The sequence below is a fragment of the Dreissena polymorpha genome, chromosome 7, assembly GCF_020536995.1.
Source record: "Dreissena polymorpha isolate Duluth1 chromosome 7, UMN_Dpol_1.0, whole genome shotgun sequence".
In the NCBI taxonomy this organism is placed as follows: Eukaryota; Metazoa; Mollusca; class Bivalvia; order Myida; family Dreissenidae; genus Dreissena; species Dreissena polymorpha.
The window spans coordinates 11106325-11178413 of record NC_068361.1 but is presented as its reverse complement, the minus strand read 5'-3'; the positions used below and the strand labels follow the sequence as shown (position 1 = coordinate 11178413).

The following is a 72089-nucleotide window of genomic DNA, read 5'->3' as shown; positions in this document are numbered from 1 at the left end:
CTGCTTATAACTTGTAGCAGGTCAATGAAGGTTGTAACAGTGATGGTAGTGGTTGCAGCGGCCGCGTTGGTTGCGAAAGTTGTAGTGAGGGAAGTTAAGGCAGTGGTTGCGTTTGTGGTAGAGATGGGGAGTGTTGCGATTATAGTAGAGACAGCGGTTGTAGCGATGATTCTAATGGAGGCAGCGGCGACAATGGTCGTAATTGTGGTTTTATACGATCGATTCCGATGTTTCTGTGGAATATATTCATGGATTTAAGTTTCAGTTCGATGGATGTATGATAAGGGACAAACAAAGTTATTGATGTGAATTAGGTGGTCGTGATGACGATAACGATACGAATGATAATTTCGATGCTGATTATTACAATATCAATGCATTTTGGGGGAAGAAATCTGTTCTGAATTGCATATTTTTTTGAAAGTCGTATATTCATTATATCGCTGAATTAAATAGAATACTAGATTCAATGATGGAATTTAAATACGTGTAATTTTGTCTTACAGTATATTTTGTCATTATTAAACAAGCGGGCTTGTTCAGTTATATCTTTTAAATTATATGACACAGTTTCAGTGTATATTAACTTGATTAGTAAGCGCTGTCAACAATTTAAATATACTGCTCACTATGATATGAATACTTGATCAATATTTACCTGTTTCAAATATCCTAATCATTGTTTTGCTAACATTAGTTTTTAACCACATGATGTCGAATATAGAGAGAGATATGCTTTTAAGTTGTGTCTTAGGACCGTACGGATTTGTTTTAGAATTAGTCATTAAACAGCGTACTACACGTACCGTTACTTGTGCATGGATATTATAAAAGTCCTAATGCAATATCCATGTAACACGCCATGCCATGGCTCTTTTCACTTGCTGAAGGCCAGTTGACATGCGAACATCTAATATGATTCTGGGCAACATATTTTGAGACATCGTTTTCTTTCATTATGAAAGCACGAACGCTCTCAAATGTTTCTGAGATGTTTATACTTGCTCACGTATTTGTGTTGGTTCTAAAACCAGGCTTTTTCCGCTCCATTTTGGGAAAACACCACACTGGAATTTTGGGAATTTCGCGTCGTGAAAACCCCCATTTTGGGGAAAAAAAATAATCGCAAAATTGGCTCAATTGGGAAAAATTATCGCATGTAAATAGTGTTTCTTATATTTCAAAGAAGCCGTAAATAACGACCATTTGGATAACTTATTATTAAAATTTTACAAAATATTATGAACATGTGTGATAAGTGCAGGTTTTTTAATCTGAATTTGGGGAAAAGGCTTGGCCTTTTTTGAGGTGAAAAAAATCGCGCGAAGCGCCGGATTTTGAGGAAAATAAGGAAAGTCTTAAATAATCATTAACATATTTTACCGTTTTTAAAACAAATTCAAAGCAACAGATAATTTAATTATGCAATACTTTCTATTTTCTACACCGGATCAGGTCAACTTATATATTTTAAGGATAAAAAAAAAAAAAATTTTTTTTTTTTAATTGGGAATTTTTTTTTCAATTGGGAAAAAAACAACCAGATTTGCATTGGGAATGGGGCCGAATTTCGGACCCGTGGCATAGGGCGGAAAAAGCCTGAAAACTGTGATTAAATTCAATTACGGACCAAACTTCAATACTTGGAACGATTTTAAATATTAACAGTAACAAGGGAAAAAAGAACAGAGAAGACGTGCTTCCCTCTTGATAGAACGCGAATAGCTAGAAGCAAAATCAAACCAACACCACGCAGTCTTTTGAATTTGGAATGTAGTTTGAACTCTGCATCGTTAAGATACGTGTTGTCAAATTATTGATACAAAGTGTTACAAAAGCTTTGCATGTTTTACGAGTAATATTGATTATAAATGAACGTACACATATTCTGATCATTATACTCCGAATGGAGTGGTATTTTATTGTTAATGTGTAACATTTTGTTTTGAAATGTGTATGTTTTCCGAGCATCGAATAAGTCTATTTAATCGGTTAAAGTAGATCAGAAATATCAACGTAATGTCTCTATAGCAAAACTGTACGATCCTATAAATTTGGTCATCGGTTATTCCGAAAACAAGCCAAACAAAAAGTTACCATTGCGCTTACAGGAGATAATTTGATTTGTTAGAAATAATTTTTCATTGTGTAGAAACGGCATTTAAGGAAGCAATATTCGCTGCGGTTAACCCATGACATATACTATAGTTCATAAAGTATTGTGCTTACGTTGCTTTAGACATAAAACATTATTTATTCATGATATATGATTACTAAACTTCTTTAATTGTGGTATTTTTCATAACGGCGAAGTAATATTCTCCCTTGGATATTTGTCCAGTGCAGAAAGATTGACGTTAGTTGTAATGCAGAAGAAATGTATGTAAGATATACTTAACGAGGCAAAATAAAAATACATGTATTTAGTTACATGTAAGTTGGCCTTACCATTAGACTTCACTTGATTGGTCTGTTTTTCTTAATTTAAGTTTTTTATTGCGTATGTTTTTGTTGTAATGGCATAAATACTAGTTATCTACAAGAGTACACTACTGCTACAGGAACTTTAAATATTTTAAATACTGATGATTATAATAAGTTTAAATCAGAAGATTTAAAACAAATGAAGGTCAACATGAAATGTATACCCAATAGCAATATAATGCGTTTGACAACGTTGTTCTGTCACATACAGCCATCACCTTTGGGTGGCGCGCTGGTCGAGTGGTAACACTCTGGTCTGCCATTCTAGAGGCCCCGGTTCAATTACCGACCGGGGCACTGGAAATTGCAGAAATGCTTCAAGTGTTTCCCATCCAACTAGAGATGTACTGGTATGAAACCCAGGTAATTCTCGCGTGCATCGGTGCTATACACCAAATGAACTAAGGGATCTATTCGCAAAGAGCTAGGGTATCACACCCGGATCTCTTGTAACCCAATACTGTCTCTTCTGCTTGCTGTTTCTTCAGCAACACCAAAGGAACCAATTAAAAATAAGTGCTTGCACTTTCATGGGCTATCCATGACTGCAAGGTCAAAAGAAATACATACATGCGAAATACCTCTTATGCTTTAACCAATGTTGATAACATTTCAAAGTTGTCATATAGTTCTCTTCATAGTTATTCTGACTTTAACTGTCTTGCAATAACGCTAACGATGTTAGCTGCGCTTGCGTAGTTTACAAGTGTATGTAATTTCGCGCAAAATGTCCTATTAACGGAATGTGCTCTCAGCAAGTGAACGTAATGCCATCAACAAAAAGCCATTAATTTATAAAGAGAACCTTTTTCCAAATGATGTCGTAGCGTTTTGAGAATATTCTCATTACTCATTCAGTATCCTTACTTGCCTGCGGAGAGTTTGCCATTCAAAATTCGAATGATCACCACCAATAAAGTATTTCAAACAAGATGACACCCGTGATTTTCCTCAAAAGAAATTTACGTCAGTTTTAAATTATAAGTGGGTGAACTCTTGCACTAGAAAGGGTTGTGGATATTAAACGTATAGTTATTATATATAAATATACCAAATCAAATCTTATTATTACAAGACTTTAAACTTATGTTGCCTGTTTGTATTTTTAAATCAATCGAATCGTGTTCTGAGAAAACTCGGCATAATGCATGTGCGTAAAGTATCGTCCCAGATTAGCCTGTGCAGTCCGCACAGGCTAATCAGGGACGACACTTTCCGCCTTTTCACCTTAGCTGACCTATGTAAGCGGCCAATCAATTTGAATATAAAATTTCCCACCGGTAGGCCGGGAACTTTTCGAAGAATAAAACGTTTAATCTACAAACATTTGTCATATTTACATGTGTGATTAAATCGACTTTTTATTTGTGGTAAGTATATAGTAAAAAAAGGGATACTACAGTTCGTTAAGCAACGATGCTTACTGCGTATTCATCATGAAACAATTTTATCCCTAAAGATAAAGCTTTGGAGACATCAATAAAGTTTGTGTGTGCCCTTTTATATTTAGAAGATTGTCAGTGAAAGAGCGTTTGTAATTTGGTAATTTCTACGGTATTGCATATTGAGTGCGCTGATAAATTTTAGATCATATAAGTATTGTTGTTCAATAAACTGATATACGCTTTGAGGAAAATAGTTAAAATTGTTTTCGAAATTGACCGCTGAGCACCTAAATGTGTAAAGCTTTAATCAAGCCGTCGTTCCAGCAGTGGAATCGTTACATCACTTTACTGCATTCATTCCAATCTGCAGGGTATCAAGGTTAGTTCGCGGTAAGTTAAAGAAATCGTTATATAAACGCGATCGCATTAACTTGCACTTGAAGTTTATTTTGATCATAGAGATATTAAATGAAGATATTCGGCGTTTTTATTATGGCATGTCAATCATAGATTATAAATGTGTTTTCAACAATTGCATGATAAATACCAGTTTTGATTCATTTAATTTGTAATATTTAACCATATAGACCGATTTATTAAGAATGAGCTTAACGATTCACGATACTACATTTATTAATAATGGAATCAAATAACAATGTCCGACAAATATAAAAAACAGGGCTGTTCGAAGAACGCGCGTATACATATTTCAAATATGTACGGATGATTCGTGTGTTTCCGGCTGACCTATATGCTTCTATTAATTTTCATTCTTCTTGTGTTTTTCTATTCTGTAAAATATAGATATCTTATCAATAATATCTAATAACTTTAAGCGAAATAAGGCACGAAATCTGGCGCAACACCCCGTTGTTGATTTGCGTGTGATGCAGATAAGAACTGCGCAGAAAAAAGGCATTCGCTATCTTTGATCTTATAGATATAACTTTTAATCATTCATTAAAACCGACCACACTCAACGCCGCCCGTATATCTTTTTTAAAGGATATTTCTTGTTCATTATAATGACATTTTTGTGGACTCTTGAATTCGTGCGTGGGTTTCTGCTTTTGGGATTAATGGGGAATTCGCGTCGGCCATTTTGCGATGTGTTTGAGTGAAATACCTGGAGTGGTCATCACACGAAATCAACGAAAATTAATGTTGCACAAACAGTATTAATTGTACAGTCAGCGCTATGCTCACTTACGTTGTCTCTAATGCTGAGAGCCACCTGACTTGTCACTGAATTGTCCGTGAATGAAAAGCACAACGATTACCGCGAAATTTTCAGTTAACAAAGGTGCTGAATGAACTATTAGCTGTAATTGAATATAACGACTGTCAGCAAATTAAGATCATTTTAGATCAAATGTTTAATATCACATCTACAGTAGTATGCTTACAATATGATACCTTATTGAATATATATAATAACTGATACTACATAAACTTACATAATCTTTGGAGAGATATCCAAGTCCTTAAGTTTTTCATTGAACTTAAATGACCTATTGTCTGTACAACACACCGAAAGACATTCAATACACAATGTATACACTGCTGACGCTATTTTCTAAGAACACGTTTGATAAAAAAAACGACTAAAATGTAAATAACCGAAACTTTCTTAAGTTTAGGAATTAAAGGTACATGTATTCATAAGTTTATCTAAGAACGTGTGAAAAACGGACCACTATATATCGGTTACGTTGAGAAAAAAATACTACAAGCTGCAATTGTAAATGACAAGATTACGATCTTATTTATCGTTTGATGGGCAGCAAACGAGGATTTGCATACGAGATAGCAATTTGTTTCTGAAAAGACTTTGGGTAACTGGTCGGTGAATAATTATCGGTGAAAGATTCACATCTTGTTACAAAAATCTTCTGGTGTCCACGATAATTTGCTGTTCTGGTTATTTTTGTTCTCACGATGCTAAATATGTTGTGGAGAATACTTTTAAAATATGAATAGTCGTTTAACAGTTTGGTCAATTTAAAAGTAATCACATAAAGTGCAACTGAAATATCTTCACATTTATCACGATTCACGCAATGAAACAATCAGTCTGCATTGTTAAGCTTCTTACGCAAAATAGTATTGTTATATATCAAAAGCTTTTACACAGTGCAATAAACAGTAAACATACAATGCAAATAGTAGTCACGTGACAAACCAGGCTGTTTTACCAGTTGTGAAAACATATATTTGTTACGTCACAGCTTCGTTCTCAACTTGTTCAATATTTAGGGAATTAGTGAATGTAATAGGTTATATAGGTCGTATAGATATGGTTACTCGGGGATTGTGTATATGTTGTGGAGATGGCATTATGTATTTGTCATTAAATTGTCATTAAATTACAATACGAGTTTGTCTTCGTGACATTATATTTAACAAAAGGAACGATTATATACTCACTCGCGATGTGTTGTCCAAAGTGTTTCCGTCGTCTCTGTTTAATACTTGAAATGGTCGGCTAAAAACGTTCGTTTAGCTAAAGACAACGTTTATTGTAATTCAAATACTTAAAAACATCTGATCAGTGACGAAAATCTTCGTTTACCGGGAGTTGCATTACATTGAATATCCTCTTTGATTTGATATTTTGAACATTATAGCTTATAAGATTTATGTTTAATCTTGCCTTCATGTACATGCTTTAAATAAATAAATATAAATGCAGCTACGCAATGTGTAATAGGGACAACCGGGCTAACTTTGTTGTTCAATTAATTTCGCGATTATTACTGTATTTCAACACCAATATTCATAAACGTAGATCAATGTTGCCAATTATTTGTTATAAATAAGCACGCGCATGAATATTTTCGCGTCAGCATCATTTGAATTGGGTTGATCTGGGTATATACAGCAGATCACTTAAGGAGCATTTATCAATCATATACAGCCTTATGGTTAACATGCAAGATATATTAATGAACATAGTTTTGTTATATATTTCTAGATCCGTACGTTAAGGTCTCTCTCAGTACTGCCCCGGAGAAAAAAAATAAGAAGGAAAAACGTCAACGCTCCATTACGTATCTTGCCCAGTTTGGAACGAAGCACTTACGTTTAGCCTTCAAAAAGACTGTCTCCAGAACTTTACACTAGAAGTGATGAGAGCACAGTTGGCACCGACGTATTAATTGGCCGCATGAAAATCTCGCGCGAATCTGGAGGAGACGAAAGACTCCATTGGAACGAATAAGCGAATATTGTCGAAATGGTTGCCAGATGGCATAAACTATCTTTGTAAAAACTGTCGGGCTTTGCAACACTGCTTTTTCCTAAGACTACATGCTTGACTAAGAATATTTTCGTTACGTTTATGAGTACTGTTTTTCTTTCTTCTTTTTTCTTTCTTCAAGGTATTCTGCTTGACTAATAAGCAGAAAGGGTTATTGGGTTATTTTGTTTCGAAGATAAGTCGTGTTGTTGTTTACGTCATTAAAATTGCCATATTGTGTCGGGGTCATAACCAAAACGACACTGTTATATATTGCCCGCATTCACAGAGAATTCGTAAACATTATATTGTTCAAAGATATATACGCGTATAATATGTAAACAGTTATAAATGTATGAACATTATATATTTGGTAAGTTTTACACATTTACACATCTCTCTCTCTGTCTGTTTATTCCAAAACGGTGATGGCTTGTTCTCCTGTGGGTATTTCCAGAGCAGACAAATTGTAACAGTAGATGTAAAGTGATACTATTTGTAGGTCAAACTGCAAGAGGCATATGCTGAATAATTAGGTTCATGACATAAATTAAATCAAAGCGCTGAAGGCACTGAAGATGTTCGCTATTGCATAATTTAACACGCAATTCATTTTTGAAAATCAATCGCAAGTTTGAAATGAACACACGCCATTCAACTTTATAAAGTGTGTGTCATAGCGCACGGGTCGAGTTTTGTGTGCACTTTTTATCATCCTTATTATTTCATAGAAATAATAAGACAAAATAAAAACAAAATGCTTTTTGGAAGTTCTGAAAGCATAGAAAGTATGATGAAAATGGTAATGATAACTTAATATAAAGAAAATTTGCAGTCACCATCATATTAAAGGAATATTTTTTTCTAATATGAAATGACTATCTCACCAAGAATATAAATTAATAAAGAAAGTTCCGTGTACAAAACTTTTGATTTTTGACACCATATACAAATTCAAAATATACAATAATCTTCGTATCTTGTATATGGAGGAATAAAAGTATATAAACATTGCTGTTTATGCTTTACTTGTTACCCGAGCAGTTCACACGGTGTCAACAACGCTAACATAAACATAGGTATAGAGCACTAATGCGCTTTGAGGCATAGCTGTTTCAGTTTTCATCTTAGTTACTTTTACATAACGCCAACAGACACGCATGAATATTTTCGAATATTTAATAAGCTGATTCGAGATACAACCTCTGAATTTTTGCTACATCACCGCGTATGTGCTCAATTCAAAGGATGTAGCACTGTTCAGTGTAAGGAATTCCGGACTACTCTCTGTATGCTCAAACGACACAAATTGTGGCCCTGTTACAATTACGCGTTACAATCCATCTCGCATAATTTCACTTTCGCCTCCAAGATGAGAAAACAATCATTAGCGAAATAGTATAGTGTCACGATAAGAGAAAATCGTTTAATTATCATACCACAATGTTTGCCGTACTTGGTCAGCACGTATGGAAATCATTCCTTTATGTGTGGATAGGCTGCCATTATTAACAAGTTTGCTATTTTCAATTCAATTTTGTATCAAAAAGCATTGTTCTTAAATGTGGCATTTTCAATTCGCAATGAGATTTGTAATGACCCTCGTCATGCGAAAATGGGTCTTATTCCATATGTGCATATCATAGAAATAGTCCACTCAGCTATCCCTCCTTCTGGTTAGGAGAAACATAACATATTGAGTGATTTTAAAGCGAACAAAATCGCCTATGGCCTGACTGCGCAAAAGCACATGTTGGGTTTAACAAACGCTTGCCGAAACGCATAAGACCCATTTTCGCATGACGGCGCTATTGACGTGTGATTTAAATGTGTCGAAAGAAAACTGCGTTTAAATCAAATATAAACATACGATATATTTCGATAGTAATGAAAGAGTCTCATAACAAGGCATATGAGGACACATATAACGTGCTCTCCCGTAGTATATTTTTTATTTACTCACACTAATGTGTGGTTTAACAATGCTAACACACATTTCATGCGGTGAATATGCAGCTTACAAGTGAAAATCACAACACAATAGTTAAACTTTTGTTTAATTGTATTTAATTATTTAGAAAAGTAAATTGCTAACTTTATTTCAAAGTCAGCGTATACGCCGACTACATTTTTTAAAAGACATTTATTGCTATACATATATTTAATATAATATATTGAGTTGTTTTCTGTTTTAGCGATTAAAAAGCATTTTCGAGGTTGCCTATAGTATGCCTGTAGTAATTGATGAACTCATATCCAACTGTCTATGTATTGAGAACTGTGAATATAAACAAGCTTTATCGTCTACTAACCTTCTACTATTGCATTCGTATTATTATTATAAATTGTTTGTTATATTCGTGTTTAGCAATTATGAAACTTTTTTGTCTATCGTATCGCTAAAGTTATTGTTGAACTTATGTTCAACGTTTTATAAATTGAGATTATAAATAAGCGTCAACTTTTTCCCGAATCTCTCAATTTACGACCTGTACTACGGCATTGAGTTGTATGCGAGAGCGTAACCTTTTGCGTTGTTATAACCCGTAAACTTTCCTTTGTTTATCGACAGGCGCATCTATTAATAGCCTCATATCATGAATGCCAAAACACCCGCGAAAAAGAACCACGTGACCAAATAGGACGCAAAACGCAAATACCATGCGACTACGACTTTTATTATGTAAGAACGCACCGCAATTCCTTTGAAGCCGGAGCCTTGTGATTGCTATTACATAAATAATTGACCGCTAACTGAAGGAAGCAAAGGAAACGCAGCACCTAATTGACCCATTCCTTCTATGTGCGAAGGCAGATTGAATTTTACTAATGTATGGTTTGCCTATTATAACACACATTAAAATGCGGTAAATACGCGACTAACAAGTAAAAAACACTATAAATAAACTTTTGTTTTGAATTAAGTTAGAAAGAAAACAAAATTCCAAACCTTATTTCAAAACAGCAAGACTACATTTTTTAGAGAATATTAGTGTGATATTTAACTGTTTTTTAACAGTTTCAGCGATAATGAAACATGTTTGTATGTTGTCTATCGTATCCCTGTAATAATTGTTGAACTCGTGGTCAACGTATTATTAATTGAGACCCGTGAATATAAACAAGCGTAACCTTATACTATTGCGTTATTCTCACACGGACTCCCCTTTGTTTATCGCCAGCCTCAGATTTATGAATGAGCTGAGCGAAAATACTACGTCACGCACACGCAGCAGAAAGTGGACTATACGATCATTGTTTATTGATTCTTTTCTATAAAACACCGTTCGAAAATATTGAATGTAACACGATATTAATATAATGTTTCCATTTGTGAATACACAAAATTGGAGAACTCAAACCTCTTGCATAAATTATACAACTCTTTAATGCGCGGATACGCAAGCGGGTATTCGGTTAATCATACCTAGGCCGTATCGACCTGAATTCCACATTAAGCACTTTAGACGGTCGCTAAAGCTACCATCTAACCAGAAGACTGACCTATATCATCGAGCATATCTGCTTTTCTAAGGCGGGCTGCACATAATGCGGTTTGATGATGCAGTCATACTAACATTAAATCATAGTTGTTTTAATATCTGATATACAAATATCATTTGGCCATAATTCCTCATTTTAATATTCTGGCAATCATCTGGCGAAGAAGTGAGTACTTCAAAAAAGTATTGTAGCATTTCACTGTTTTAATTCCCCATTACTACTACTTCTATTGCTATTATTACTTTAACTACTACGACTACGACTAAGGCTACTTCTTCTACTACTACTGCTACTGCTGCTACAAATACCACTATTACTACTACTAATACTACTACTACTACTACACCTACTCCTACTACTACTACTACTTTTACTACTACTACTTCTACTACTACTACTACTACTACTACTTTTACTACTACTACTACTACTACTAGTACTACTACATCTATTACTACTACTACTACTTCTACTAAGACAACTACTACTCCTCCTCCTACTACTTCTACTACTACTACTACTACTACTACTACTACTACTACTACTACTACTACTACCACTACTACTACTACTACTACTACTACTACTACTACTACTACTACTACTATTACTACTACTTCTACTACTATTACTACTACTACTACTACTACTACTACTACAACTACTTCTACTACTACTACTACTACTACTACTACTACTACTACTACTACCACAACTACTACTACTACTACTACTACTACTACTACTACTACTACTACTACTACTACTACTACTACTACTACTACTACTACTACTACTACTATGACTACTACTATAACTATTACTAAAACAACTACTGCTACTACTACAACAACTACTACTACTACAACTACTACTATTACTTATGCAACTTTGCAAATTATGTCGATAATAATGTAACGCATAATTTAAGTAGGCCTGTCTATCGCATGTGATAACAATGGGTTATGTCCTTACAAACATGATTTGGATATGGTGTTTTTATGGTGAATACTAATAAGTGACAGTAAATTACAAGAGAAATGAAAATTATACATTGAAATACATTTCATGTTCAGCCTAATTTTGTTTATTATGTAGCACTTTCTATAATTGATTGTATATAGTTGAACAAATTATATTAATATGCATAAAATCCACCCAAGCGTGTGTGTTTCTTCAAAGTTTAGTTATTGTATTGCAGTGTTTTGCGACGCCCCTAACAGTTAATTTATTAAGATCTACAAGATCATCGAACTTTAGGAACTATATGCGAAAAATAATATGACTTTGATGTTGAGGTGGATTGCATCGCACGAGTTGATATTGCGGGTCGAAATCCAAGTGCGAGAAGGGAGACTGGATATAGATACAACAACACATAAAATTCTGAGATGAAACCCACTGAAACACCACTGTAATGTAATATCCAATTAACTTTAAGCCTGCTCACGATAAAAGAAATTCGTAAATAATCTTGAAAACACAGTTTTTATTTACAATTAGTATTTTCCGCTTTAAAAGAAATAATGATGTAAAAACCTACACATTTAAATAATTGACTTCTTAGGTGTCTTTAAAGCAGCTTTTTCCATTTTTTGCTTGGAACCTGACGGATGTTTACGAAATCATATGAAAGTAGTTCATTTTTACAGCCGTTGATTATTGAACCGGATTTAAACTTCTTTTACGAAGTTTTATCCGGTCGCTTTTATTTTAAAGTCTCTTATTAACGATATTTTTAGATATTTGACAGCATGTATCCTTTATAGTTATTCTACATTCCTTTGGCAGTAAAATGTTTGTGATATGTAATTAACAATAATATAGATGGTTTATGTCGATAATATCGCAATGCACGTCACATGTCACAAGACGTCGAATGTTCAATACGATAAATATTTAACTACAGGTCAATACGCGCCGGTTCCCTTAATACGATGTATTCACATAAAACATATTCCTATGTCCCGCGACCTTGCTGTGTCTTCGATTTGGAACGTAATCCCGCAGTCTAGAATATTGCACAAACAGCAATAATAGGATCATTTTTCCGAATGTCAATTTATCATGATCAACGTCTTCTGAGGTTCAATTAGACGTTTCTAGTACGGGTAAAGACATAAAAAATTATCCCGTTATCGGACTTGCCTTGTCACAATTAACTTCCACCGAAGTAATGGAGCTTTATTTCAGTATTGCCGACGACAAAGCAGTGCACTACTTTTTGACGATGATGCGAAGCGGCTCGTCTAAGTTATCATACCATGAAAAAATTCTTCACAATGGCGACCAATGTAAAAGACCGAGCCAGTCCGATTGAGAAAGCTCGATTTTTCTACCGTACCCGGGAAATGCTAAATCAGTTGTTGTCGGCTATTTCTTTTATTAATTATAATAATACAAGCGATTTTGACCCATTTGGCGCTGACGTCATTTCAGAGAAAAAACAGGAAGAAGTTGATGTATTGTTTTGCGCGATATTTTCTCGCAATTATTTTTCTAATCGGCATACCTCGCTGATTATCATTGATAAAGGTAAAGGAAGCTCAGCTATAAATAGGATAGCATATTCTGGGAAAAAGATTTAATAATATTTTGAAAACGTTAATTTTAAATAAGTTATATTCAATCCGTTTAATGTTTATAGATCAATGAAACAACTATGTATTTTCTGTATTGTATTTGACATCTGCCGTACTTCTGTAATTAAATTGCGAATGAGTGTAAAGGAAACGAATTATTTCGAACCTGCCATTTGTAAACGTTATAGCGAGTATGGTATATAAAACCGCATAATAGCAGTGCGACATCTATGAAACTCGCTCTTTTGCGTGCTCTCTCATTTTTGCAAATTTAATAAACTTTTCAAACAGAAATTACAGAGCCACATCAGTGCACACACTATGTTTGATAATTCATTCGTTTGTTGGATATTGTTTTCTGTTTTGAACACATATTAGGTCGTATCGCGGAGATTTAGTTAACCTAACCATGTGTTCATGGGCGAACTCAAGTATTCAAGTCGTTTTTTTATTCCAAATTTTTTTTTTCGTACCCAAATTTTTTTTCGTACCCAAATTTTTTTCGTCCCCAATTCTTTTTTCGTACCCAATTTGTTTTTGTTACCAACTTTTTTTTTCGTACCCATTTTTTTGGGGCATAATTTTTGTACCAAAAATTTTCGTACTCATTTTTTCGTACCCAAAATTTTCGTACTCACATACACAATTGTGGTGATGTAGATAAACTTATGGATGCTTTTATATCTATCCTCTTCAAAAGCATCGTCACACCAGTAATGTCAGTACTTTGATTACATTACATCATTTGACATAGTTTAGTAGGTCGAAATTTTTTACATTTCATTTCGGATTCGTTTTCTGTTCAGATGTTTCAAGTTAACAATACAAAGAAGTGATAAAATGTTTACATTTTGTTTGTAACAAAGCCTATGTGAAAAACACCATAATACATATATTGATTAATTTTTATTTAAAACATTTTGTAAAGAACTATCAGCATGCAATAAAGTTTTCTTTCACACTGTTCTATTCAATCCAGATATATATAACTGTAAAAACAAAGGTAACAAAACGTTAAAATAGTCAAACAGACCAATTTATACCCGTTTGTGTTGAAATTGCAGACCACAAGGTTTGAAATTGAAACTTTGAATTTTTATACTATTTGGGATGTTTAGTGTTCAATAAATAACATTCAAGATGCTGCTAAAATAAGTCTCCAAAAAAATTAGCAAAACATGGTGTGGTTTTTGCCGTTCAATATATCTTATTCTCCTCATGAAAAGGTGTGTGTGGGTACAGGGTATCCCACTCCACACCGTACAGATTTAACGAACAATAAATGCATAATACAACGCAAACTTGTACATTTTTACAATAATAACTTTTACATAACAATACAAACAATATTTGGCAAAGAGAAATTGGTAATAACATGACTTCTCTTACCACAACTACGGAAAACGGGTATTAAAAGTTCACATTCATTACTTTGACGAATAGCATTAACATATTTAATTTCCTTCGGTACATTGAAATGTAAGGACAGGTATGATTTCGCCGCTTTAAGAGTGGGTCTAGTTTTGTTCCTTTTACTAAATAAATATACATTTTGATCAAAAGAAAAAATAAGTTTAAGGGTCTAATTGTATTTGACGTTCTAGTATAAAGGAAGGCAAAATAAAAAATTCCAAACATGATTACATCCAAACAAATCGACTTTTAATTTATTGATGAGCTTACATTCTCAAAATAAATATTCGATAGTTTCACATTCAGTTTGACAGAAAGTGCAGTTTGAAGTGACATATCCAATTCTAATAAAAAATAGTTGTTACCTATGATTATTTGTATAATTCTGTATTGAAACCACTGTAAACTCGTTTCCTGTGTAATAAGAAAAGGAATGTCAACAATATTTCGCCATTCTTTATTTCAATTAAATTAAAAATATTCCACCATTTATCTATGTACATTGGCGCAGACTCGTCTTTGGTAATTATTTAGTACATTGGTTTTCTACCTTTTGTGTTGACTAAGATAGACCTAAGGCTATTGGCAATAAAAGGCTTTGTAAAGCAATGTCCATTAGAGTTTTTGAACTTCATGTACCTTTCCACTGCATTAATAATTTTTAAGTATACTAAGTAGTTCGGATGGAAGTCAAATAGTTTGCAAAAATCGTCATAATTGTACAAGGTTGAATCTTCTGCGTTGTGCATCAAGTAGCCGACAAAATGAGCGCCTTTTTCAAACCATGCTTTAAAATATACACTTTTGTTACCAATTGTTATGTCTGGCTTATAGAATTATGTATTTTGAAGCCCAAACTGATTTTAAAATGTTTCTTTTCTACAGTTCAACAAATGATTTTAATGTATCTTGCCAAAATTCTTTTTTATTTTGTTAATTATGTTTTTTAGGATAGTGACTTCTACAATTTTATATTTTTGAACATCAATCATTGTATTCACAATATTTTTCTATATTGATAATTACTTATCAGTTTATCTATGTATAGCTTCATCCTGTTTTCAATGCATCAAGAAAAAAAAATTCATACAGTATTTAGTAAAGTTATAGGGCGCTTGTTCTGCAAAAATTGTCTAGGCTTGTCATCTTTTGGAATGCAGGTAATAACGCCTTGTGTTTGAGTAACAGATACATTTCCACTTATAAAAGCATGATTAAGAGCTCTGCAAACAAAAGTACCCAATTTTGGCAAAAAGATTTAAAGAAGTAAATTGTAAAACCAGATGAACCTGGGCTTTTATTGATTAACATGTTTTTTAAAACTGTCAAAGCCTCATTTTATGTGATTGGCCCTTCTAAACAATTTCATGGTGCACTTGAAAGTTTGGGCATTTCTATGAAATTAACAATACTATTTAAATTATTATCCTGTACCTTTACTCTTTGAGACTGGTATGTTTTTTTTTGTTTTATAGAATAAGCTAGTTTCTTTCAAAATGTCAGATTGGTTATCTAATACAATTCGCTTTTCATTAATTAAGTTGGTTATAAATGTAGTTTTTGTCGAGTGTTGGATCTTATACTAAATTAATGTACCAACAAATTAAAAATGAATCGTTACCAATCGCATCGATTTTTTCGAAAATAGTGTTTGGCCCATATAAAGTAATAATCGTTAATCTTGTTTCAGCAAGAGTAATATCTAGCAGTATAAATTGTCATTGGTCGTGATCATAGACGTTATGCACCTTGTGTTCAAGTTTCTTTGTAAGAAAAATTGAAACACCGCGCGAATTTTAAGAGCCATAACACATAAGGCATTCCGTCCCCCCCCCCTCTCCCGCCCTTCTGAGTAAATTGTTGTATATTGATCGCAGCAAAATGTTTGTCTTGAATACATAAAATTTCACAGTTTGTATCCTTTAAATATTGAAATACGTGTAACCTTTTATGTTTACCCTTGATGCCCCTGCAGTTTAATGATAGTATTTTAATGCAACAAATTTACAAAAAGCATGAAAAAATCAATTATAGTGATATGTAAAAGCAAGTGCGTCGATTCGAGCGTAAAACCCATGATCTCTTTATAGTTAACGGGAGCAACAAAAGGACATAAACAATAAACATACAATAAAAAAACTGACTACAATATATGGAACGGCGACTTGGCTAAACATTCTAAGTATTAACTTACAAGACATGGTATTAATGAAACCCTTTTCGATACAAAAATTCAATAGCAACACGTTATGTTGACCAAACAAGCACTAGTGGTGGGAAACTGCCAAATTGAGGTTCGATGCGACCAAGATGATTCCAAATAATTAATTCAAAACAAGCAACATTTCCAACGTTCACTAGTACATGATCATCGAATGTTAAGCAGTACCAAACCATTACATGAATTTTAACAGTTTCAGAGGTTTTTGAAATGTTATGGTAGGACAGAGAATATGACATTATATGACATCGATTGTATTGCCCAGAACATCGCCGAGTTCCTCTTATCCTTACAATGAAAGGGCAACGTTTAAGACGAGCAATAATCAGATATGCATGAAAAAAACGTCCTTAAATTGTTTCTCACAAACGAAACACACGTTGCTAATAAAATGAACAGGGCGGATGGCCAACACTATCCTTGTGGGAACCCTTTAGCAGCAGTACTGTTTGCCCACTGGTCCCTCTATCGACAAAATGGCTCTCTGGGTTTGCAGGTACGATTTATTTTACATGTTACTTTTTGTTGGTGGTCTATGAAGATAAGCTCTTTATATCCAGTTTCCACAGCATGCGCTGTTTTGCAAAACGCTTCATTGTATTTCAGATGCAGCTTACTAGGCTGGTTGCTTTGCCGGTAGCTGAAGAGTTTCGACTTTCTTATATTTCTTGTGTACACGAATCATACCCGCCTCCTTATAACACTTGGGCACAGTCCCGGATTACCCATTATGCAGAGAAGGCAACTGCCTATGGGCCCCGCGACTTTTAGGTACAGAGACAAAATAATTGTTCATATTTAAGTGGTTATTTATTTAAATCGCTATGAAATACATACAATGTCGTATTGACAATACAGTTAAATGATGAAATTGTATACCTGTAACAATTGTCTAGCCAGCCTTGGTACGAGTATGATATTTAATTGAGTGACATCGACTGGGCACTGGTGTTCAAGTAGACACAAGGCCGACTAAGGCATTAGCCGTGGTCCCCAAAAGTTTTACTGCCTCTGGACCTCCACGGTGCTAATCGTGCACTGCTATGGGATTCTGGCCCTATGACCAACCGATGTTTAGATGTTCACCTGTTTCTGGAGGGCTGTATTGCCCATGTGTTATATTTTGGTGGTGTTTGGCATTAAGATTACCTTTTGTTTATGTCTTCGTATGTTATCCTTTTTGTTCGTGGCTCCCTGTGCGTTGTGGTCGTTTTTGTTCTTTCTCTCTTTATCTGCGGGGCTTTTTATTCGAGTGCCATTAGTCTTTGCCTCCTTCGCTTATGATTGAGCAAATTCATTTGCGGCCACCTGTCTTTTCAACGAACTTCAATTGAAAAACATGCTTTCCAACCTACGTAATGTACCGGAGGCCTCAATATCATACTTCATTTGCTTGGCTTTAGCCAAAGCCTGTAGAAAGAAACGTAATTCGGCTTATGCCGATGAATTAATAGCATTCAATTAGGCGTAAAATAAGTCAGTCTTGAGAAGTTAAATCACACACGAACATTAGTATTTGTGACTAGAATAGTAATAGATCAGAAACAGCTTCGGCGGCGTAATCGTAGTATTGTGCGAATTTCTGTTTTTCGTCTGTTTCATGCTCATTCTTTTTTGTTTGTTCTTTTTTCATGAGAGTTATATCAACCTTAATGCAATATCAATGTAAGACGCCAGGGTTCTTATTCGTTTACTCGATATATTTTTTTTTAAATCCAACATGATTCAGGGCGAAAGTTGTGCAGGCGTGGGTTTGTGTACAAGCTGAAGGTGTGTGCTAAGAATAATAGTTAAGGCTCCTTGAAAGTAAATTGTTTGAGTCTGTAGCGTAAGTTTATATAATCAATATGTAAAACAAATAATTCGTGGAACAATTTTAACGTAATATATCAGTAATTTTCAGAAGATATGTATATTTCCCCGTGGGTCTATTGTCATTTCAGAACAGTTTACGAGAGTCCTTCCGTAGGCTTTCACGATACACTGACAGAGGAAATATCACCATGGATAAGCAACTTAAAAACAATATAACGGTAGAAAGACCTAGGTTTGTCCAAATTTCATTATTTTGACGCATATTTTTGTTGCATTGGCATACGTGATTATTATCTACAACATGATATTTCCGATTCTAAAAGAACGTTAATTATTTTCTTTATTGCTCGTACATTTGGTTCCAATGGCATAAGTGCTACGTAGCTGCGAAAACACGACATACTGTTACAATCATTTTAAATAACTTAGTTTTTTATACTGAATGTATACATTTAGCTCAAAAGTTACAAATGAGGATCAACATTAGTCGTACGCCAAATAACAGTGCCATGCATTTTTCCCACGATATTGAGGTACAGACTTCGTCTAACACTGGTGATAATTTTTTAAAACGTGCTTTGCAATACAGTATTATGATAACAACGTTCCGGTATTAAGATAATCGATTTAAGAAGGGTTTGCGTAATATCAAGTCTGTTTTGTGTTGCAATACATTTCCAAGCGGAATGGGCGCTCCGTGAGTTAGCATAATGAATAAAGCAAATATTTCTAAATGGCGGCGTATGTTTTTTGGCAAGTCAACCACCAATCATTCGGTATTTTAGTTGCATATAGTTGCCATTTAAAAAGTAAGGAAAATGCATACAAAATGTGATTGACTATACAATGCAAACGAGTATTCTGTAAAAAGACGACTTTTGTTGTTTTACCAAATCGATATTGGCGACACAATAAATCGGTCTTGAGGATTGATTTCACTGCCAATAAACTAGGGTGGGAATTGTCGCTCTAGAAATGTATCTGTATATGTAACATACAGACAGTATAAATGAAAGAGAAATACAAATTGACTATTTCAATACAAGTTACTTACACCAAATATTTAATATAACGTTTGAGAAAGTTCAAAACTTATAATTAAATACGACCGCGTTCACTGTTTTTAAAACGTCCATAGAAATCATAACCTTGCAGAGTTCGTGGCTTGCATTATTTTGCATAACCCAAGAGGTGCGAAAACAAGCTTCTCAAATGATATTTACTCGTTTAGCTAATGATTAGCGTTAAAGTTCGTATTTATTTAAAGAAAAATTAAAGGTTAAATACACTTAATGAACTCAGAGTCAGATGGTTTAAGCTAACATTTTAATACAATTTATAACATGACCTACGCTCCAGGAGTGAAATAATGTAATGCTCAATATTGTTTATTACACGGGTGTTATTAAACTAGTTATATAACTGTGAAATGACGTCGTTTTTTGACGAAATGACGTCATTATTCCAGCGAATTTCTTAAGTTAAACTCTTTTACAATGTGAATAAACGGTGAAAAGAGCATAACATAAAAAGAAAATTTGTTAGTCATGTTATAAATAAAATCTTAGATTCGTGGTCATTTTGTATTGAATTTATTATACTCGTCATCTATATTAATATAAAAACTCGGCAAGCCTCGTTTTTATCTTTATTTAGATGACTTGTTTAATAAATTCAATACAAAACGACCACTCATGCAAGATCCTATATGTATCACATTTTAACAATATTTTCTTGCCTTGATATCAAGCGGACTAATCTAATTATCCATAAGTTTAAGGTTTTTAAAATGATAGGACTTTTCTTGATACGGAACATGATATACATTTGACGTTAAGGAAAACTGCAAGATGTTTTTCCCGTTGATTATATTTTATTCTTCTCGTCAAAAGGTGTGTGCGGGTCTAGGGCATCCCACTCCACACCGTACAGAGTTTTCAAGCAATATGTGCATATTACAACACATTATATACATTTTACAATTAATAACTTTTACATAACAGCAAAATTTGGATTGTTTAAGGCAATTTTTGGATAAAAAGATTACAATTTAACTTTTACTTTTAAAGGAAGAAAACGCGGATGCACACGTGATAGTAGCTAATGTTGGAAATCCTTGGGTGAATGTTCGGTGGGAAATTATATGTTAAACAGTTAACGTCCCATATTTTGCAATAGAAACGTTTTGGGCTTGAGGCCATTTGACGGTTTGTGTATTTGTTGTCTTGTGATGTTTGATATTCAATTATATTTGGTTTGACTGAAGTGTGAACATTTTATACGTTAGTACTTTGAAGACATCTGCAATTACTTCAAAATGATCATGCATCTCAAAATGAAAGTCGTGTTCTATTTATAAACCACACTTGTCGTACATATAATTATTCTATTCAAAATAAATATTAAAACATGAAACCGAAAAAAACCTTTCCAGACGATTAACTCGTGTCACTTAACAATTTAATTAAATGCAAATATCCTTATTGATAACTTTTACGTAACAAATGTGACAAAAATGAAAGCCTCAAAATAATGTGCACAATGTTTGCTGACGATATAGCTGATTTCTCAACAAGTGTACAAACACAATCGCAGCTTACTTATATCCATATTGCTTGCAAAAAACATTGTAAGGGAAGTTAAAGAAACTGACATAAATGTTATCCGCACTCGTTTACCATTTATCAATGTAGACAATATTTATTTTTATTGTCCGTTGGAAACATGTAAACAAACATCCTGAATATTTCTAAATACATAGAGCTTTTCTTAAATTCCTCAAACTCTTAACTCCTAATGAACTCTTAATAAGTTATTTGCTCGGGCAAAAATAATAGGGTACATCTTCGTAACTTTAAACAATTATCTACGAATATCATGCATGTTGTCATGGCAATGAAATAGGATTAAGATACTTTATTGTATATATCTGGACACTCGAAAAATGATCTTTTAAACCTATAATGGGTTTTAATAACGAAGCAAGCAACAATAGGACATTTTATATGTATCATCTCATACGGATTGGTAACTCTCTTTTTTATTTTTATTTTGGAAGTATTTCCGTTTCAATATAAATTCTTTATTACATTTAAGTTGCAATAGATTGTTTTGCATCATACGTGAATGCAACAATGCGACACAATTCTCTGTCTGTCTGTCTGTCTGTCTGTATGTCTACCTTCCTGCCTGCCTTCCTGTCTGTCTGTCTGTCTGTCTGTCTGCGTGCCTGCGCGCCTGTGTGCCTGCGTGCCTGCGTACCCGCGTACCTGCGTGCCTGCGTGCCTGCCTGCCTGTCTGCATATTAATGAATGTATTCATTCATTAATTCATTCATTCATTAATTTAGTTAGTCTGTTTGTTAGTTAGTTAGTTAGTTTGTTATTCGGTTATTTAGTTATTTATTGATTTGTACTTTTATTTTAAAACGATGGTATTTTTTCACGAAGTTACATCAACTTTAAACTTGTAAAACTTGTTAACTATACAGAATAATACATTACATCCAATACGGCATTAAGCATGTATGTTCACTGTATATAATTTTATTTTAAAACGATGATATTTTTTCACGAAGTTATATAACTTGTAAACTTGTAAAACTTGTTTACTATACAGAACAATACATTACATCCAATACGACATTTAACATGCAAGAACTCTTAAAACTGTGTTCACCGCTTAGAAACGGTTAATGCACAGAAGTAAAGCCGACTTAAAGGTAAGCAGAACATCCCTTTTACCAATAATCACTTAAAAAACGAAATGTGCACTATTTAACTTATAGAAACACACATTAAACTAAACATCATAAATATGATATTATATAAGAACATATGTTCGAATAAAACGCAAAATAGAATCCAGAGAAGTGCCGTTTGTTTGCTTTTTATTCCTATATACTGTTGTCGTTAGATTGCACGTTTATTTTAATATTAGTCAACGAGACGATTTCTTTTATTCTGAGCATTTGTTAATGAAGTGTAATACGTATAGCTATTACCAAAATACTTTCAAATTTATAAGTAAATAACTCGCTCAGTTAAAACAAACGCCAATAGACATAACTTCCCTGATTCAGTTTGTAGAAATGCCACGCCTAAAGCCATGTAATGTCTCTCTACATAACGTTTCTCTGGAAGTGCTTTCCTGACGAACAAATTTTCCAATGATGATATTATAGGTCGGTTATTATATCTCCCAAGTCTCTTGCGGTGACGATAGACTCCATGGGGACGAATAATTTAACAGTCTACGCGCTGTTCCCAAATGGCATAAGTCATATTTTCAGATTCAACTGACAAGCTTCTCTGACGTACACGGCTCTTAGTGTATTTCTATTGTAAGATCACTTTAAAAGTGTGCGTATTTTTTCTGTTCCATCCATACGATGTGCAGTATCGTCCATTCAGAAAAAAATGGTTTGGTTTAATTAAAATGTTTTTATAGATGTTATATACCGTTATAGATATTGCACACTAAGGAATCATGAAGACTGGTCGGTTGTGTACGAATTATATCTAGTACTAATCTGAATTCGATGAAACAAATCGTATCGCTAATTGTCGAATGGTTTAAATAAAAATGACCTTACAAACAAACAAATGATAACTAAACTTTTTTTTCAGAATGCGAATGCTCAAATCATTGATTTATTGAGTAGTATGATACGAATTGTGGAGACACATCCGACGGCGATTTAGCACGCCTGTGAGATAATTAAATACCTGATTCGTCCAAGCTCTGCGCGATACTCGAATCTGTTAAGGAGCCAGTGCCGTAAAATAATGATTATGTTTGTATTTTTTTTGGCACAGCTGTGACATAATTCAACCAATTCACAAATCATTTATAAGCGCGATTCTGTTTGACATATATCGTCCGAAATTATGGTAACTTCCAAAATACATAAGCCATTCTGAACATGCGTTTTACAACATATGTTTTGATTGGTTGATTATGTCGATTACATAAGTTTTTAATCCAGTACCTATGAGTTTTCATTCATGCCCGCTAGTAAGCTTTGTCGTTCCCTCTAGTTACTCTATCATTACCACGGGTTTGATATGCCATTTCCATGACTAATTGGTAATACAGAATACTGTAAAACCATTAAATTTCGTGTGGTACGAATTTTCGTGGATTTCGTTGTTCCGCTGAACCACGAATTCAAGTACCAACGATTATTTTTACATTTTTAATCCGAAATTGGTCCGTTCCGAATGTCATTGCGGACATTTTCTATTGTTTTCGGTTATCAGAGATATTTGATTGAGATATGCTAGATAATACAATATGTTGTTTTCTTGATAAGTGTTTGGGTAATAATACTTTTAAATCAAGCACGGAATTTAACTGTACATCAACGATTGTTCTCTTTTACGTGACGTCGTCAAATTAACAGTTTGCAGATTTATCACATATGTCAATTAGTGCCAATTAAAGTTAAAAGAGACAAAACGGTTTTCACACCTGTATTTAGGGACCTTATTACTCAATTGTTTCTACTTGGGGACCGATTTAGCAGAGAATTGCAAATATTGTCAAAACAACATTGATGGCAATTAGCGAACGGGGACACACAAGATCGCCGCTTATTCGCTCTTATCGGCAACACTTTCATGCTTCAGTGCACATAAATCACACCCCTTGCTGTCAACACACATTAGCAGATTGTTCTTCGTTCTTACTCTGGTTGTTTTTAGAAAAGTTTAATTATTATGACTGTCAATCTTCCCCGAAAATTTGAAATCCACGAAATTACGTGTCAACGAATAAGTTGTTTTTTATTAAACCACGAAATTTCATACCGACGAATTTATATACGTTTACAGTATATGCCAATAACTGTAGATGGCGCTTAAATACACTACAGTCTTACGATGGCATATGTGCCCTCTACCATTTGTACTTGACATCCTATCCGAATTCTGGATTTCGGACGCTGCTACCGATGCCATAGTGTAAGTAATAACTGATAATGTAAAAATGGCATATCATTTTTCCCGTGGGTCGTGTATTTCCTCAAACTTTGGAATGGGAAATTTATAATTGCGGACGAAGTATTTAATTTATTAATAACTATCAATATATGTTATTGACTAATATATAAGCACACTCCACAAAAGTTAGCTGTTAATTGAGTTCATTAGACCAATCAAAGGTCACAGGCAACATATGGCGAACCATGCTTGTTATCAGCTTACATGCAAATCACTTGGGTGGAGCGCGACACCACGTTCCTGTCAAAACCATCAATATGAACGTATTTACTCCGAGGATAAAACATAGGCTGAATATCATATGGAAAAATATATCGTCCATAAAAAGCAACAGACTAAAATGTTAAAAGTGCGAGTATTTATATCGCGCGGGATTCAATTCCTATAAGCACATTAAACGTATTAACGAATACGGTAGACTTTTGAGTAAATTTGTATACAGAGCATATTTTTCTAGGGCATATATATATATATATATATATATATATATATATATATATATATATATATATATATATATATCTAGTAGTAATATTGTCGTAGGTCGCTTCCTTAATTGTAATTTCATGATTGGGTTATACTAGCATGAACACAACCAACATAAAACTTAATCATAACAAAACTTAATTAATAAAGCAATTGATACAATTCATAGTTCATTGTAACAACATCAGAAGGAAACAAGCATACGCTAATATGTTTTCTTAATGTATTCCGACAAAAAAAGTTCGGTGGTAAGTTCTATGTTCTGAACGCCTATTTAATCGTGACAAACAGATTACTGTACACAGCGAATGACGGCATAGCTAGGTGCGAACTTAAACGCTGTGGCATTCTACGGAAAAACAGCTGAAACAAAAACAAGATTCATACGCAAGCGCACAAAAAGCAATTATTGCATTTTATATATTAAATTAGTGAAATGCTATTTTACAACTTGGTTACACGTTATATACTATTTCATTAGCCAAATATTCATTTACCTTACTTCTAGCTAAGATAAAGGAATTGTTAAAAACATGAAAATGCAGTTATTATGGTAAACTGAAGGTCTTTCAACATGTATATTCTTCTCCTAAGTTATATTTTGAAGGCAAAACTGCACTACGTATAAGCATCTTTGACCCCAAAGACTTCGTATATTCGCGAAATATGCAGCCTATAATTTGATCACATCGAATATGATTTTGGCAAGGTCACATACATGAATGCTGTTGGGTTATTAAATACAAACAATGGCAAAATGTGACGCTAGTGGAACGAAGCTTTACAAACATATTTACTTTGGTTAGGGATATCCGTTACAAAACCGAAAGTATGTATCCATGTATAAATCTTTGAGCACGGCATCTAATAAATTGATAACAGAAACGTCATAAATTATCCAGATTTATCACTAAAACAGTGCCGAACGTACTTCATTAAGCCGTTCTATGATTAATACACATTAATGTACATGTTGTGTATATTAACCTTGCAGTCGTCCCAATACGGTTGTATGGCTTAATCAGTATAATAACATATGTCTCGAAACTTAGTTATAGAAATCCATCTCATTCCGTTCGACTTGTAGCCAGAAACACGATATATAGGAGTCATACAAAACTACGTTAACAACCATCATAGCATTTGGAAGGCGTCACAATATCGTAATTAGAAAGGGAAATGTCCGACACTCTGTTACAGCGCCTTAAATCAAATTATTTCATCATATAATGCTATTTTGAATGAGTCTACCATACAACAATTTTCGTGCATCATGTAAAAATCTCATGAACTTAATTATTGCCAAATGCAAAGTGAAGAAAGATTTGTGATACGTATAACCTACTTATACTCATACATACATTTTCAGTTCAAATAAATAGTGATTATTTTAAAAAATAACAAAATACAGTATTGAAATAAATTATAACGCTGCGCTCTTCTTTAATCGATCTGCTATTGACAGTTTTGGAGTGTTGCATCCTAAAACGAATTTTCAAGCTCTCCACAATTTTTGCGAATGACCCTCTGCCGATAGAATACGTCCTCTTTATATACTTAATGAATGATATGCAGCCGTTTAATGTTAACATACATGGAGACTCACGCTATTGAACATCAGCACGTTTAACACACTTAGACTTTCATACATTATGGAAACTGCTCTCATAGGCAGTTAACGCACTTCCTAATGTCTCTTTGGCAAACTTATATAAAGCAATTAGCAAATATGCCGTTAAACTGTACTGACAGCATGCAATTGTTTTCATACGTTACCTCTGGCATGTTAATATGTATATGAAACATTATTATTATGTTTTTTTTTGTTTCAACATTGTAATAGAATCAACTACCAACAGATTGCATTTAGAAAATATTTACTTTATTTATCTACAGTTATTCAATATGCGTTTGAATTTTCGTCACATCATGCAATAAATATGAATGTTTGTCACTTAAATACTTACTAATTAAACTCTATTATAATATATGTAACTCGATTTTTGACGATAATGGTCCAATTTAAATTAGTTAACACATCCCTAGATCAAACAGCAAATAAAGTTTTATGCTACAATTCGCACTATTTTAAATGTATAACATGTGTTCAATTAGTTGACCGATTGCTAGCTTTCAATCAACGTAACGGATGAACAAATCACATGGTCAGACAATCAAAAATGTGTTGGAGAAACGGAATAAGCCGATTGTGTAAACAAACCTCAGATGGCGGAGCGATCGCTTATTTTGACAAGTGGTCAATTCGTGTAACCTTGACATTACAAAAGATTGTAAATGTTAACACTGTATTACAGTTTGCTAGAAAAATAGGTAAACACGAATCGAAGAAAAACATTGATGTCTCATTTGAATATAAAGAAGTGAAACTCCAGCTGCTGGAGCAGTATTGAATTCTCATTATATACACATAGTTGGTCCTTTGTTTAAGGCAAGTGACCAATATGTCAAAACAGTACAAAACAGCACGCCAAAACAGTACAAAACAGCACAAAACAAAACAACATACACCATACATAACTTATAAAATAATAAAGCTGGGGTCACCGCCTTGGAACGGTCAATGCAAAACATTGGGGGTTCAAACTGGTTTTAGAGCGCTCAACCTCACAATTGGCCCAGCAATATTCATGATACATTTAAGTGTAAATATCATTTAACCTCATAGCATTGCAACTCAAATTAAACAATAATAAAAGGGAATTAAAACGCATTCAATTTAATTACCATTTAATTATTCAATGGTATTGAAGATACCAGAGCAACCGAGTTACAACTGTTTGATGAAATGAAACTACGAACAAGTATCAACTACATTCCTTCTTTATAGAAAAAGATTTAAGAATATAGCATCATAAAGTTAATATTTCAGATCATCATCGCGCAAGTACAGGAAGAAGCAGCAATAATGGTTGTTAAAGTTCCATATTACATAGCTTGGTTTTTATGTGACGGCTAAGAAATAAAGCAAACAAGAAATGCCTGTCAGAGAAAAAATAAAATAACAATTTAACGCTATAAACCCAATGACCTGTGCATGTAGATTACAACAGTGACAGTTGGTCGTATGAAGCAAAATAGAAGCGATGACGTCACAAAAATCAATGTAGCCAGGAACAGAAAAGAGTATCGTATGACGTAATTGACAAGCGAAGACACGATGACGAAACAAAATTCAGGGACAGTGCTGTAAAATAAAAATAAATATATTAAAGAGTCGGTGCTGTAAAATTTAATTAGAGCAAAGTCGGGTAATTTCGACACCTTAAGAGTACACCGTTTTGACTTGTAGATATTTGCCTAACGAACGTTATTATCGTTGCTGGCATAACTCAAAACTTCAAGCGATTAAAACTAAACGCGGCGGAGTGTAATTTCGACAGTAAGCGGCTAATTTCGACAGTTGGCGGCTAAAGTCGACACTTGGCTATGTTTTAATTTTCAACAACTGTTCTTATCAGTTATTTACATTTTATATCTCAATAAATAGAATGTCACAATCTATTTAATGACTAGTGTTAATTAGGTTGCGCTAGTTTAGTGGATGTGGTGTCCGCCTAGCGATCAGGAGCGAGTGTCTCAAGAAGTCGTTGGCTTCCCAGGCAATCGAGCTTAAATAAATAGGATTATACTAAACTAGTGTTAATTGCAATTCAGAGAATTATAAATAAACTGCATCTAGAGTTCGTATTGTGCTCCCACATGACTCAATATAAATCCATCTCAAAACGATATCAAAGCAAAATTTATATGGAACACAGCGACCAGAATATTTATTAAACTCACAATAATAACACATTAGTGACTGAATTGATTAAAATATTGCCACATGTAATCGCAACAAATGACTTATTTAAGCGCACAAATATACCTGCTGCAAATGAGCCACGTTGGTTTGTTTTTTTCACCAATTGTCACATGCGAAATTCGCATATGAATAGTTATTGCGCGATCTGCTCGGTTGGGATTTCACACAGGATGGCATCTCCAGTGCACGAGATGTGCCACTTTCTCGGGCATTTCGTGCATGCAACCCACTCGCTGGGATCACCGTCATCAGTATCACATCCCGGGCATTGAGCATCTTCATTTACATCGTCGTCGCTCTCAACAAAGCGGACATTTCTTTCGGAGTCAGACGAAGAAGGTGAGTCAGCACGCCGTTTCCTCTGCGCATTGACAAGCTCCTTAAGACGCCTTGCCTCCTGTTTCTTTTTCTTCTTCTTGGATCTCACGTTTCCGTTCTTTTTCCTCCTCTTTATCCTTTTTGCACTGCTCTCTTTCTTCTTTTCTCTTTCTCTTAGCATCTTCGTGAGCAACTTTTTCAATCTCGCTGTTTTTCAGCCTCTGCAATGCCGCTTGCCCGGAAAGCGATTTTGGGAGCTTGCTGCGAAGTCTTTTAACAGGGTTTTTGGAGGTCAGCTCTGGTACTCGAAGAAGAGCAAATGACTCGGATACCTGATGTTCCCGGTCAGTTTGTACAACCCTCACGGATCCCTCCTTGTGTTGTTGGCTTTGGATGGGAAGCGCATGTAAAGTACTTGTCACCGGCGAAGCTTCAAAAGTTCCGGATAGGGAGGCGGACCTTTTCGTCAGAGTCTCGGCGCTTGTATTGGTAGCGCTGACATGCTAGCCACCATTTTCTGAAGGAGCGCCGCAGTGCTTCTCTTTTGAAGAGCCTTCGTCATCGCACGAACCGACAGATACATGTATTTCTGAAGGATGAAGCTTAGCTTTGTCAATATTTTTAGGATTCAGTGGAAATAAACCACTTCGCTGAAAACTATGTATGGCATTTTCTAGCTTGGAAACATCTTGCCAACATTTGCGAAATACACCAGAAAACTGTTTTTTGGTGAAAATTTGACCAAGATGTTCAGTGTGCCAGCTTTTCACTTGTCTTTTCAGGCCGATGTTAATGGACCAAAGAAGCCAACATCACAGGGCTGTAGGACGTGAGTGGCATTTTCAAGCAGGCAGTAGAGTATGATCTGATTATCATAGCAGAACTGCGTCGCGTCAAGGTTCATGTGTGTGGAATGCCCATCTACAAACAATATCACGGGATTTGGTATCTGCTTTTGGCCAATGAAGTCATCCAGATGGTGCAAAAATGATAAAGACAGCTGTCTATCCATCCAGCCATTATCTGACATGCCGTAAATGGCGTCTGGGAACTCGCCTATTCCCGTATCACGGTATCGCTGACCCGGATAGACAATAAACGGTGGAACATAATCTCCACAAGCATTGAAGCAAGCCATGACAGTGATTTGTTGTTTGTTGCTGCTTGTTACCTAGTACACATGTCGTACCCCCTTTTCTGCAAGTACTTTGCCCATTTTTACGCACACGGGGAAACCGCTCTCGTCTGCATTGAAGAACCTCTTAGGATCACCGACAAGACGTTCCCAATCATCTACTTCCGTTTTAAGGTAGGTGTTTAAGTTTTGAAAACAATTGGCAATCATCGCTTGGTTCACAATAGCTCGTTGGTGACCAAGAGTAGACGCTGTTCGCTCGGAAATATCAGGGTGGCGCTTCATGAACCCGCTGTACCAATCTTTTCCGGGCAGATTGTTTTTAAAAGGGTTAGATCGACCGTCGTGATCAAGGACTTTCTTGATTTCTATGCAAACTTCATATCATTTAGGTGGGTAACCGATTTTCGCACAGTGCACAGTGGTAATCGACCAACATTTGCTCTTCTGCGTGTGTTAGTACAGTTGTGCGACCAGGTGTAGCACTTAAAGATGTTCTCCCAGACAGTTTGTCGAGAAGTGTGGTGTGTGTCATCCCAGAATTTTGTGCAGCTTTTTTCTTAGACATTCCATTTTCGACCATTTTTATTGCTGCGTTTAATTTTGAAGGAGAATATTGCCTGTACTTAGGTTTTGACGCAATTTGACGTGACATCGTGCTTAAATAAAAACTAATACAATTTCATTAATTTATAACCTTTACAATGTTTAAATAGCTCTTTTTTATATAATCTGCTTGAAAAAAATAGAGAGAGAGCTCAATATAATATTCAATAAACTGCGTCAACAACAATTTAAAGAGTAATTCTATTTAACGAATCTATCTTGCTTTATGCGCTGGGAATGCTTGAAAACATTTGGAGTGTCGGAATTACCCACCATCGTATTAAATCGGAGGATAATTTCGACACCCCACACATCATAGTTTAAAAAACGCTTGGCGCCATTCAAACACAAATACAATGTGAAGTGAAACACATTTTATACTAGAACTTGTACAAATACCAGAAATACAGCGAAATACTGAAGGGACGTAATTGACAATTATGTTACCTCCCTAAGCGAAGCCCATAACGCTATAAAAATTCGCTAAGTAATACAGTGTGCGTATTTTAAATGACTCACCTACATGCAAACAGCCAGACGTTCGATAGAAAGATGTTATCTGGTGACGTCACAACACCGACTACATCACATTTTACAACGAAAGCATACGGGATGAAGATAATTTAAGACAAGTCTGATAAATATTGTGAAAAGTGTAGAAATTAGACGACTTTCGGAATTACACTACCAATAAATCAAGCTTAGGTGATTAAATATTTAAGACTCAAAAGTATAAAATGGTAATTCCATTAATGATTCCAAATTTCAAGAGAAGAAAGATATAGTGAATCGAAAAGCAACAAGCACGTGTTTTAAGTACGTTAACATCATATACTTAAGTCTAAAATTTGAGTCTTAATCCGTTCAGATCCTCTCCGATGTGTCATTTGACTGATATAAAAAGGAATAATGTATCCCACTCTATAATGCTTGTTCTAAAATCTTCAAGTTGTGGTGCACAAACAAAAAGAACGATTTGGAAATGCGCATACAAACCCTGTTCGAAGAATAAATTGAGGTTAATTGTCGCTCGAGGTCTCGTAGTACGCAGCCAATTTCTAGTATTTCATAATTACAATTATATCGTTTGAATTTCATTAACTTGTAATTTGGTTTAGACTTGTTTTCTACAAACCAGGGAAAGAATAATATTGTTTGGTTTCGAAGTAATGGCCAATTTGTAATTTGTCCGTTCGTTCGAGATAAGTAATAACAGCGGTTAATGATGTGTCTTTATCTTATAACGTCATTATGGTAAACTGTTTCGCTGTTGTATGATTTTGGTCGCAATTTGATGATATTTCTATTTGAGCGTGACTTAATAATATGATGAAGGGGTTAGCCATCATCATAATGCAATATAATTATATAATATATGTGTTTTTTATGTTTGTAGTGCTAAATGCAGCTTTCCGCTATTCATTACTAACTTGTTTTAATAGCAAAGAAATTAATCGGTAAAACCATAATATAGCGGCAAAAAGAGGTTTTGCAAGTACTACTCGAAGTGGGTCATTATATTTCAATTTGAGCACATAGTTGTTCGAACTGTTTATTGTCTATAGGTTTAATTCGATATAATAATATTTTTACTACTTTGGTAATAATGGTGTATGAAATTGCATGAAATGTGCGTCTAGCGGCCAAAATAAATGTTAATGGATACCGTTTCAGTAACCCTATCGAAATATATTGGTTTGTTGAAACCCAGCATTTTGCTAAAAAAGTTAAATATACGAATACATATAATATACGGAAATAACAAGAACAATTGGCATGGAATGACAACTTTCTATTTAACATTTACATGCATGTTTGCACAACTCTATCATTGTGAACCACAGATAATAAATTATGTTAAATATATATCAATACGAGTTTTGCACTAGATGTACAATGTATTAATCATAAATAAAGCATCGTCTGTTATTCCTAATTTGATTTATTACGTTTTATTTGTTAAAATCTGCGCAAAGGTGATGATGATATAATTGATCCCGAAAGGACTCCAACCGGCGCATTCCTAATCCGTTATAATAATCTATTGATACCCGGGAATTACATTCTAGCTATGCATTGGTTATGCAGAATGCACGTTTTATTTTACGAATAACGATCCTGGCAGGAGTCAAACCTGCCATCTCATAGCCCGTAGTCAGGCGCTTTATCCATAAGGTCACATGACCAGTATTGTAATATTCTTATAACACAAACAACACATCACCGCGGCACATTTAAGACGCAATGTTTACCATGTGAGTAGTTTTAATATTGAACTTGTTAACGGATAAAACTACCACGGTTAAGTGAAGTCTAACACGGCTCTCATACACCGACTCTGTGGCGCAACGGTAGCGCGTCTGACTCCAGATCAGAAGGTTGCGTGTTCGAATCACGTCAGGGTCAAACTTTTTATCAATCATGATCTAAGCGTCAAAACAAATAAAGTTATTATACACCATACAAAACAGGTTACTTTAGTGCGTAAATATGTTTTTGAAAAGGTTTGAAATGTCGGAGAGACATAAAGAACGTAGGCCAATTACGATTTTACTAAATCCTAACATTATTTTTTTTTCTAAATGCCGGTTTGTATCTGGCTAACAATAGATTATTCGTGTCGTCGTTTACTGTAAATGATGTCGTTATTAACGTCAAAAAAGGCTGCTGTAGATAGTCTGCTTTAATTGTAAAATGTTTTTTTTGTAATTTTATCACACATTTTTGCGTGTTAAAAGGGCGCTAACGCGACAACCCTGCGGATCGAAAAATACATGTATACGCGTATACACGACAATCATGCCTTTGTCTTAATACTCAAACCTAATACCATGTTGAACTTACCAAGGACTCACGAAATTAGCGTTTTATTGTACCAAACAGCGAAAAGCTTTTATTACAGATCTTGGTGGCGTAATGAATAAGCTTAATACATTGACTAGCATTGTCAGGCGCCTCATCGGTTTGGCCCCATGACCTTTCAACATTGCGTATGCATTACGCTACAAACAAAGATGTACAGTAAAGTCACAATTTACACTATGTAAGTATTCGATAATTGTATAGTTGACGATCAAAACGAACACAATCTACTAACATCTTACACATAATTATGTGTCAATACTATGTTGTGCAACGGTAATGCCTGTGCCTCCAGATCAGACGGTTGCGTGTTCGAATCATGTCAGGGTCAAGCGTTTGTCAATAAACAAGCGAGCATCATTAACAAAAACTTTAGAATTGCGCTCGATATAACCATACACAATTGACGTTTATTTTACAATAGAAGTCAAACTTAGTGTGACTACCAGTAGAAGTCGCACTTTATATGAATATGTAAAAACTCACATGTGACGACTATAAACGTGTTTCAAGAGAACTCAATATTTGAAAACAATACATTGTGTATACGGTATATAGTTTAAGTTGTATACATGATTTTAAACACAATAATACTATCATATTTCCGTAGTCAGACGCCTCGTCCATTTCGCCACAGGACCTAACAATGTTTCTGCATATAACGCAACTAGAAAACATAACTTTAAATGTTAAACGCAGCATTTTATCTAAGTATTTGTTCACAGATTAAGGCTTTTTCAAATGTGTCAGTAAAGGCCTTTATTTATAGATTAAAACATCGGAACTAAAACTATCTATTCAAATAAGAAAGATTTAAATTTATAAAAGAAAAAAAAATGTAACCTCTTGGACTCGAAAAAATGTCCTCAGCATGCGTATACGTAAATAGTGTTATTTTGTTCATTGATTTTCAATGTTCTTTTTGTGTTTGAATGTGTGACAAAACGATTGAAAACTGTCATTTGGTCAATACTTGAACCAATCTTTTTAATGTTGACATTAGCAACGAAAAGAAAGAAAACGCGACAGTCGAGTCGTTTTTAGATACATACATGGCGACTCTGCGGTGCAAAGTAGCGCGTTCGACAGTGCAGTATGTTGTTTACATACAATCTATAACAGCAAACGCATATCATGCATATTCCACATGACAATAAGTAAAACCAATTCATTTCTGCACAACTTGATTTACAGTTTCCCTCTTTTTAGTTATAATTACTTTTAACAGGCATTCACGTGGCAATCATCATACAGAATATTCTAATATTCTGGATATTTTTAAACAGGCTTGAAACTTTTATAAATACTTCTAATTAATAATACGTAGTTATGTTCTTCCGGTTGAAAGGCGGACATCTCGATGCCAAACACAGTCGAACGCCTTGGATATATCGCAGAATATCATAGCGTTATGTTTCTTGTCGTCAATAGATCGAGCTGTTTGATCAAATATATCAATGAGTTGATAGACTGTTGAATGCCCTCTAAGAAATCCTGATTGTTTGCAATAAATTAAATTGTGTGCAATAAAATGGTTATACAAGTGTTTATATACAGCACGTTCCATAAGTTTTCCTATGCAGCTAAAAAGAGAGATTGGGCGATAGTTTGAAGGTTTGTTCGAGTCATCCTTTTTGAATAAGGGCATCACAATTGCATTTTTCCATAATGAAGGAAATGTGCATTCTTGTAGTGATTTATTAAACAAAAGGCATAACGGTTTTGAACTAGACTCGCAAGTACGCTTAAGAACAAGATGACTGATTAAATATTCACCAACAGCTTTGTTGGTTATTAAAATTTTGATTAAATCGATTATTTCAGTTTCAGTAATGGACACATTTAGCAAACTGGCAAATGGAAACTGAGTAGGGACGGGAAGAACTCCCGAAGTGGAACGAAGCTTTATAAACATCTTTACTTTGTTAAGGGATATCAGTTACGAAACGGAAATTATGTGTCCGTGTATAAATCTTTGAACATGGCATCCAATAAACTGATAACAGAAACGTCATAAATTAGAATCTGATTTAACAATAAAAGAGAGACGCGTATACTTCATTAAGCCGTTCTAATATGGAAACACATTCATGCACATGATGTACTTTTTATCGACCTTGTAGTAGTCCCTATGCGATTGTCTAACGTGATCTGTCTAATAACGTATGTCTCGAAACTTATAGAAATCCATGTCATTCCGTAGTCAGAAACACGATAAATTGGAATTATACAAAACTTCGCAAAAAAACATCCTAGCATTTGGAAGGCGCCACAATAACGTTATTAGAAAGCGAAATGTCCGACAGACCGTTAAAGGCCCTTAAATCAAAATGATTGCATCATAGAATTTCACCATACTGTTATTTTGAATGAGTCTAGCTTACAACGATGTTAGTGCATCATGTAGAAATCTCATGAACATAACTATTGCCAAATGCAAATTGTAGAAAGATGTGTAATAAGTATAACCTACTTATACTCATACATACATTTTGGGTAGAAAAATAAATAGTGATTGTATTTAAAAATAACAAAATACAGTATTGAAACAAAAATTAATTCTGTGCTCTTCGTTAATCGATCTACTTTCGACCGTATTTGAGTAGTGCATCACGTATTTTCAAATTATCAACAATTTTGCGAACCAATGTTATACGTCCTCTATATATTCTAAATCAAGACTATAAAGCCATTCAGTGTTAAGATAAATGGAGACGCGCGCTATGGAACATCGGCACGTTTGTAACACTTAGGCTTTCGCACATTTTTGAAACTATTCCCACGGGCAGTTTACTGTTGTCCTAATGTCTCTCGGGCAAATTATGCCGTTCAAGTGTACTGCCAACATGCAATTGTTTTCATACGATACCTCGGGCATGTTAATATTTATATGATATATTATAGTTATCAAAATATTCACTATGTGTATTATGCAAAATAAAATTAGGGATTTACAGCTTTTATTGATGTTAATACAGTTCTGCATGTGTATGAATATTGTATTACCAAGGTTCACTGAATGTTTTTTGTTGTTGGAACACTCCTATACTCAAATGATAATGAACGTACTACGTTTTTTTAATGATTGGTATAACATGCAGCGTCTGTTTGTTTGCCCCATGGTTTTGTTTTCGGAAGATTGATTTAAAAATGATAAAATTTTGCAACATTGTAATAAAATCAACCACCAACAAATTGCATTAAGAAAATATTTACTTTATTTATGTACAGTTATTGCAATTACGTTGAAATCTTCAACACATCAAGCGATAAATAACAATGTTTTTTTCGCTTAAATAATTTCAGCAATACAGATGAAAAAGTAAAAACCAGTAATATATTTATGACATTACCTCTCCTTTACAACCTCTAGTGTGTAATGTAAGGCAAGTGACCGAATAGCCTAATGATAAATGACACGACACACAATACAAAATTTATTATAAATGTTAGGATCACCGCATGGGAAGGAGCAATGCAATATAAAGAAGTGAAACTCCAGCTGCTGGAGCATTTTTGCATTCTTATTAAACACAATTTCGTTGTCCTTTATTTTTGGCAAGTGACCAATTGCCAAAACAGTACGAAACAGCACGCATAAAACGAAGCCACATATACACATAGTATAATAAAGCTAGAACGGTCAATTTAAATCAAAGGGGTTTTAAACCGGTTTTAGGGCGCTCAACCTAACACTTGACCCAGTAATATTCATGATACATATACGTGTAAATAAAATTATGTATTGGCTTGAATCATGGTATGGCATTCCAAGCCTCACACACAACACAGCAATGAGTACTTAAAATGAAAATTGCTGGAACCAATTACAGACATACATGCATAGTAATAAATTCTGGGTCTTTTAAACCATCATATGACTAATCAAGGGATGCTGAATAAAATTAATTAACAAGGGTATGGAACAATCAATAAAATATGCTTATCAATGAAATGTATAACGAGCATGTTAATGGCAATTTAACAAAATAACGGCGATGACGACACGATTGTTGAATGTGTTGTATAATATAAAGTGCGTCTACGTGTCATTTAACCCATTAACGCCTAGCGTCTTGAAAAAAGGTCTTGGCAAACAGCGTAGACCCAGATGAGACGCCGCATCATGCGGCTTCTCATCTGGGTCTACGCTTTTTGCCAAGACCTTTTTTCAGGGTCTTCGCTGTTTGCTGAAAGGAATTTCTGTAAAAATATTTTAAATATAGAAATAAAAATACTAGACATCCCTAATTTTGGAAATATATTGATCCAATTTATTAGGATGGGAGAGTCCACTAGGCATAAATCGGTTAAACGAGTCTGCACAAACTAATGGAGATTTTCCAACAGTGAGAGCACATACCTTGTGTACATAAAATATGTGGCTGCTGTGCGTCAAAACGATATTTGCAATTGCATGAACGTTTTCTTTCGTTTATTTACTTCTGAACGTGTATTCTAGAGTTTGAGTCATCAACATTGTATTTGTTTTGAAAACAAGACATAAGATTGTCTATATGTTAATATCTGACCCCAAACGGGACCGAGTTGAACCAACTAACACGTACAATTAATCGTTTCAAATTTTAAAATGGTGTGTTGAAACCCAGCATTTTGCTAAAAAAGTAAAATATACGAATACATATAATATAATGAAATAACAAGAACAAATGGCATGGCATGACAACTTTCTGTATTGCATTTACATGCATGCTTGAATAACTCTATCATTGTTAACCACAGATAATAAATTATATAAAGTATATATCAATTACGAGTTTTGCACTAGATGTATTAATCATTAATAAAGCATCGTCTGTTTTTCCTAATTTGATTTATTACGATTTATTCATTAAATTCTGCGCAAATGTGATGATGATATTATTGATCCGGAACGGACTCCAACCGGCGCATTCCTAATCCGTTATATTAATTTATTGATATCAGAGAATTACATTCTAGCTATGAATTGGTTAAGCAGAATACACGTTTTATTTCACGAATAAAGATGCTGGCAGGATTCAAACCTGCCATCTCATAGTCCGTAGTCAGGCGCTTTATCCATTAGGTCACATGACCAGTAATGTCATATTCTTATTACACAAAAACACATCACCGCGGCACATTTAAGACGCACTGTTTACCATGTGAGTAGTTTCAATATTGACACTGTTAACGGATAAAACTACCACTATATTGTCAAGTCTTTATTATTTTTCATATAACGACTCTGTGGCGCAACGGTAGCGCGTCTGACTCCAGATCAGAAGGTTGCGTGTTCGAATCACGTCAGGGTCAAATTTTTTTTCAATCATGATCTCCGCGTCAAAACAAAAAGTTATTATACACCATACGATACAGGTTTCTTTAGTGCGTAAATATGTTTTTGAAAAGGTTTGAACTGTCGGGGAGACAAGAGAAAGTAGGCCAATAACGATTTTACTGAATCCTAGCATCAATTTGTGCTTAAATGCCGGTATGTATCTGGCTAACGATTGATTATTCTTGCCGTCGTTTACTGTGAATGACGTCGTTAATGACGTCAAAATGGCTGCCGTAGATCGTCTGCTTTAATTGTAGAATGTTTTGTTGTTGTAATTTTGTCACACATTTTTTGCGTGTTAACCCTGCGGATCGACAAATATACGTGTATACACGACAATCATGACTTTGTCTTAATTCTCAAACCTAATACCGTGTTAAACTTACCAAGGCCTCACGAAATTAGCGACTTATTGTACCAAACATCAAAAAGCTTTTATTACAGACGTTGACATGACGTCTCGGTGGCGTAATGAATAAGCTCAATACATTGACTAGCATTGTCAGGCGCCTCATCGGTTTGGCCACATGACCTTTCAACATTGCGAATGAATTACGCTACAAACACAGATGTACAGTAAAGTCACAATTTACACTATGTAAGTATTCAATAACTGCTTAGTTAACGATCAACACGAAGACAATCTAGTCACATCTTACACATACTTATGGGTCAATTCTATGTTGTGCAACGGTAGCGCCTGTGCCTCCAGATCAGACGGTTGCGTGTTCGAAACATGTCAGGGTCAAGCGTTTATCAATCAAGCAAGCATCAATAACAAAAAAGTTTGAATTGCGCTCGATATAATCATACAAAATTTACGTGTATTTTTACAATAGAAGTCAAACTTAATGTGAATACAAGTAAAAGTCGCACTTTATATGAATATGTGTAAACTCACTAGTGACGACTATAAATGTATTCCAAGCGATTTTTTAAATAAAAATACATTTTGTATACGGTATGTAGCTTACGTTTTATACGCAATATTAAACATAATAAATTAATTATAATATCATATTTCCGTAGTCAGACGCCTAATCCATTTACCACAGAACCTAAAAATGTTTCTGAATATAACGCAACTAGAAAACATAACGCTGCATGTTAAACGCAGCATTTTATCTAAGTATTTGTTCACAGCATAAGGCTTTTTCAAATGTGTCAGTAAAGGCCTTCAGTTTAAGATTCAAACAACGGAACTAAAAATCTCCATTCAAATAAGAGGATTTAAATTTATAAAAAAAGTATGCAACCTTTTGGACTCGAACAAATGTCCACAGCATGCGTATACCTAAATAGTATAATATTGCTCCTTGATTTTCAGTGTTTTTTTATGTGTTTGAATCTGTGACAAAACGTTTGAAAACTGTCGTTTGGACAATACGTGAACGAGTCCTTTTGATGTTGGAATTTTCAACGAAAAGAAAGAACACGCGATAGTCGAGTCGTTTAACCCATTTATGCCTAGCGTCTAGAAAAAAAGGCCTTGGCAAATAGCGTAGACCCCAGATGAGACGCCACATGATGCGGCGCCTCATCAGGGTCTTCGCTGTTTGCTTAAAAGAATTTCTGTAAGAAATATTCTAAATATGGAAAGACATAAACAAGACATCCATAATTTTGGAAATAAATTGATCCAATATAGAAGGATGGGAGAGTCCACTAGGGATAAATGGGTTAAGGTACAGACATGACGACTCTGCGTTTCAAAGTAGTGCGTCTGAAAGTGCGGTATGTAGTTTACATACAATCTACAACGGTAAACACAGATCATGCGTATTAAACATGACAATAATTAAAACCAATTTATTTCTGCATAACTTGATTTACAGTTTCCCTCTTTTTAGTTATAAATACTTTGAACAGGCATTTACGTGGCAATCATCATACAGAATATTATAATATTCTGGATATGTTTTAAATAGGCATGAAACTATCATACATAATTCTGATTACTTATACGTATTTATGTTCTTCCGGTTGAAAGGCGGACACCACAAACATGTACATTACGCCAGTGTAGTACTTTTTTAAAACTGGATTAAATATGGTAACTCACGTATATTTTAATCCCGCATCTTCATAGATGAAAATAAACTATTGACCAGACAGAGTACAAGTGTCAACTGAGTACTTAACTACTTCTTTTGTACAATGTAATGAATCTTAAATTTCCACGTTTTATTTCTTCTATGTTTTAGTTTTGCTAAATGTATCTTAGTTTGTGTTTGAATATCTAGACGTGCGACTGGCCATCTATTCATATTATTGTTATGTTGTGCTTAAAATCGCGAAATAATTCATATCAAATTCGATCACTATTTTGAATACGAGAGGAAGATTTAAAGGAATAAATAAATCTTGTAAAGTGACTTTGGTGAAAACAGTCGACATTTTTAAGTGGAAAATTGGGGAGGAAATGTTGGATTTTAAATCGCAAGTTGTGATAGTTTACTGTCTATAAACTTGTAGTAAAATAATGGATTATACATGACTATCAGTGTTTTCAGTTTTCGTGTTATTGGAAATGAAAAGAAGAGAGACAGGGAAAGTAACGGCAGTGAAAGTGAAACATTAAATAGAAACAATAATGTGAAAATAAGCGACCCGTCTGAGGACAACATATCGGCGAGTGAAATTCACTGTGCAACGAACTCTATTTTATTTTTTGCTAACATATTCCATTTAAAAAGAAGTTTTGTGTAGACAGTAGTGAAATATTCTTTGGACCTTTCGATAGAAATATGGAGACGGAAAGACGACCGGGTATATCTAATACTATTAAGGATATACTTGAGTATCTGAAACGTATTAATGGTCAATTATTAAATGTTGAAAAGAGGATTTATTCCCAAATGGTATTAGAGAAACAGGTTGTCAATGTTGATATGAAGCTCACAAGACTTTGGACTTCAATTGAGGATATTAAGCGGAAATTGGAGGAGAGAATTACAAAAGTGGACGAGAAAGCTGATTTATTGGACGGACTTTGGCCTTTGTATGGTTAATAATTAGGTGGCTATGTTGGAAATAACCAAGGCAGACTGGGCGTTGAAGTTACTTATCTACAATCACACTCGATGCGGAACAATCTGGTGTTGGGTGGTATTCCAGACGCTATAAGCGAAAGCCAAGAAGACGCAGAAACCAAGGTGAGAGGCTTTATACACGAAAAATTGAATGTCGCAAAAGACATCGTAGAAACATGAGTAATGTAATCAGGTCCACGATGTTTATGGTTAGAGAGCTCGTACGGCACCAGGGGAGCGCACTGAATGGTACCCCATTGTACGTGAACGAGCAGTTCTCAAAGGAAGCGGCCAACAATCGCTTTATGTTGGTGCCACGTAAGAGGAGGCCGCCGCAGCAAACGTTAACCAGCGTGGATTGCGTACGACACACAGTTTGTCAACGGGGAGCCAGTTCAGGACTAGGAATACAACGTGGATGAGCTGTCATGGAACGTGCATAGGCTTATTGCTTTTAAACGAGGCAGCGAAGATTAAATCAACATTATTACTAAACATGACACATTTTTATGTCCGACTTTAGTGTCGTTGATATAACCGGCTATACATCGCTGAATTTCATCTGAAAGATTCTACATCGAGATGCAAAGAGATGGAGTGGTGGAACTGCTATTTTTATAAAAGATTAAATTTTAAACTATGCTGAAAATATTCGAAACAATTTCGACACTGTTGTTTGGATATTTATGCATTTCATATTGATATAGATGCTTATGTATAAGGCGTTTACGTATGGGGAGAACTTTCTCCAGTGTAAAATAGATTATATATGGATATATTTGACGTTTAGGAAACATATATTAATGTTTACTTTAACCTTCCGAATTTACGTATCATATATTAACATAATATTCAAATTTAAAATGTTTTTTTAATAATAGGTATACTGAAATGTATACCATATGTACTGAAATTATATGATTAACGTGACATAAATGCTCTTTGTCATGCTTTGATTGTTTTGTTTTAGTGACCATGTACCTTGAAAAAGTCATAATACAACACATATTCTCTACTTTTATGTTCTTAAGTGGTTAAATCACAAATCCCTGTCATTGAATAATTACTATCGAGAGATCATCGTGATCTTGATGCCATCAATTATATACCCAATTATCTGGGTGCTCAAATTCGCACAATTGTCTTGTCTTGTCTTGATCAAATTCGCACAATAATGTGGGTGTGTTATTATATAGCCTAAAAAAAATTGGTCAATATAAAAATTTTCATATAAATACTATACTAAATAAAGGAAATCTAGTTATTCTTTTATAACTCATTCTAAGTCTTTTGATTGGATAATTGTAAATTACAGATACAATCATGTTTAAACATAATTAAATATATAATACTTACTTGTGCGGTATTAAGTTTTACCGGAATCGGACTTTATGTATGCTTTAAGTGTTTGTACTGCACAATAAGGGTAAATCAATGAAGAGCTTAATACACACACATATACTTTGTGTGCCTATAATAGTATATCTATTTAACTCCACGCTGTTTAACATATACACGTGGATTATTCATGGTACACATCAATACTTGGTTCGATATCTTTGACACTAGAAATTGATTTGATTTTTGTCAAATAGTTTTCTCCATCTATGTTACAATATTCTACAAGAAATTTATTGAAAAATTATATCATCGATTAACGAAAACAACAAAAAACAATAATGACAATAAACTACGATGCTAGAAAACGCACAACAGGACCGCTCACAGCGCAAAAACAATTTAACTAGCAAGTAAAAACATGGCATATCCTTGCATTCATTGTAGAGTAGACTAAGTCAACAACTTGAAAGATCAAAGCTAGTATATTTAGATAGGTTCAATTAAAAATGGTCAACGATATTGACATAGGGGCCTGACAGTAATACCTTGTTTGCATCAATCATACAAAGTTACATCAGTCATACAAAGTATTGCACCGGGAAACGTAATCTTATTCAGCTATAAGAATACATTAAAAACTTTCTATCACCACAAATAATCAAACTAGATGTCAAGAGGGATTATTCGACAAGCGTGTAAATAAATGAATACATTGATTTCTCCGTTCCCAGGGTGTCATTGATTCAGTACATTTTGCAATTCAACCAATCAACAATAAGCACGTGAAGAAACGGACACTAATGACCAATCAAAGTTATAAGGGAGTTTTATGCAGATTAACCTGTATACAAAATGTAGATGTTTTTCTCAGAAAAAAAACTATGCGCTTAGATGTTGAGGTGAACGGATCGAGAAAGATCCAATCATGTAGTTGTCAGACTGTACTTATATATTTAAAAATATGAATTATATTAGATATTAAATTGGATTGAAATTCACATATGGCGTTGTTGTTGACATTTAATAGAAAGGGACGGACGTGCCCTATTCGCTATGTAGCAAAAATTTAGTTATCGCGTATCACGTCATTATGGATATACGCGCATGACGTGAAATCGAACGATAGGTTAAACACTATTAAATGAAGATAAATACACTTTGTTTGTACTTTGTGTTCGCCACGAACAATAAGCGATTACGTGACATGTTATACTAGCATGAACACAGCCAACATTAAATTGAATCCTAACAAAACTGAATTTATAAAGCAATTGATATAATTCATAGTTCATTGTAAAAACCCCATAAGGAAACAAGCATAAGTTAATATGTTTTTTTTTAATGTACTCCGACAAAAAAAGTTCGGTGTTGAGTTATATGTACTGAACGCATATTTAATCGTGACAAACAGGTGACTGCACACAGCGAATGTCGTCACATCTAGATGAGAACTTAAACGCTGTGGCATTCTACGGGAAAACAGCTGAAACAAAAACAAGATTCATACGCAAGCGCACAAAAAGAAATGAGTGCATTTTAGATATTATATTAGTAAAATGCTATATTACAACTTGGTTACAGGTTAGATACTTTTTTCATTAGCCAAAATATGCATTTACCTTATTTCTAGCTAAGATGAAGGAAATGTTAAAAACATGAAAACGCAGTTATTATGGTATTATACCTATGGTATTCATCATAAAGGTTGTATATTCTTTATCTAAGATATATTTTAAAGGTAAAACTGCAATACATATATGTACCTTTGACCCCAAAGACTTCGCATATCCGCGAAAAATGCAGCATATTCTTTGATCACATCGAATATGATTTTGGCAAAGTCACATACATGAATGCTGTTGGGTTATTAAATACGAACAGTGGCAAATTGTGACGCTAGTAGAACGAAGCTTTATACGCATCTTAACTTTGTTTCAGGCTTATCAGTTACGAAACGGAAATGTTTCCATGTATAAATCTTTGAACACGGCTTCTAATAAATTGATAAGAGAAAGTCATAAAGTATAGCCATATTTAACGCATGTATTCCTAGCGTCTAGAAATACGGCTTTGGAAAACAGCGTAGACCCAGATGAGACGCCGCATCATGCTTCTTCTCATCAGGGTCTGCGCTGTTTGCATAAATGATTTTCTGTAAGAAATATTATTAATGTAGAAATAAATATAAAAGACATCCCTAATTTTGGAAATAAATTGATCAAATTTAAAATAATGGGAGAGTCCACTAGGCATAAACGGGTTAACAATAAAACAGAGACGAACGTACTTGATTAAGCCGTTTTATGATGGATACACATTAATGTACATGAAGTTTTTATTGACCTTGCAGTCGTCCCAATGCGGTTGTCTAGCTTGATCTGTCTTATAACATATGTCTCGAAACATATAGAAATACATCTCATTCCATTCGACTCGAAGCCAGAAACGCGATGAATTGGAGTTATACAAAACTACGTTAACAACCATCATAGCATTTGGAAGGCGTCACAATATCGTTATTAGAAAGTGAAATGTCCGACAGACTGTTACATGGCCTTTAATCAAAATGATTACATGATAAAAAGCTATTTTGAATGAGTCTACCATACTACGATTTTCGTGCATCATGTAGAAAACTCATGAACTAAATTGTTGCCAAATGCAAAGTGCAGAAAGATTTGTAATAAATAAAACCTACTAAATATACTCTTATATACATTTTCAGTAAAAATACATAGTGATTGTATTTAAAAAAACACAATTCAGTATGAAATAAATTATCACGCTGCGCTCTTCGTTAATCGATCTACTATAGACCGTTTTTGAGTGTTGCATCCTAACACGTTTTTGCAGGCTCTCCATAATTTCTGCAATGACCCTCTGACGATCCAATACGTCCTCTATATATTCTTAATTGATGATATGCAGACGTTTAATCTCAACATACATGGACACTCACGCTATTGAACATCGGCACGTTTAACACACTTAGGCTTTCGCACATTATTGAAACTGCTCTCATAGGCAGTAAACGCTCTTCCTAATGTCTCTCTGGCAACTCATATAAAGCACTTCGCAAATATGCCATACCACTGTACTGACAGCATGCAATTATTTTCATACGATCTTTCTGGCATTTTGATATGTATATGAAACATAATTGTTATCAAAATTTTCGTTCTGTGTATTGAGCAAAAAAAATAGGGATTTACAGCTTTTGCTTGATGTCAAAACAGTTCTACATTTGTATAAATATTTTATTACCAATGTCCATTGATTTTTTTGTGTGTTTCAACATCGTAATAAAATTAACTACCAAGAGATTGCATTAAAAATATTACTTTATTTATCTACAGTCATTCAATAAACGTTGAACTTTTCATCACATCTAGCAATACATATTCATGTTTGTCGCTTAAATACTTTCTGATTAAATTGCATCATAATAAATATAACTCGATTTTTGACGATAATGGTCAATTTAAATTAGTTAACACATCCCTAGCTCAAACAGAAAATAAATTTAAATGTATAACATGTGTGGAATTATTTGACCGCATGCTACCTTTCAATCAACGTAACGGATGAACAAATCACATAGTCAGACAATCAAAAATGTGTTGGATAAACGAAATAAGCTCATTGAGTAAACACAACTCAGAGGGCGTAGCGATCGCTCATTTTGACGAGTGGTCAATTGTTGTAAACGTGATATTACAACAATGGGTAATATTAATACTGTATTACATTTTGCTAGAAAAAAAGGTACAAACGAATCGAAGATAAAATTGATGTCTATTTTGAAGTCTAAAATTTGAGTCTTAATCCGTCCAGATCCTCAACGATGTGTAATTTGACTGATATTAAAGGGAATAATGTATCCCACTTTATAATACTTGTTCTAAAATCGTCAAGGCGTGGTGTATAAACAAAAAAGGACGATTTGCAATATGCGAATATGCCCTTTGGATCTCTATTGATAAATCTCTAACGATGCTTGACCAAAATATTGTCATTGGTGCTGTACACGTCCCACCCGAAAACTCTAAATTTTTTAACGACGATGAATTTATGACCTTTGAAAATGAAATCTCCCAGATATGTAGTGACCATAAATATGTAATTCTTGCAGGTGATTTCAATGGCAGAGTAGGCAGCATGAAAGATTACATAACCACTGACCCACATTTAAATGACATTTTCGATATCGATGACGACATACAGAGTCAACTAGACAAATACAAAACTCTTGAAAAATTATCCGTCCCACTTGCCCGCACCTCTCAAGACCATCAAACGAATGCACATGGCCTCCGTCTTATAGACTTATGTAAGAACAACAACATTTTCATTCTAAACGGTAGACTTACCTCTGGAAATAATCCCGATATGCTTACATTCAGAAATAAATCCACAATAGACTATGTTATTGCCTCATCTGATTGTTTCTATTTTGTTTCGGAATTTCAAATCATTGAAACTGACCCAATATTCTCGGATGGCCATAATGGACTCTCATGGTCAATAAATATATCACATAGCAATCATCCAAATATAACTCCAAAAAGTAAAACTTACACCAATCAAAAACCAAAATGGAAACCTGATCTCGCCAGCCAATTTGTTAGCAATATCAACCCTAATGCGATTGACCAAATACTTAACCAAATGGATACTTACCCCAAATCGCAGCAGACCATAGAGCACATAACTGATGAGCTGCAATCAGTCTTCCATCAAGCATCCACCAGCACCTTCCCAGAAAATAAAACACATTTCCAAAATAACCATTCAGCTAACAAAAAACCATGGTTTGGTCCTCAATGTTTCAAAGCACGCAAAAAGTATCACACTGCCAAAAACATTTATAATAGCAACAAAACCACATTTAACAAAAAAGAAATGACGAACGCCAGCAAAAAATACAAACAAACAATGAACCACCATATTAATGCAAACAAACAAAACATGTCAAACAAACTTCGATCAATGTCCGACAAAAACCCCAAACAATATTGGTCATATCTTAACAAACTAAAACCAAAATCAAAAATCACAACTACACCAACTCTAGAAGAATTACAGGAACACTTCAAAGAACTAAATACAAACACTATCAATGACAACCGTTTCAATGACACAAACGACCAATCACATTATACAAGAACCACACTTAATTCCACAATCACCAAAGAAGAAATAACAAAATGTATTTCAAACCTTAAAAACTCAAAAACTCCTAGCCCATTTGACAACATTCCTAACGAATACATAAAGTCCACTAAACATCTACTTATGCCTGTTTATCGCAAACTATTTAACTACATACTAGAAACCGGGTTCATCCCACAAAGTTGGCTCAATGGAATTATAATACCCATATTTAAAAACAAAGGTGACCCTAAAGATCCTAGTAACTACAGACCCATAACTATCCTCAGCTGTCTTGGCAAACTTTTTACTTCAATACTTAACATCAGATTAACTAAGTTCTTAAATGAAAACAATATCTTAGATGAAAATCAAGCTGGCTTTAGGAAAGGCTATTCCTGTTCTGATCACATATTTACACTTCACTCACTAATTGAATTAATGAAAAAAAAGAAACAAAAACTTTACTGCGCATTTATTGACTTCTCCCAAGCCTTCGATAAAGTCTGGCGTACTGGCCTCTGGCACAAACTAATCAAACAAAATATAACAGGTCAATTTCTCACTTTAGTTCAAAACATGTATAGCAACATCAAATCTAGTATCTCACTTAACGGTAACATATCTGAACCATTCATATCAGAAATTGGCGTAAGACAAGGTGAAAACCTGTCCCCTCTCCTATTTTCCCTCTTCCTTAATGATCTGCAAACACATATGCACCTCCAAGGCTCAAACGGCATAGAACTTACAAATCCTGAAGACCTAACTTTGTGGCTAAAACTACTTATATTACTTTATGCTGATGACACTGTTATCATTTCTGACTCAAAAACTGACTTCCAAAATAGCTTAAACATTTTCCATGATTACTGCGAGAATTGGCATTTAAAAAATAAACCTCAGCAAAACTAAAATTATAATCTTCGGTGCTAGACAACTTCAAAACTTTCATTTCACACTAGGAATCCATCCCATAGACATAACTGACCGTTACCACTACCTAGGGATAACACTCTCCAGCAATGGCTCTTTCCTAAACGCAAGAAAACACCTAGCTGAACAAGCAACAAAAGCAATGCACCTATTATATATCAGAGCAAACAACGCAGAACTTCCAATAGACTTAATCCTTAAACTTTTCGACCACACAGTGCTACCAATTTTAACATATGGTTCAGAAATATTTGGTTTTGAAAACATAGACATTCTGGAGAGAGTACACAACAACTTCCTCAGAAAAATTACTAAAGCCAGAAAATCTACTCCTATATCTTTTCTATACGATGAACTTGGCAGGCATCCACTTGCAATCAATATTAAAACTCGTATGATCTCCTTTTGGTGTAGAACTCTTCAAGGCAAAGAACAGAAAATATCACATCAGATTTATAAGTACATGATGAACCTCCCAAACTCAAATTTTAAATGGTCAAACAAAATAAAAGAAATACTCACATCAGTTAACCAAAGTAGCATATGGGATAATCAGTTTCAAATAAACCAAATTAATATCCACCGCTTAGTTAAATCACAGTTACTAACTCAGTTCAAAACCCAATGGCACCACCAATTACAGCAAACACACAAAGGACAAATATATACCAGCTTCAAACAATCAGCATCCCTTGAAAACTACCTTATTAAACTCACCAAAAAATAATACATTTACCTATTCCAATTCAGGACTGCTAACCACTGGTTTCCAATCGAGACAGGCCGATACGACGGAACCCCATTTGAAGATAGAGTCTGCAGGCTATATAATTCGGGTCAGGTTGGCACCGAACACCACTACCTCCTTAACTGCGATTTCTTTAATACTGAAAGAGAACAATTCTTAGGTAATGACACACATAATGCTTCCCTTAACTCATTCTTATCATCAGAATCCTTACCTTTACTTAAAAATACAAGCAAATTTAAACGCTTTATATTCAGTAAATTTAAACGCTAACAAAGATTCAATACAAGTACACATTTGTTTATAAATGCAAATGCCACCAGACCACCAAATTATAGTATATGTTCTACTACAGTGCACTAATTGATTGTTAGTTTTTGTTAAGTCTCGATCTAATGCGTTATTATGTACTTGGAAATGAATTTCATTTCAAAACCTGTATAGCCATCCTTTTTATTATTAATTAAGGCACATTATTGTCTAAATAGTCTCCCCTTAATGATAATAACTACATTACTGCTTCTTCAAAGAGTCTACTTTTTTCTTACATCCGTTTACTACTGTATAATCTGTGGTTACCTACTTGAAATTGAATAAATTCAATTTACATGCCACATTCTCAGTCTTATGTACATGTATGCTTTACCGTTATAAACATTAATTGTTAAGCATGAGGAACATTTATGCTTATAAGTTATATTTAATTACTTGTTAATACTTAATATGTGTATCAGTGTGAGAAATGTACATAAATTTGCTATATTCTTAATTTCATTCGCTAGTTGATGATTGTATTATATTAATTCGGTTGGGTTTTTCTAATAATGTTATATATCATGAGGAACATTTATGCTTATAAGTTATATTTAATTACTTGTTAATACTTAATATGTGTATCAGTGTGAGAAATGTACATAAATTTGCTATATTCTTAATTTCATTCGCTAATTGATGATTGTATTATATTAATTTGGTTGTGTTTTTCTAATAATGTTATATATCATGACTATGTGTACTTTCGCATCATTTTGATATGTTAAAAATCTGTACATATATTTATTTGCTTTTCATGATCATGGCTTCTTAAACAAATACTTCCTCGGAAAACCGGCCAAAAATTTATAGAATAAATTGCAATAATAATAACCAGTTTATAACTTATTACAATTTCCTTTTGCTAGTGTTTTTTATAATTCTGTACCATTTTTATCTACAAATTTGTGTTTTGTTTTAAATAGCCGACTTATACCACCAGTATAATAGAAAGTTGACTGTAGTTACCTACTTGAAATTAAATAAATTCCATAAATTCAATTTACCTGACACATTTTCAGTCCTATGTACGTCTATACTTTACCGTTAAAAACATTAATTGTTAAGCATGAGGAACGTTTATGCTTATTTAATTACTTGTTAATACTTAAAATGTGTATCAATGTGAGAAATGTACATAAATTTGTTATATCCTTTATTTCACTCGCTAACTGATAATTTATATATCATGACTACGTCTACTTTTGCATCATTCTGATATGTTAAAAATCTGTTCATATATTTATTTGCTTTTCATGACCCTGGCTTCTTAAACAAATACTTTCTCGGAAAACCAGCTAAAAAAAAATAAATCATAGAATATATTGCAATAATAATAATATCAGTTTATAACTTATAACAATTCCTTTTGCTAGTGATTTTCATATTTGTGTACCGTCTCGATTCACGAATTATCGTTTTGTTTTAAATAAGCCGACTCATACCACCATTATAATAGTAAGTTGATACCGCGTAGGCCTTGCTCATTCCTTTGGCATGCAGTACACACAATTTGCTTAATCTTAACGGTAGTACCTTATCTATTGTGTCCTTGAGAAGTACAGCTATCATGGCCTCGGGTTTCTCCGACATTATCCATTCGCCCATTGGCAAATTTCATTGTGCGGGTGCAGTCGAGCGAATAAATCACGAAAAAACATGTCTGCAACTATTCCGAATACAGAAATTAAAGCTACCAACTGCAAGTTGCACTATCGCCTTAAACGCACTGTTTTAACCTGCACTTTTTAAATAAACATTTTACTTTCCTGAAAACTGCTATCGGTAACAGCGCGTGCAAAGTTAAGTGACGTGTGAACAAGACAACCCCGCATAATTAAGGTTAAAGATCACTAATAATATTAGAATCCTCGACAAATTAGGCTACACAATTACGAACCGTTATTTCATTCTCATGCATTGCTCACTATGTATGATAATTTGGTGTTTTTTGTAATTGATTAACTTTTCCCACATTCTCGTAGTCAATATCTTTATATATGCTCATTCTGAATACCCCCAACCTCGCTGGATAAAATGTGCTGTTGTTGCTAAATTATCGGAAATCAAAATATTGTTATAAAAATTGTACTTTGTTATATTGCCCTTATTGTATATGTTATATACTTGGGTGAAAATAAAAGTTCTGTTCTGTTCTGTTCTGTTCTGATATTAAAGGGAATAATTTACCCCACTTTATAATACTTGTTCTAAAATCGTCAAGGCGTGGTGTATAAACAAAAAAGGACGATTTGCAAATGCACATGAAAACTCTGTTAGAAGAATAAATTGGGTTAATCGCTCGAGGTCCGGTAGAACGCAGTCAATTTCTAGTATTTTATAAATACAATTAGATCGTTTGAATTTCATTAACTTGTAATTTGGTTTAGACTTGTTTTCTACAAACCAGGAACAGAATAATATTGTTTGGTTTAGAAGTAATGGCCGATTTGTAATATCCGTTCGTTCGAGATAAGTGATAACAGCGGTTAATGATGGGTCTTTATCTTGTAATGTAATTATGGTAAACTTTTTCGCGGTTGTATGCCTTTGGTCGCAATTAGATGAGATTTCTAGTAGAGCGTGTCTAAATAATATAATATGATAAAGGAGTTAACCATCCTCGTAATGCAACAGAATAAAATATATGATGTGTGTTTTATGTTTGTAGTGCCTAATGCAGCTTACCAAAACTCATGAATATTTTGTTTTAATAGCAAAGCAATAAGTCAGGATAACCATAATAAAGCGACCAAAAGAGGTATTGCAATTACTATGCGAAGTGGGTCATGATAGTTAAATATGAGCTCATAAATGTTTAAACTGATTATTGTGCATAGGTTTAATCCGATATTACTGCATAAACTCTTTCTATAATGCCCTCTGGCGGGGTGCAGAAACTTGGCAAAAGCAGGGCTTGAACGGGAGAAATCGTGTATTAACAAGGCGATTCACGCGCCGTTCAAGCCCTCTTATGTGTTTTTCATATCCATAATCTGGTCCACGCGCAGTTACTTTCCTTCTCCAGCCTTCGACGACTTTCCAAGCATAAATGGGGAACTGAATAAGTACCAATTTCCTCATGCATGCAGGGATAATGTCTATTACTATTTCAATCCACTTTTCAAATTATATTATCTGCACTCTCTTGACAACAGCTATATTTTATTGGCAACGTCAATGAAGTTAAGGTTATTTACTATACACTTTCAAAGACTATGCTGTAAATTTAAGTATTTATGTACCTTCAACGTTCCTGTTTTAAATTCCAAAATAATTCCTCATTTCTTACTTTGCGCGGCTGCATTTCAACTTTGCATTAATCCACTGCTTAAACACATTTTAAATCGAAAACTGCCTATCCGAAGGTAAAGCCTCGTCATTTCGGATAATGACCGAGTGAGGCATATGTAAAACACCACCTGGAACTGTATTGAAATAATCGAATTATTTTGTCGATGTCGAATGAACAAAAGATATTGTTTTCAATGTTATTTCAATTTTTTTGGTATGTGTGATTTGTTTATGCAATAATAGCGAAATACACATTTTCTCGGACATTATCATCTGCGGGCGCTCTCAAAATCCATTCCTGCCCGAGTGCGCAGAAACGGATATTTCGAGCGCCTGCAGATGATCATGCCCTCGAAAACGTGTATTATCCCTATATAATAATGATTGTATTACTTTGGTAATAATGGTGTATTAAATTGTATTTGGAATGTCCGTCTTGTGGCCAAACATCAATTTGTGGTAAATGCCGGTATGTATCTGGCTAACGATATTCGTTGAATTATAAACGTAAGGAGCTCTACAGTTCCTGTTCAACATATAATGAATCGTCTTATAATATAAATTCACTTTTTATTACATACGTGTGTATCCTCAATTTGCAATCGATTTCGTTGCTATGTTGCTGTAAGCCATGATATGCTATACGTGTATACTTATTTTGGAACGACTTTGGCAAAATGTGTGGATAAAACATACATGATAAACAATGAAAGCACGTTTAAAATAACATACCATATAAACAATCTTGTTTTTTTATTAAACTATTTTTAAAGGAAAAATGACGCTAGTTGAGATAAAGTTTTAAAACGTCAACGCATTCATATGTTTAATTAAAAAAAAATGTTGATTCACATCGCGCATGTTTGAGACTTTCATGAACTGAACAGATGTCGTGAAAGGGGAAATTGCATTTAAACAACATGGTGCATACTTGAGTTAACGAATGTTAAATAGTTTATATTTTGTTCGCGGAAATGTCTAATTCAATGAATACCTTTTGGTATGTACATGTATACCCATATATGTTTGCTTTAAGGTTCAGACAATATATCTTAGCTGTGGTTTTGTTTACAACTGCATCGAGGTACGTTTGACCTGCAAGTAATAAAACATGCATATGTGTAACGAATTGTTATTGGTTTACACCCACAGAACTTTATTACTTCAAACATTCCGAAACATTATTAGATGGTTTGGTACAATACATTATCAGATTGCAAGGAATCCTATTGTTCATGTCATTATAACTAAAACAGCCAGCATACTTCAAACTTTCTACAATAAGTAACACCCAAAATGCAGAGCGTGTCGAAACATATTTAATCTACTTGACGCTGCTGTATGGTGTACATAAAATCGATGTAGAAAAGCAGCCATACATAATGCATCCATACCAATGGCAACCTGAACCGCGACAACAATTGTTAGATACGAAAAGTATTAAATAACTTTAATTGTTAAATCAAATCAAATGAAATCAAATAGAATTAAAAATTTAATGTATGAGCTATTCTGGATAAACAAACTGAACGCAATATTAATAAGAGTAAACTTTGGATCATGTACCGATAACATGGAAACAAAGTTACATAATGCTCGAGCCCACTTGTTTAAGGTTACTTTAGACGACAAGGGCATGATTTGAACATACATCGCTTTACACAAGGTTTTTGCAACATTTGACCCCATATGCATAGTTTAAACAACCCAACTAAAAGACAACTATCTGGTTTATTACCAAAAGCATTAAGTTATTCAATATACGTGTTATATAGTATGTAATGCAGACACGCATTTACTTTATAATTTCATTTATGAATCATTAAAGCCTCACACCTTGCCTCTGACTGAAATGAAATGTTAATCAGTACATATAAATGCAATTTGAAAGTGTACACAATTGCCATTAAATCTAAAGCCTAGTTAGCAACTAATTTATTATTTTTCAAACGGTACCGCATTTTAAACCGAAAGTGGGATTTCTTGACGTATACGTCCATTCATTTCGACCAAAGCGATTATTATGTATATGTTTTAAAGCGCAAAAAGACGGATTTCTACCTTGCAACCAACAGATATATTCAAATTGGCATAGATAAAATTAAATATATAGCCTACTTTAGCAAGTAATTTATTATTTTTCAAACGGCACCGCTTTTCAAACCTAAAGTAGGATTTTAGACGTATACGTTCATTTCGACAAACGCGATTATTTTTAAGTTTGAAAGCTCAAAAAGACGGATTTATATCTTGTTACCACCATATATATTCTACTTGGCATACATAAAATATGTTTTTTTATTTATACTTAGATTTACTATGCCAAATTAGGTGTGTGGCTTTAATGACCATAACATTGTGAGATGTTGTTGTCAATTTTATAGTGCATTTAAGTTAAGGTCTGTACACTTAATTTATTTGCTTATTACGAGTGTATTAGTCAGGCTCAATTGTTCCTAACAGTCCAGTATGCAATGTTCTCTTTAATCATTTATTGAATTGCGGACCGGTTCATGTGTAGATGTTTATGTTCGAATTTAAGTTCGTAATATATTTCAGTACATTTCACAACTTCGCATGATATAAAGTAATCAAACTCCTTTAAAGAACAACCATGGTTGGCTTAAATCATTGAGACATAATTACCCATTATAGTTTCTGTCATTGACTTTACATACATCTCGAGTAATATCGCCACATTTTTGTCCATGACCTTCACTTCGAACGTGGTCCGAGCATGTGCGTTAACTATGAAAATACGGTCATAATTAAAAAAGGGTATAATACATGGAAGGCTGTATCTGACGTCTCTGTAGAGGAATTTGTTGTTTCTACAAGAGTTCCCGGAGTTCGACTCCCCCGGTAAACAATGTTCTTTATTGATTTTGAGTGCTTTAAAAATTATGAAAGACTATTCGAAAAATGTTATTGTTTAATACACAAAATGACAGTTAACAACAAACAAACATTTGTAAAAATAAAGTTCTGTTATTTCCCTTTCCCTTATTTATTCAGCTATCATGTAAAGTTGTTTGTTACCCGATCTTTTTATTATGAACTATCCATTGCAACATATTAAAATGTGTTTCTTAAATTGAACTGGTCTATATTGTTACTAGCCTTACTCTCAATATAGGTGCTTAGGTTAACATTACGTAGTGCGCAATAAGAAATATTCCTTTCATTAACAAATGAAGTGCAACATGATATTTATATGTTTATGTCGTTAATAATAGTTGTAAATGAAATAATAGATGTCTTTATGTAACATATAATATTTTCAACTGCAGCGTTCTTATCACATATTTATTTGTGCAATCGCGGATTGAATTGCAAACGAAGTCAGGACCAATATATGTTTAGTGTATAAATATTTGTTCTAGTTTTCAATCGCAGATGGAAACAAGATTTTCTTGAATTTGTATCATAGAAACATAGTTGCGAAGGTATTAAAGAGGGTACTGTCATTGAAAAGCTCAGTATAAAATGCCTGTATTTTTACTTAAACCGATCATAACGTTGATTAGGTTAATGTGTAATTTCGTTACATTTAATGCAAACGTTAACACAGTTGATAATAAACGTAAAGCAAGATGTTATTGAATGACTGATCGGGTTTTGTAGAAACTCATGTTGAAAGAGATTCGATGCTTTTAACTGCAATTAGTCAAGTGTATATGAATTGACAAGAGTTGTGTACAGTATACGATTTTAAAATCATTATGTATTCTCTATTTTGCAGTTAAAGACTGAACGCTTTGATCGTGTTATGTCAGCAGAATGTATACTAGGACTGTTCATCTATAAGCGCCCTACTTCTGTAGACATTGCGACAGAGTCGTGTACACTAAAGAATGATTAGCCTAATTAATTTGCGTTTATACATGACATGAGATCATTCAATTCTGTTTGAATTGGTACTCCCATGTGCTTGCAGAACAAAGTGCGTTGCAATATTATAAAGTCGGAAACCTCTTTATTTCTAAATGCTGATACAATGGTCATAGGGTAAATTATTTAGCATTAAACGATCTCAAACTTTTACTGTTTCAACTTCTATTTATATGTTTAGACATTGTATTAAATCAAACATTCAAGTTGTATTTCTTAAAGGTCATGTTTACGGCATGCACACAAACAAAACACATTAATATACGCGGTATATATGTATGCACATTGTACCTTAATTAAAGCATTGAAACAAAGCATTCTTTGTACTGATATGGAACGCACATTGAATTTTTTTATCCAAAGCAATATCGACAATCTGTAAAAAAAAAGTGAATTCCTCGATATATAATTCTGTTTCCGCTCCGTTGTTAAGCCATATCCGATAATGAAGAGTATGCCTTCTTTCGGAATCTTTGCCCTCAAGCACTATTTCAGCAAACCGAATTTTGGTACAACACATTAATGTAATCAAAGCGCCGACAGCACTGAACGACGATTGGCAATATACTCGGAAATTTCTGCTTAAGTAAATGTTAAAGGAATATTAACTGAATGACAATCTAAATCGGTAGCAAACGTTTTTTTAGGATAAGCACAAATAAATAAAACATGAAGAAATGAAATATTTTTATACAAAAAAAATTATATCAATCGGAACATCAAAACACAAACAAACGGAAGTTTGGTATTTTGTAAGCAAGTAAATGCCAGGATGTAAATGTTATTTCTGATTGGCTTATTTGTTCTCTTGTTTTAATTTAGGCGGAAAATAGTTACCTACAGATCTCCCTCTTGTTTGTTTATTGTAAAGATGAAGTAAATAGTTCTCATAACTTTTACAAACGTATACCTACACTAAAGTTATTAACGTTATCATTACATCATCATTATTTACGAGACTGAAAGACTTGCTTACGGCGTCTTAGGTAAAACTTATATGTTTGTTTGCATGTTTTAATAGAAATTTCTCATTAAACTGTTATGATCGCTTCATTTTCATTTCAACAGTAAGGAACGTATCGTTGCTGTTGTTGTATTGTTGTTGTTATATTTACCGACACTTTTACTTACACAAAATATGCACGCTGTATTTTGAGCACTCGTTATTGAGATGTTCATCATTAGTGATATTATTAAAATATTTATAATAATATGCAACATAATGTGCAGATTAATATCAACATACTTCAATTTGACAACTCGCTCTTGCCGCCACCAAACAAAACAAAACAAGATTTGTTGAAACCTGTTAGCGTAACGTACTCCATTTATAAATACCTTAAAAAAGTATGTAATCGCACATCAAATATGACAAGATTCATCTTGTTAAAACAAATGACTGAGTAAACATACAACGCGTAAGTTTAAATGTGAGGAACAGATTAATTTTATGCAACATAATGTGCAGATAAATATCAACATACTTTAATTTGACAACTCGCTCTTGCACCCACCAATTGCAAGGTAAATGTCTGCCGTCAGATACTTGAAAGATACAGCCCTATAAAACTCACCAGTTTTCTGCAAATAAAACCATTATTTATTCGTTAAAACTATTTAAAGTAACATACTCCATTTATCAATACCTTGAAAGTATGTTATCGCACATCAAATATGACGAGATCCATCTTGTTAAAAATAAATAACTAAGCATACAAAACGTACGTTAAAATGTGAGGAACATATTTCTTGGAAAGATGGCGTCTATGAAACAGGTTTTTGAGATACGAGAATTTAATCAAAATCTCATTTCCATCCACGTATTTCAGGGAAGTGTTCACCTATTTACGCATTTTTAATAAAATAATCAAATATTATTGTTAACAAATCTATAATGAATGCATAGTCTTAAGTAACTTTAAAAGTACAAAAGTTGAACAACATAATCGAGTCCTTTGGGAGCGTAAGCGCATGATTGACCATGTTGTGCGGCGAAACATAGTAACTATAGTAAACGTTATCTATTGCTCCAAACGCTTTTATTAATGGAAGTCGATGTCGGTATCCGTGAAATAATCACTTGAATATTTTTAAAATACTTAGCGACTTTTTAGAAGGATAATCTTTCAATTTAAATATGTGTATACAACTGTTATGAAAAATGTTTATTGCATCTTTTCAATACATAAACTAATGACCGATCTGTGGGAAACTATTTTCTGCATATGAAAACAGGCGCTTACATGAACGTCTAGCCAACCAGATAAAATGTCACATCGGCGTTTGTTTGTCGACATCCGGGCATTTTTCGGAAAGCATAAATGCCACGTGACTACGAGAAGTGTTTCTGATTTTCGACTCAATATACTGTTGGCATACTCCCAAGTGTCTACAAACCCTAGCGGATAAAAGTGTAGTTGTCCAATGTCTAGAGGATACAACCAGGCTAAAATGGAAGCTAAATGTAGATTTGGAAGCTACTCAATTGTGAAATAAACATTTTAGACGTTGAAGGAATAACTTGACAATATCAAACATAAAATAAATAATAATTTAAAAACATCCGATGTTCAGTTCACCAACCGTGCCCAGTTGCTGAAATCTTGAACGTTCATTCAAGCTAACAGCTTATTAATTTAATTTAACCAATTTATGCCTAGTGGACTCTCCCATCCTTCTAAATTGGATCAATTTATTTTCAAAATTAGGGATGTCTAGTATATTTATTTCTATTTTTAGAATATTTCCTACAGAAATTCCTTTAAGCAAACAGCGCAGACCCTGACGATACGCCGCATCATGCGGTGTCTCATCTGGGTCTACGATGTTTTCCAAGGCCTTTTTTAGACGCTAGGCATATTGGTTAAGAAAAAGTAAGAAGTATTATATACCCCTGCGCCCTTATTCACAATACGACTACGCAGCTCGCAAATACATACCGACGAATAAGGTCCGTTCAAAATCTGCGGGCCGCCCCTGAAGGTCTGAAGTGGAACGTCATATTTTTTATTGTACCACACATGTTCGCATTTAACCAGCATTTAAGCATGGTTGTGTCCAATTTTGTTCTAAGAATAGTAAAATATATGGTTGCATAAACAGACATTTATTTGTTATAACTAGTTAAATACGGAATAGCGCCATGAAATGTAAGTGGTTTAAGCCAAGTATAAATTGGGTTGGTTAAAAGCAAAGTGTCATAACATTCAAAATAGTATAATTTAAGTTACACTATAGACAGAACAAATACCAAGAAATAGACAGATTTCCCGTTTATTTTTTTAAATAAAAATAAAAATGCAACATGCATGATTTGTTTTTTCAGCAGTTGTTTGAATTTTACAAATTGAAGAATGTGCATAAAAATTGCAACATATTTAACAACAAACATAGCTTATGTGCTCTATTTAATCAAATTATGTTAGATAAGAAATAAAACGCGTCGAAAAAAGTATGCGTTGTCGGCAGGATTCGAACATGCGCGGGAAGATCCCCAAAATATTTCTAGTCGATCGCCTTAACCGATCGGCCACGAGAACTACACATAAGTACCTGCTTAAATTAGATATCCATAAGTAAACAGGTAAAAAGGCTCTTCAATCTTTAAAGAAATCGCGGGAAATCATTACAGATGCGCTACATTGAAATACAAAAGACAATCAAGTGTACAATGACATTGTATTTAAATACTAAAGTGAATCATATACCCCGGAAACAGTTCCATGGATTTGTTATTAAAAAACAGGCATTTACAAGAAGAGAATATTTATTAAATGTGTGTCGCACACTGGTCTATTATAGCATCTTAAAAATGCAGAGTACTTATTTATATGTACTGTAACATCGAGTTTCATTTGTCAATACTTCATATATATGTGATGAAAAACATGTATTTGCTGAACCATTATTTTTAACGTAATTAATTAAGAAACGGTTATAGTGTTGTGTTGTCGAAGTGTAGAGGTTTGAAATACAACTTTACATATTAAATTGGCTAAATAAAAAACACGCCAATTATTGTATATTTAATATCATTGTAATGCAAGCTTTTCTTCACAACAATAAACACGTATATTATTCGTTGCAATTCATAGATCATAGTGAAAATGTGCGGGTTATCTGCATCTGTTTTATGAAGTACCACGGTTATGTTAATTTTCTATACCTACGTATTGGGATAATAAAAACTTATTTTTATAAGAAATACATTTTAATACATTATGTTAAATATAGCATGATTTATATGTCATACGTTATTTCCGATGTCTGCGTTTTATATACACAGCAGGTGTTTGAATGCTGCAAGATGTGTCAGAGTGTTCAGAAATAACGTTTGCTGGTAACAATGAGTAAACAACTTTATTCCTAACACTCAGATTGTTTGCCAGTGGTGTCGTATGTGTTGATGTCCTAGCACCATATTGTATCTGCTTGGATTTTACAATGTGTGCTACAGCTGATTATTTCGCTGCCTATCATATCAGTTTCCCGCTTTTTACATGAATAGCAGATTGCTCTCGTAGACCTTCAACGATGTGCAGGCGCGAACCTTTAATCTTGCAATTGTGTATTTCTTTACTCTGTTATTGCCGACCCGGTATCATTGACTTTCGAATTCTCTTTGTTAGAAAAAGTCCTCCTTTGTCACATGTTGCCGTAGATTGCATCGACTTCAATTTCTCGCTTCTTTACTAGAATGACTTAGCACTTTGCTCCTCGTTATTCCATTGAGGCGTTGCAGCTTCGTATATAATTTTTTCCTTGATTTTTGACAAATTCGTCCACATTGCAATACGATCCGAAATCATCTCGTCGGTGTCCTTATAATAATATTAGTTTGCCATCAGACGAATTCTTGTTATGTAATGATCGATGGTGTCTTTTTTCTGACTGTATAACTCAAAACGTCTTAACATAAGATTGATTTTGGTCTGTGAGCGGGATGCAAACTTGGTGAAATAAGTGCCCAATTACTTACTGTCGGATTTACTTAATTGCAAAGGATGTGTATGGCTTTCTCCCCATTCACAAGTATAAATATAATACTTTATGATTATTTGACTTGAAAACGAAAAATATATTTCCACCAAAGCGACAAAAAGGGGGCCGCGAATACGACAATATTGTATCGCCCTTTTTTCGTTCTCGTCTGTCATTGTGTAATCTTCAATCTCGACCAGACGCCAGAATAAAATGACAAAAGTAATCAACAATACTTCAGGAACATATTGGTGGAATGTGTTATTATGATTGAAAATAGATCCGTTTTTTTGTTTTATTAAATGTCAGGTCGAGATGCTCGAATCTTAGCAGCTTGCGTGTCTGCGTATCTGTCTGGTGTGTTCTCATTTGAAAAAGCATGCTAGATTGTGATCGATGTAATGTGGTCTAGTGACATTATTTACTCCGACCAATTAAATTAAGGCAATATAGTATACAGAGTATGTATTTATATTCAGTTTCATCATTTACTATATACTTTTGAAATAATGAACAACACCACTGACAAAATGGACGTCGAATGTTGATGAACAATGCCATCGCATAGAATATTGGAATAGCATCGACGCATTTTGGATAAATATGAAGCTCCTCAAGGATGTCAGAGGAGACATATTAGAAAAAAATAGGATAACTACACCATGAGGTGTTATATTAAACATATACAAAATTTGACGCACGAAATTATAATATTTATAGCTTTAATTATAGCATAAGGATTTGATGTTTTTAGAAATGTTTCACTGTGTATCAATGTTATTTAATTTCATATTTAATTCGGTTGAAACTCGATCGCTATTAAAAAGTTATTTTTAATCTTCCAAGCCGAAGCGGCATTTTTGTTTGCAAATATCCGTAGATTCTCATTATCTGGTAAAATACATTACTGGGCGTTACATGAAAATTAGATTAATATTTAATAGTTGAACAAGAGTACAAAAATGCGCGTATTGTGTGCGAATTAACATAATTGGTATATGTGCACTCAACATTTTCGTTCAGTGTGTACTGTCAGTAATGTGTAATCATGTGCTGCCAAACATATCAGTTTTAAAGTGGACTCGTTATCATTGATACGTAGGTCCTAAAATATATTTCCAGAAACTAAGCATAGGGATGCTATGTAATCAAAGCAATTGCTAACGTGATATACTTTAAATTAGGGTGTACAAACAAATATTTGTAACAAGTAGTAGATCTGAAAAAAATATTAAACTGATCAATGAAATTATGTTCATATGCATATGGTTTCCGTTAAAAACTAGACAATTACACATCTGCTGATAAATAATTTAAGTGGCTAGTAAGTGTCTTAGTTGAAACGATTAGAAAACAGAAATCAGAATAGCGACAATCGTGAATATGGATGTTCCCTGCACATATGTCTGTTTTACTAAACTCTTTTATATATATTTTTATGTTTTAAGAACAGTACGCATAACGAGCCGATAAATATGTTTTTTGGGCGATATCACGTGTTTTCATCCTGCGATATTGATACATTTTAATTATCCCGTAAACTTGGGGGAGTTAAAAAATTACAAAAATAAAATCATTCTTTTCCAAGACATATTCATGCGTTTGAAAAACATTTATGTGGTTTTATGGTTACTAGTTTACACCTAAACGGTACAAATAAATGAATGTCAATACCTTTCAAAGACGTCCCTCACTGGAAGTGGCCTTTGAAAGTAAATGCCAGATATATGTTATCATTTAACTTTTTTGCATAAATGACGGCAATATGATGTAACTGTATGCATCGTAATATCTAACACATCCCTTCATAGTTTAACATGTATAATAAATGTATCTCAAATTTGAAAAATTAAATGTTAAGCCATTCTGATTTGAAATAATATCCCCATTACCTACCATATCATAACATGAAATTTTCATACTCCCTGATTATATTTGTGTAACGCCGACAAGCATGTTTTTAAAATGGAATATTGCATACACTTATAAAGTTCTTATAAAATGAATGGTTTGGTTTTGTTTGTTTCAATATAAGACGGTGCATAAATAATGTATATGTAAATGGGTAACAATACAGAACATCGCGAAAGGTGATCCTGGAATGACCGTTCGGTTTTATTGCGAACATTGTGGTTGTAAGAAACGATCATTTTATTTCAACGATGGAAATATCAACATAAATGAATTTCACAAACTACATGAACTTTGTGAATCTATGTAGACTCTTAAAGGCACTACTGAACCGCTTTTTTCTCATCATTTAAGGGTATGTAATGTGTATGTCATTATTTGAAATAACGATTTTGCCTTGGAATATCAATTATCCATATCCGTCAGCATCAATTTCATCTCGTGCATTCACTGAGTATATATATAATATTTAAAATTAAAAAAAAGGTATAACACGTTTTCAACATTAACTTTAGATTGAGACAATAGCAGTTGCTTTGACAAGTTCACAGTTGAATGTTGTTCTGACCACTGATCTTGTTACATGCTCTCATTTTGTAAATATGAAAATGTATTACTCTGGTTTCTGATATCAGGTATTCAAATTATAAAGCTTATCTATGACATTATGAACAACCCTCTTAACCCGGACCGGTTTTTACAAATGAATACATCACTTTTGCGTGTTTACCATCTACATATTCAAAAGGAAAAGGGCATGTAAAATTCTAAAAATAATTAGATATATGCCAATAAGAAGTTTTACATTCTACAATTAAGTAAAGCCTAAAGAAGAAAGTGTTTCTTTTTATCAGATGTTCGTGCAAAACTACCGCATAGATGCATAATTACGTGTACCATAGGCTCTCTAGTATCACACACTTTATTGAACTTCCGTATTGTAATGTAATTAAACCCAGACATAAAGTGCTAATAATTGCTATCTTAAACGCAAAATGATTACTAGTGGAGCTGATTAACATACTGACAATTAGATTAAGAGTGCTATAGTATTTACTAAATTGAATAATATGTAGTACTTACTGAATTAAGTTTAAACGTGTTAAGTTATAATGCAGCCTTACGTGAATAAAAGTGCCAAATTTAGCAATACCTAATGTCGTTTCTAGTTTTTGTATACGCTTTATTGTTATCCGTAGATGTATAATATTCCTGTATGCGGAAAGGGTGAACGATCTGTGGTTGCTTGCAAATGTCAAGACGAGAAAATAGGACAAAGTCGATGACTGTTCGTCAACTGGCAATGTTGGAAAGTAAATACAGCATGTCCAAGTGTGCTTACACAAATGGTTCTTATTGAACAAAAAGTAACAACTTAAATGTAAAAAACATCAGACAACGGCGGTGTCTGTCCATTTATTTCCTTACGTTAGTTTTGTATTTTAAATACTATACACTCTTTGAACAAATCAACACTGAAAACAATATGTCTAAATGACAAGTTGTGTTAACATAACTTGGTTATCAGGCCAGCAGGGTTTTAAGCTTCTTGAGCCTCGTATTCCCAAAAACAAACTACTGTACTAAAAAAGTGAGACAATTAGAAACACATGCGCTTAAGATGGAACTCCGTTAAAATATCAAGTAGCCAATAGGTATGGGATATGGCACACTTTGTTAAAGATCTAATGGGCTTAAAATTACAGTTTAGAAACACTTTCCAGGGCATTAACTTTATTAGTTGATATATCTGACAAATAATGTTACAATGAACGACCTTATTAAAATTACAAAGGTAAACGACATGCAACACTATACATCATATCTCATACTTGATTCCTGAACTGGTTCACAAGTGAGCTTGCACAATTACATCAATGTAATATGGAATACGATGTGAGATAAAACTCAGATTTCGTATAACTTTCTAAACACTCAGTAGGTACTAGTTATGATTTTAACCAATATATTTCTACAGCGCGTGTGTTAGTACTTTACATATATTTCTACTTTTATAGTACATACGATCGTTTTATGTCATTAGTCACATTTTAGTATGCAGTCAGTGTTGAGTATTTTTTTTTTAATAATAGAATAGTTTTATTCCAGATTAAATGAGAAAAAAAAGGACTCATTCACTTATAGTATTGTCTTTGAAAGAGAAACAACGTTTATATGTGAACTGGTATAAATTATGATTCGGTGCACGTGCGGGCACGTTCAGGTTTGCACTTGGAAGTATAGTTGAACATGTGCCTTTAAGACTATTATTTTGTTTCTTAATAAGGTTGAATTTAGTAATTCTCGATTGTGTTAAGTATGCTAAATTTCTATGCAAAATTTAAAACCACTTACTTTAATTATCAGCATTCTTGTTGATATGGTTCTGACGGCATTGTGAATGTCATACGATGGTTTGTTGAAAACACACCGCTAAATCTTTGCGAAACATTCATTCCCGCATGTGCTAGCATCGCTTTAAAATTGTATAGTCGTTATTGGTGTATCAAATGTTGAGTTATGAGTCAGAATTAACATCTTGTCGCGCAATAGCACACATAATAGCAAATGCTTTGAATGACCGATTTGTTTCAAAGTGGGTTATCTTTCTTTAATGGCATTGATTATATTCCAAGCCGACGAGTGTTTCACACACGCGAAAGTTATTCCATTATTCATCTGCGATTGTAACTTTATTTTTGATATTCTGTTCCATACAATATATGCAGCATTCATATGTTTACTACATAGTTAAATCAATTGCTGCAAGCTTTCATATATCAATAAACTATTGGACGCTTCTTTGATAAGTATTATTATTTATTGTGCTTAATTTACATATAATTAGTTAACGAAACTCGGTTTGAATGGCTTCTCACGATTTGGGCGGAAATCGCCTTCTCCAACGTCGGACGATTTCAATAACAAGGAAAACCAATTTTTCAATTAATGATTGTTAGGAAATGTATAGTCGATACATAGGGAAAAAGAACAACGAAATATTTGCTTATGGACTATATGCAACGAAATACGTTTCTATCTCTTAATTTCAACATGACATGCAACATTTATATTTAATCACACATTAAATAGATTGCTTTCGTTATTTTATTTATCTAATTGTAGTGCAATTAAACGCTCTGTTGACGGCAAAGACTCAAACCGGAATACGTGGTTAAAAGGTATGATGTGCAATTGCTTATTTCATGTTTCAAATCTAAGAATATTATGTTGTGAAAATATAGGTCACTGTATACGTTTGTTTAGTCTTAACAATATACACTTGAAAAAATAAATTTTAGGCACTTTTAATTCGTAAGTATCATAAATGGTAATATATGTTTTAGGAGGATACATACGTAAATGATGTCTGCATTCATTAAGCACTTCATAGTATATATTACTCTTTTTAAACATAACACCTTACGCAATGGATTGAGCACTTGGAATATATACTCCAATGATTTAATAAATGTTGAAAAAGCAGCCGAGATAAATATAACTATCATTTTGACGTGTTCAGAGTAGGTCGATATGTTGTCAACATTGTTATGTACTTTAAATGATATGTTTAGAGTTGAAAAATTTTTGTAATACTTGGAAATTGATTGGTTTGAATTAATATGATTGCTAGGCAAATATATATCTTTTAAATATTTATATTTTTCAAAGCATTTAACTCATTCATGGTAGATTGCGTTGACATTTGGTGCGATACACACCTTCTAGCTCGCAAGATCCACAATAAATGATAATTCCAAGTGCTCTTAATAATTTCTTACACACATACCACGTTTTTTATCATGTACATGTTTATATTCGTGCACGTCTTGAGTTTCTTTTCAGTCAATTTCCCTGAAGGACGTGTGGCCTTGAGCAGAAATACCAGACCTAGCTATCTTTTCCATGGCGTTTGCAATTGTTGATGATGTATGTACTTTTAAATAATAAATTTATTTCGTTTCCAATGTTTAAGTACCAGTTGATTGCAAAGGCTTATCTAGGCCGATACTCCACGCACATGCATGAGGCACGGTTTTCCAAAAGAAAATTGTTCCTGAAAAGTGGATTTTTTATACTCGAGAGAAATCAGCAAGGGAGAATTTTAGGGCGAATTTAAAAAGACGTTTCCTCAAAGTTACTTTCAATGTCATAAGACGTTATGAAACGTATCCATGTATTGTATGTGAGCCGATATGACAACAATATAGTCAAATAAAACAAAAAAATATCAATAATGATGAGACAATTTGGCGTAAGTAATACCTAATATTGTCATAATATTAGAAATACATCAGGAGGCAACAAGACTTATAACAAATTCTGGTCATAATGCCTTCGCCTATTTTTTTTTCCAAATGTTAAATAGCTATCCTTCTACAAATAATTACCAAAATAATAGAATGATATTGTCTCACCCAATAGAATGCGAATTTTAAAAAATGAATCAGTGACTTATGTTGGTTGCGAGAATGTAATCAACACTCAATCAATAATGCACTAGTAATCACGTGATGGCCGCGGTTTATTTCTCTTATTTAAAAATAGCCTCCACTTTTCAATCTGGGAACTCCGTCTACTGCATGTATACTTCATTTCTTGCACAAACATTTAAATAGCCATTATTCAGCCATCTTGCGGCGCGTATATACAAATCATCGATTGATCAAAGTAACTTAATTTTATTCCACTGTGAAAACATGTTGTTATGAATAAATAAGTTAATCATATTACGTTTAGACCGATGATATGTTTAGCAGTAAAATTGAAGATGCATTCATTTCTCCAAATATACCGTAGTTAAAATACTTCGGCATATGCGTCTCAACGATTGGGAAGACAAGGTTCAAAACACATTTACTTCGAATAAAGCACATAATAAATAATGTCAAAATCTTTAAAACACTTTAATATCGTGTTTCGATGTTGTCATTTTGAGGGAAACAATATGGGTTTTTTATTGAACTACAGCACTCTGGTAAGAAAGGAAAGCCGAAAATTGTGTTCCTAGTTTATGACATGTGTCATCAAGGGGGGGGGGGGGCACGTATCATTTGCACATGATTCTCTTCAAATAGTAACTATTAGCAGTGTTTTAACAACACATATATAATATGTAAATTAACGCAGAACATTGGCGGCGCATATGTTACTACATAAATTTCACCGGTTTCAGATTAGTAATCTATTAATTATTATAATTGACTAAACACAAGCATACTATATAGCAGTTACATGGATTGACAACACATTCACGAACTGTAAAAATGAAACGTATCGTTGAATTGCGAAAGGCTCGTTGTTAACAGTTTTCATCACAAAAATAACGTTTTTCGCCGAAGCGATGTGTGACACATCCTTGTCAACATTGTTGTTCACGGCAAATTCCAAAGAAGAAAAAATGGCCAGAATTCCAGATATTCATTTGTCTCAGGGTAGTGATTTCTTAGCAAACGCGATCTGGTAATAGTGATTATACATCTGCAATAATAAGCGGAGTATGTTCTCATCTTCGATACAACATATGCTATTAAGCCAATTATGATTATGTTCGCTGGAGTGTATAAGTGATTGTACAAATCTTGTTGTTTCCACATTCAAGCCATTATGCGTCCATCTTAAATAATGTGTTTGATGACGTAGAATACAACTGGACTTTCGAATGTTCAGTTGACTGCACCCTCTTATCTTTAAAATGGAGATATATATGCATTTAGTTTTCCCAATCTGTACGCACCACATTGTATGTATTGCTGCTATTTATCGTTACATCTGCTGCGACTTACTGCGAGGGGGATTTACAAAGCCACAATATATGGCGATCCGGAAATTACCTAAATGACTTTACCAGTGTGTAAACAAATGTTGCACATAATGGCGATATTTGTTTGACGTATCATTTTATGCGGCATGTGTGGTGCATGTGACAATGGGCGTTTGTTTACCTAAAAACATGATGCTTTTAGTGTGTACTTTTATTTTTTTCGGTCACTTGCAATACAAATCAAAATAAAAAAGTACGGCATTGAATTGTTAGCCTTTTGTAAAAGTTTATGTAAATGTATATCATATATTATCAATATTTTAACAATTAACATGAATAGATGCCCAATCAATCCAAACGTGTAAATTTCTTCGAAATGAAGTTATTTTAAGTTTTTTTTTATCAGTATCTCATGTAATGTTCATGGGTTTGATAGCAACAGTGTTGTGGTCAATTCCTTGCGCAAGTAGGAAGAGTGGAATACGATACCACAGCAATCGATAAGTGAGATGCAATCCACTTCTAGACCGAAGTCATTGTATAATAATCCTTATTTTGATAAAAAAAACACGTAACTTTTGAACAACAAATCCAGTTTACTTAAAATCGGTACACTGATTAATAATAATGCCAATAAATGATATATGTTGTGCAAAAACCCTGATTAAGTCTTCCTATATGAAGTCGTCAATAAATGTCTTCCTACATCTACGAACAAAAGCGGTTTATCCCAATGTCGTTCGGAAATTTTCAACGCACACCACATAAAAATAGATATATCCAGCCGTTGATTACTGAGAGAATGTCACATTATTTTACGACATTTCTATTCGTTGGTTAGTACTTTAAAGTAATTAAGAAATAGTATTTAACGATAGTGTTAAACAAATATTCAAGTAGTAGTTTAATTTCCTTTCACATATAATTATTTATTAGAAAGTACATGAATCATGTCAGCAGTTTACATGTAAATGCACGGAACAGGTCACATCGCCATGAATATCCCAGTACGATCAATAATGCTCGACAAATGTCACCACGCACCGGTTGTCGCAATACGATATGTATACATGACATAAATCCATCGCTGTCTCGTTGCGACTTCGATAAGGAACATAATCAAGCTTTCTAGAATACCGTTGCATAACCAATTATTGGATCATTTTCGAATGTCTATTAATCATGATCAACGTCTTCTTCTTGAATTAGACTTGACGTAACTCGTTCTGATTTAGACGCCAGGCGATGTATTACGTTGCGTTAAGAATTTTATCCCACCATTGTCTTAAAAAACTTAATTTAGCTTTATTTAGGAATAACCGAGGATAAAACTGTCATGCTCTAGCATTTCTGTGATGTCATTTAACACGGTTTAGTAAGGCGCCAATGTTAAAATTTTGTATCAGATTTGCTTGCTAATGAATGGTTTAAAATTCACAACACAAATCAGATATAAATGTGTAATTAGTTTTTTACAAGTCTTATCTGAATTCAAAATAAAGCATTCAGCGTGTGTTGATTTATTTTTA

The 72089-nt window shown here is 33.8% G+C and overlaps 1 protein-coding gene, 1 long non-coding RNA gene and 2 other non-coding genes across 4 annotated transcripts; 2 read left to right on the top strand and 2 right to left on the bottom strand.

Moving 5' to 3' along the window:
• Positions 1 to 30052: 30052 nt before the first annotated feature.
• Positions 30053 to 30412, bottom strand: LOC127838248 (uncharacterized). The gene has a single exon (XM_052365871.1). The coding sequence runs from the start codon at positions 30410 to 30412 to the stop codon at positions 30053 to 30055; it is 360 nt and encodes a 119-aa protein (XP_052221831.1).
• Positions 30413 to 33349: 2937 nt separating this feature from the next.
• Trnaw-cca (transfer RNA tryptophan (anticodon CCA)) lies at positions 33350 to 33421 on the top strand. The gene has a single exon. It is a non-coding gene; the product is annotated as a tRNA-Trp (tRNA).
• A 5682-nt stretch (positions 33422 to 39103) lies between these two features.
• Positions 39104 to 39175, top strand: Trnaw-cca (transfer RNA tryptophan (anticodon CCA)). The gene has a single exon. It is a non-coding gene; the product is annotated as a tRNA-Trp (tRNA).
• A 5555-nt stretch (positions 39176 to 44730) lies between these two features.
• Positions 44731 to 52586, bottom strand: LOC127839279 (uncharacterized). Its single transcript, XR_008030267.1, has 4 exons — positions 52257 to 52586; positions 50397 to 50547; positions 48254 to 48327; positions 44731 to 45056 (listed from the first exon to the last, which is right to left on the bottom strand). It is a non-coding gene; the product is annotated as an uncharacterized LOC127839279 (long non-coding RNA).
• Between the last annotated feature and the right edge of the window lie 19503 nt (positions 52587 to 72089).

What these genes read in the sequence shown, in the direction of transcription:
- LOC127838248 (XM_052365871.1), bottom strand. Translation starts at nt 30,412, where the DNA reads ATGGCTTGCTTCAATGCTTGTGGAGATTATGTTCCACCGTTTATTGTC.